Source organism: Tyto alba, unplaced genomic scaffold, assembly GCF_018691265.1.
Source record: "Tyto alba isolate M040663 unplaced genomic scaffold, T.alba_DEE_v4.0 Super-Scaffold_9, whole genome shotgun sequence".
NCBI classification, from domain to species: Eukaryota; Metazoa; Chordata; class Aves; order Strigiformes; family Tytonidae; genus Tyto; species Tyto alba.
The window spans coordinates 35066650-35138738 of NW_024881330.1; the positions used below are offsets into that span (position 1 = coordinate 35066650).

General features: G+C 40.1%; 3 protein-coding genes across 4 annotated transcripts in view; 1 reads left to right on the top strand and 2 right to left on the bottom strand.

The window, feature by feature from the left end:
* The first annotated feature begins 5948 nt into the window (after nucleotides 1-5948).
* On the top strand, nucleotides 5949-16728 carry SBSPON (somatomedin B and thrombospondin type 1 domain containing). The gene is made up of 5 exons (XM_042786184.1): nucleotides 5949-6335; nucleotides 13806-14000; nucleotides 14588-14678; nucleotides 15516-15692; nucleotides 16377-16728. The coding sequence occupies exons 1-5, from the start codon at nucleotides 6119-6121 to the stop codon at nucleotides 16492-16494; spliced, it is 798 nt and encodes a 265-aa protein (XP_042642118.1). The 5' UTR covers nucleotides 5949-6118; the 3' UTR covers nucleotides 16495-16728.
* Nucleotides 16729-17327: 599 nt separating this feature from the next.
* Nucleotides 17328-39649, bottom strand: TERF1 (telomeric repeat binding factor 1). 2 transcript variants are annotated; one of them, XM_042786185.1, is made up of 10 exons: nucleotides 39432-39649; nucleotides 36045-36140; nucleotides 33779-33909; nucleotides 33015-33101; nucleotides 31511-31660; nucleotides 30018-30050; nucleotides 28038-28144; nucleotides 26665-26708; nucleotides 25530-25594; nucleotides 17328-19171 (listed from the first exon to the last, which is right to left on the bottom strand). In XM_042786185.1, exons 1-10 carry the CDS (start codon nucleotides 39616-39618, stop codon nucleotides 19013-19015), a joined length of 1059 nt encoding a protein of 352 aa, XP_042642119.1. In that variant the 5' UTR covers nucleotides 39619-39649; the 3' UTR covers nucleotides 17328-19012. The 2 variants fall into 2 exon arrangements, with proteins under 2 accessions (XP_042642119.1, XP_032863865.2); XM_033007974.2 differs by lacking the exon at nucleotides 30018-30050.
* Nucleotides 39650-52564: 12915 nt separating this feature from the next.
* The window catches only part of KCNB2 (potassium voltage-gated channel subfamily B member 2), a 201348-nt gene continuing 181823 nt past the window's right edge, over nucleotides 52565-72089 (bottom strand). Inside the window, exon 3 of the mRNA XM_042786118.1 lies at nucleotides 52565-62179. Within this exon, the coding sequence (XP_042642052.1) occupies nucleotides 60017-62179 (2163 nt within the window). The 3' untranslated portion in view covers nucleotides 52565-60016. The remainder of the gene's footprint in view (nucleotides 62180-72089) is intronic.

The window sequence follows — 72089 nt, forward strand, 5'->3', positions numbered from 1 at the left end:
ATGATTCCACCAGGAAAGGAAGTAATTGATTTAGTCAGGATTACAGAAAAGAGGGGGTCTGTAACTACCAAAGAAAATAACCCAAAAGCAGGAGCGGCAGGGAAGTATGTGGAATAATATTCTGGGATGCTTATTTTATAAGAGGCAGTTCTGCTTTGGAAAGTGCTTATGTTAAACTGCCACCTTCTCTTACTCTGGCTGATCGTGTGCATTTAAAAAGTAAAACTACCTGGTATACCCTGCAGAAAGATAGCTAACAAACAGGAATCAAATGGATTGTGTTCCTCACACATCGTGAATAGGTGCCTTCACATCTGAGCAAAGCCTTTGAAAGCATGAGTGTCCTATTTGGCCTGAAGAACGGGGACAGGCTGACTTTCCAGGACCAGGAGTTAGAAAACTCAGCACTTTATGCATCGCTTGTTATGCTGCAAGTGCTCTTCTTCAAACACGGCCAGGTACTCAGCATGCTCCCTTGTGAGTGATCCCTGGGGAATATTGTTCTCAACATCACTAAGACAAATGAAAATTGGAATGACATCATGGTGACACTTCTGGATTATAACAGCATTCAGAAATAAGATAAAATAAGAACTAACATGAGAAAATGTGCTTATGACTGTAATACTATTATTCCACAAGCCATAGGCTGTTAATTCAGATGGCAGATGAAGTTGTAGCCTGATAGAGTAAGGGGAATGTTCTACCATGTGCACTAGCTGAGCCAGTCTTACCGTTAATTGCTGCTGAGGGAGGCAGACCTGCTGCCCTCTGCCCACCCAGCCCTGAGCTACCTCCCCTGCCTCATGCTGATTCAGCTGCTTCATTTCAGTTCAGCTCCCTGAACCTGTAAAAAGAGAAACTTAAGGGAAAAAAAAAACAAAAACAAAAACAAAACAAAGCAAAACAAAAAAACAACAACAACAAAAAAAAACACAAAACAAACAAACAAACAAACAAACAAAAAAAAAAAACAGGAAAAGGAATTTTTCCAGCCCTGATCCTCTTAGGTTGGGCATACAGATTTGCCTGACTTTTTCTGCATGGAAGCTCGACATCATCTCTGTGTTCATCTCAGCACTTGGACATTTTTTCAGTAACTCATAGGGAGGGTGAAGGCCTTTAAAAATCAGCTAAAAATATCTTGATAGATAGCTCTGCTATATTCCCACTAACCTCTAGAATTCAAGCAATTTCATGCATCATTTCCAACCCCAACCAAAACCAGTAGTTGTAATTGAGATGCAGCAAGCCAATGTGTCTCCCACGGCAGGGCTGCATCTGACAGGACTGGCAGGCTAAGCTGGAGGAAGGGGAAGGTTGTTTGCACAGCAAATGACCTCTCTCAAATATAGCCAGGTGCTCAGCATGCTCTCTTACGAGCGATTTGATGTAGAACAGTTCAAGCTAGTCATTGAAACAGCATTGTGCTTTCTGTATAACAGCATGGGCTATGAAGCTATAGAAACCTTTTATGTATCATCTACTGTGTTCTTATACAGGCTGATGATTATTGAAGACAAATTACTCTTCATTTTTCTTACATACAAAATGTTGTTATTGCTTTAAGCTGTCGGCTATGCTAGCAAACACCATGGTTTGGTTAATCACCTTAATAGGGACTATTTCTTATCAGGAGAAAGTCTACTTTTTCGGAACAAGGGCCTCTTAGGACAAACTCAAGTTGTAGCTGACTGTGGTGCTCCCAGGAAGCACGATCCTGCATAGCAGGATGGAGAGAGCCTGTAGCCTTTGTACTCACATCGGTCACTGTGTTGTCTCAATATAAAATGTAAGCAGGTTGCTTTTGGAAGGCTATTTCTGTAAAATAAATAGAGCTGTGTGCAAACACGGGTCTAAAAGAAGCATAAATGCCATGCAGGATCTTTGAAGTCTTCTCATTTTGTTGCCATCAGATTAACCTCCTGGCAGTAAAGAAAAATGAGCTCTATTTGTGCAAGTTAGGACCTTCCAGAGAGTTTGCTTGTGAGGAGATGTGGGCATGTGGAATGCTGCGGGCTGACAGATAATGTATTTGAAAAAGACTTTGAAGTTGAGCTGAATAGTCCTTATATCAGGTCCTCAAAGCCACTGCGGCTGTAAGTTAAACTTCAAAAATAAAAGAGAGGTATTTTACTATGAAACATATATTTTGTTCCCAGACTGAAGCTCTTCCCAGTTGCAGGTGTTTTCATTCTTCTACCTAATATTAGGGGTGTGGATGTGTACCATAGGAATGGACAGAGTAAGAGTTTGGCTCTGTTTTACATGATTTATATAGCGAGAGCATAAATAACCATGGTAAATAATACAGTTGGTAGGCATGGTAAATAATAGAGATGAGTTCTTTTTCTAATTTACTGTTGGAGCTCATTTGGCTCAGTTTTGTCTTTGCGGTATTATAAACCAAGGAGAACTCCATGTAAGGCAATGGGGACACTTTGGTTGGGAATAAGAAAACAATGGAACAAGACTCATTGGAACCATTTACATGTTGGAGAAATTAGTTGAAAAACATGTTTCACAGTCTTGGTTTCTTTTTCCCTCTTACCATATGATACTGCAGTTATGTTTTAGTTTGGGAATCTGAGTTTTTAGTACCAAAAGCTAAAATAGGGTAGAAATGGCAGAAATGGCTGGCAAGCTGAGCTAGACCATGGTTTTCAAAATTTCAGAGCCAGCATCAACACCTGCTTTTGAGAGGACTACGGTTTAGTCCTGAGATTTCTCCTCAGGCATTAAGAAGAAGTACTTTGGCACCGAGGGCACGTGTGGAACAGATGACTGATGACCTCTGTTCCATGCAATGCTCCTCCGTGGCTTACAAGGAAGACAGAGCAAAGGTTCTGTTCATTCCCTGAGCTTACCTACATGCACCATTTAGATAAGCCTTGCCCTAAACTTCTTTTCCTTGTAAAGTTATATGCATGACAAAAAACATAACCAATAGCAGGGCATGAGCAACACTTACTTTCTACGGACCATCTCAGGTCAAACTAGAAAGAAATCTCTGACTATGTTGTTGGAATTACTTGTAAGGGTTTCAGTGCCGCTTCATTGCCCAAGAACACGTCGCTGTATTTCTTTGTCCTTCTTACTCACAAGTTACCTAGTGCCACTCTTAATAGCGAGGTATTAAACTAAAAGGGAAAAAGTAAAGTATTTGCTGGATCAAACTGAGTGACCTTGTTCTTTCCTTTAATTAAGATTTATTTTTTCTGGTTGCTCTGAAGAATCTGCTTTTCTGCATCTAGGAGAAATTTCAACATTTTTCATTTGTGTTCTGTTTTCTTTTATGAGGCCATTGCAGACATAGTTTCTTGTTTTTCTGTAAACATATCCACTAAGAGAAATCCACTCTTTAATCTGTTCCAAACTCGTTCAAATTTTACTGACTTATCCCTTTAGCATAAGTCATCCACAGAGGATTTATCTACCTATAAAGGTAGTTTCTACATCCTTTTACTAATATTTTGCCTCTCCGGTGAAACACAGGAATCCAATAAAGGAAAGGAAAACATAAAGAGACATGGCATTCCTGCTCTCACACCGCCTTTTGCCGAGGCAAGCTGCAAGCCTTGCTTTCCTCTCGCCCACCACAGGAGCCCCCCGGACGCTCCCCGTTCACCAGTTCAAGTTTTAGCCTGGCAACAGGCCAGAGAGTTCATTAGTGGCACACTGGATAACAGCACGGACCCAATCCTCTGGGATTTAAACACCCTTTTAACAGCAACGTTGTGATGGCTAGAAGAAATTAAACTCTGGCTGGCCTGAGCTGTCTCAGGGGGTCCAAGTACCCACACGTAGGAGATGATATAATAGGCTGTTACCTCACATCTGTAGGCAGCTTTGGGAGACCAGATGTCTCTTGCCTTAGTAGCTAACTATCTGCAAATTGAAGTGTGAAAAGCTAACATATTTGTGCAGTCACTTCACTACTTACTTTGGGGATTTGATTTTTTTTGCTAAAATGATCAGGTTCCATTAATCCTGAAAACCTCTTAGGACTGGAGATAACTGAAAAACAGAATCTAAATCTTTGTGTTTTAGGACATTCCTTGGGGATCCATCCTTCTTTCCTTGTGCACCTGCAAATACAATTTCTTTTGTTTGTTCTGGAAACAGAGCTTTTTTTTATTAAAAAAAACCCCAAACAAACAAAAAAAAAATAACACAAGTAAATGCTTTTGGCTTTGTGGGATGTGCCCTGAAATGGGAAAGCACCTGTACCAATAACTCATGTCCAGTGCCCCCCCGCTGTCCCCACTGGCTGGGCTGTGTGGAGCTGGATGGGGACGCTCTGGGTCAGCTGTGGGGGTCGCTGCTGTGCAGGACACGGCTGGGTGACACTGCTGTGCAGGACATTGTTCCGTGGCTCACCACTGCGTGGGACACTGCTGTGCAGGACATCACTGCGTGGGACACTGCTGTGAGGGTCATCACCACGTGGGGCGTTGCTGTGAGAGGCACTGCTGTGGGGGACATCGCGGGTCATCACTGTGTGGGTCCCTGAAGCATGGGACACTACTGTGTGGGACACGGCTGCGTGGGGTCACTGCTGTGTGGGACACGGCTGTGTGGGGTCACTGCTGTGTGGGACACGGCTGCGTGGGGTCACTGCTGTGTGGGACATGGCTGCATGGGGTCACTGCTGTGTGGGACATGGCTGAGTGGGGTCACTTCTGTGTGGGACACAGCTGCATGAGGTCACTGCTGTGTGGGACATGGCTGAGTGGGGTCACTGCTGTGTGGGACACGGCTGCGTGGGGTCACTGCTATGTGGGACACGGCTGAGTGGGGTCACTGCTATGTGGGACATGGCTTCATGGAGTCACTGTTGTGTGGGACACAGCTGAGTGGGGTCACTGCTGTGTGGGACATCATTGCGTGGGACATGGCTGTGTGGGGTCACTGCTGTGTGGGACACAGCTGCATGAGGTCACTGCTGTGTGGGACATGTCTGAGTGGGGTCACTGCTGTGTGGGACACAGCTGAGTGGGGTCACTGCTGTGTGGGACATGGCTTCATGGGGTCACTGCTGTGTGGGACACGGCTGAGTGGGGTCACTGCTGTGTGGGACACGGCTACGTGGGGTCACTGCTGTGTGGGACACGGCTGCGTGGGGTCACTGCTGTGTGGGACACGGCTGCGTGGGGTCACTGCTGTGTGGGACATCATTGTGTGGGACATGGCTGCGTGGGGTCACTGCTGTGTGGGACATGTCTGAGTGGGGTCACTGCTGTGTGGGACACGGCTGCGTGGGGTCACTGCTGTGTGGGACACGGCTGCGTGGGGTCACTGCTGTGTGGGACATGGCTTCATGGAGTCACTGTTGTGTGGGACACAGCTGAGTGGGGTCACTGCTGTGTGGGACACGGCTGTGTGGGATCACTGCTGTGTGGGACATGGCTGAGTGGGGTCACTGCTGTGTGGGACACGGCTGCGTGGGGTCACTGCTGTGTGGGACATCATTGCGTGGGACATGGCTACGTGGGGTCACTGCTGTGTGGGACATGGCTTCATGGGGTCACTGCTGTGTGGGACACGGCTGTGTGGGATCACTGCTGTGTGGGACACGGCTGTGTGGGATCACTGCTGTGTGGGACATGGCTGAGTGGGGTCACTGCTGTGTGGGACACGGCTGCGTGGGGTCACTGCTGTGTGGGACATCATCGCGTGGGACATGGCTGTGTGGCCCGTGGCAGTGCAGGACATCCCCGTGGAGGACATCACTGCGAGGGACATCGCTGTATGAGACGTGGCCGCGGAGGTCACTGCTGTGCGGGACATCCCTACACAGAACGTCCCCGGGTGGGTCGCTGCCATGAGGATCCTCGGGGGGAATATCCCCGCCCGGGACACCGCTTTGCAGGACACCGCCCGGGAACACGCACCCTCCCCACCTCCCGCTCCCCCCCCCCACGCCCCGAGGCTTTACCGCGGCAGCTTTGCCGCTGCCCGGGGCCCCTCGGGGCCGGGGCCGGGCAGGGAGGGCCGCCCCCCCCCCCCCCCCCCGCCCCCGCCGCCTGCCCCGCCGAGCCCGCCCCGCTCCGCCGGCTGCCGGTGGCGGCCGGAGCGCGTGGCGGTGGCGGGATCGTCCCGTCGGGGCGGCACGGCGATGGGCGGCGCGGCGCTGTCGGGAGCGCTGTGGCTGGGGCTGCTGTGGGCCGGGAGCGGGGCCGGGGGGAGCTGCTCGGGAAAGTGCTGCGAGGGCCGGGACGCTGCGTGTGCCGGCGTGGGATGGAGGGCGGGAGGAGGCTACGGGACCTGCTACTGCGACGGAGAATGCCGGCGAGCCGGGGACTGCTGCCACGACCACGGCCAGGCGTGCCCGGGTAGGTGCCTTCGCCCCCCGACCCGGCCGTCCCGTCCCCCCCCCCGGCCCCGGGTGGGGGGTGTCGGGCTGGGCCGCGGCCCCGGGCGAGCCCACCGTGAGGGGCGTGGGTGTGGGGACAGGCTGAGCGGGGATCCCCCCCGGGGCACCGCCGTCCCCTTCCCCAGGTACAGCCAGCTGGCTGCCCGCAGATGCTTTGGAGGTTTTTTCCTGGGGTTTGGAGATGGGGCGTGTGGTAAGGGTCTCAGCTGTGAGGGGGCTCTGCAGGGCCAAATTCCTCCCCGGTACCACCAGCCTCGGGGCGTGGGCATGAGCAGGGACCAGGAGGGGCTGGGTGAGGGTAGCAGCAGGCACAGAAATGGGAAGAGAGACTTTTCCCACACTAGCCATTTGCCAGGTTTCTGGATCAGCTGTAGCACAGTGCCTGGGGTTTGCCAGTCTGAAGTTATTTTCACCCGAATTTGTTACGATACTTGCTCTTCACTCACGCTCACCCCAAACACACATCGATTACAGTGGGGGATGCAGGATTACAGTGACAGCAGGGAGATTAATTTAGTACCGTCTGTGTCTCTGAGCTGATTCCTCAGGTCTTGCCAAACAAATATCAATTAAATAAGCGGGAAAATCCCCATGTTGAGGTTTTTTTCCTCATTTCTAGGGGCAGGAATCAGCAAGAATCCACCATGAAGGCAAGGACTTCAAAATGAGCGTAGGGGGATGAGCAAGAGGGTCCCTCTGCCAGGCTGTGGGGGAAGTGGGGACCAGTGGTAAGGAAGGGAAAGTAGCCCAGTTCTACCAAGCCGGACCCAGAAGCCTTTTAGGTATATGCACCCGCTCTTTCCATGGTATTTCTACCCTTTGTGGTCTTGACAACTTGTCCTCCCTCCCTCCGCCTGAAACGAGGGGACAATCCCCTTGCTTTACAGGTGCAGCACTGGTGCTCAGACAGCCGGACCTCTCTTCCCAGCTGGCTGGCTGGAGGCCAGTCATGAGTCTCCGCGGCACAGTCCTGCTAATTAGGGTGCATTCAGCAGGCTCAGCGCCGTGCTGACACAGCCACATAGCTGTGGGACCCAGGTTGGCTTGCGCCTGCCTGGGTTGGGAAGGGGGTAGGACGACAGTCGGGCGGTGCAGACTCGTCCTAGGTGGTGGAAAGCTGCACAGAAAGACTCAGCAGAGCAGAGCTCTGACCCCAGGTCTGCAGAGGAAACATGGTCAGTTCTCTGATCACTAAATAATCTCTGCAGTGTAACGGAAGGCAAAAAAAAAAATGTGCCCCACAAGGTTTGACAGAAGGTTGCATCTTTACAACTAGCATTTTTAAACATATTGATTTGGGAAAATCAGTAGGGGGAGAACTGACAAGATGCTTGCTTGTCATATAGTCACAATGTATTGCACCTTTTCACTAAATCAAATGTTTTTTACTCTTCAGGTGTTACAGGAGAGAGTGTTAGCATTAAAACAGAGCTGTAGTCTGATTAAAAATTCCTATGCTCTTCAAAAAGAAGCTCAAACTTGTGCTTGAAAAGCTCTAGTTTAGACACTCTCTTAACACAACTTCTGGCATGACTTCTGGCACCTGATGATGCCTTATTGTTATGAAGATGGTATTTTTTGTCTCAAGCTCAGTGGTGGTTGCCTCGAAAGGCATGGCAGGTTTGTGCTGTCTCTGCCCTGTACCCTGCATGGACAGAGGGTGCTCTAGATCTAGGCGGGAAGATGGAGTCTCAGCGAAGTCTCCGTCTCTCTCTCTCTCCTGCACCAGAGCTGGAATTTGACAGTCTCCAGCGGCCCAGTTCAGGAAGCAAACTCCTTTTTCTGATTTCTGTATGGCCCTTTTCTGGCTGGTTTGCCTCTCTGCACTGCCTCACCACCCGGTTGTGCGAGCAGCAATGTTAGCACGAGCAAAGGGAGCAGGACGTTCTGCGTGAGTGTAGCATGGGAGGACAGGATTTAGGCATCCTGGTGAGGTGGTCCTAGAACTCATACATCCAAAAACTACAAAACTGATCACAAGAACTCATTCTTTTGGAGGCAAATGATCATATATACTTTCTATTGCAAGTAGCTGGTAAGTTATGTTTTGTATAAACAGAAATTCCAAATAGTTCCAGTGAGAGCTTGTGTCAACTTAGACATGCACGGCCAGAAATTTTAAAGTCAGTTTTGTTCCTGTTGGATGCTGAGGTCTCACCACTGAGTGCTTCTAAATTCTGTCCATGTGTTTAGCGACACTGAGGGTGTTTATTGGCATAGTTCAACTCCAACATAGTTTTGAATGCAGAGTTCAAAAATATAAAAGATGTGAAAAAAGGTGACCAATGGTTCTTGTGCTACAGCTTGTTTGTCAGCCTGTTAGCAACTCCCACTCATGATTCCAGCAGCTGCTGAAACGACATTTCATCGGTTTACAAATATTTAACGGGATGAAGTATTTGGGGAAAGTGTGAAGTGCCTCAAGTATATGTAATCAAGAAATGTGTTAGGAATAATACAAACACAATGCTCCAAAATAATCGAAACCACTGAAAGGAGGTGCGTCCTAAAGCTGCCAATGCCATGGTTAAATTCTGTCATGACTAAAAATCATAGTAGGTCTGATACTCTATTAACAGATGGCTCAGCAGATATCCATGGGCTGCTGAACCTAGGCCCAAGGATTTTAAAGCAAACCTCCTTACAGATCTTTTAAAATAAATATCCTTATAGTTCTGAAAATGAAGAAATAGTATTTTTTTTGTAGAGAGCATTTTAAATAGAAACTACTGCACAAAGAGAAAGCCTGAAAAAGGAATGAACTCATCATTTGAATTGAAGTGGTTACTCTGAGAAAATCCACATTACAACATACGTTGTGTAGTGATTCAGTGAAAATACTGTAATCCCCTTTTTTCCAGAGATGGGAAAAAATTAAAAAGAGTGTGACTCAGAAAAAAAAATCTATGATTCACTGTGATGTAAATGGAAAAAAAGAAACCCAACAAACCCCTGACCACTCAAGCTGTGTTTCTTAGGATAAGCAATGTAATTTTTCTGTATACTTTCGAACTTCCAAGTGTCTCATTAGCTTTCACACTGGTAGGTACCTGGGCATAAATCCTGTTCTTCAGGCTCCTTTGACTTGCATCCTTCTCTTTGTTTCAATGAATCATCATCTACCACCATTGTGTTAACTAAGCTGAACCAGTAGTAACACAGACAGAGACCACTGAGATGTAGCCATGGGTCCATGATACTTCTTTTTGTATTTCAAGAGATGGCACCATTCCTTTCATGTCAGCTCTGGGACCCATTCTCTGTCATGCTGGGGATTTTGACATCTTTCCAATGAGACACAAAACTGATGAATTGTCCCTTAATAGTTGCTGGGTACTGACTGCAAGAGTGACATTATTATCCCACTGGATAAATTCCATTCTAGCAACCCAATATTCTTCTTATTCTACATGACTAAGGCAATTCATATTTCTTTTTCTAAATCTTGATGACCATAAAATTGCCATGTATCGCTGCAGACGACCAATATTTAACTGTCAGCTTGGTTTAATTCCAGTAAGATGTGAAGTCATCGCTTTATTTGTTATGCAGCTACTCAGTCCCTTGGGGAGTTTTCTGTGTGGAGAATGTGATGTTAGACCTGTTATTATCTGCATATCAAGGTGCTAATAGGAGATTGAAATTATGTAGAAATTCTTATTTCTGCAGGTCATGCATACAGCCAGCTTGGAAGAGAGTCAGCTGGTAAGGAAACTGGGCTAGATGACACTTACTGTCCTTTGGGTATTCCAGGTAGAACCAAGATGTGTCTTCAGGCATTGAAGTCTGTGCTTGTATTATTGAATAAAATGGGGCCGAGGACGGTTTTCTGTCCCTGTGGCCAGATGACAAAGACTGTGATGTTCATACTACATTTAGCACTTGTCCTGGCTAGCCCATGGCAGGGTCTAAGACTTTTTTACTGTTGCTGATTTTCTTTTTTATAAATTCCCAGTGCTTGAAACAGATGCCTGAGGGTTGTGCCGCAACATGTTAGAGTGGTGCCTTCACAGCCGCAGAGACTGCGTGTCTTGGGGGACCTGGAGGTGTCTGAGGGCAGTGCCTGGTGGTGCAGCATCAGGAATCTGCATCTGGCAAAGGGACCCCTATACTTTTTCCATGTTATTTTCCAGTGCTGATCTACCAATCATACCCAGGAGCTGTCTGGGAAAGTGTTTATCGCTGAGTAGAAGGAAGTGCCAGAGAATTCTAATGGTTAACAGGATGGACAACTGGTGGCCTGATGCCCAGGGATCCTCCGTGGTTCTGTTTCAGTGGAGTTCCTTAGGATGTGGGATGCGGCATCTTCGGCCACTCATACACATGGTGCCACCGGGCCACTCAAAAGTGAGCAAGTTTGGTCAGAACAGGTGCCAGTGAGAGGAAAGGAGGGGAACTGTAATAGTGCAGTAAGGACATCTGCTGGGTAGCCTCTGCCAGGGGTTTTATCTGCTTTATGATGTCTGTAGTGCTCCGAGAAGTTAGAGATGTAGTGACGGATCAAACCCAGAAATTTCTGTGTCTTGCGAAAAGAGTCACAAACAACAAAGAGGTTATCCCATTTTACTCTTTCTTCCCAATGTTCTGTACTGACAGAATCCCAGAGGGCATAAAATATTTTCCTGAAAAAACAGTTTGGTCCCATCACTTTCCTACAACACTGATACAATTATGTAATCGGTGGTTAAGCTGTAAACCTTCTTGGGGATTTAAATTGTTATCAGGAAATAGAGAAAAAAAAAAAATCCCAAACGTGATATGTTTCATTGTTTCATTACAAGCTAATGGGAAACAGCATACATGGGAAAGGAAAAAGTTTCATTAACTACATAATGAGAAGCATGACCTCAGACAATTCAGAACCAATTTAAGATAGCCCAACCATTGTTACAACATATATTTTGTACCATTCTCTAGGTATCATGTTGAAGATCTGCCTTTATAAAGGAGTGGAAAAGCAAAGTAAAATGTGATTCACACTACAAATAAAGTAATTTGCAATGCTCAATGAAAACAAGTCTTTAAAGAAATGGGGAATTTCCATATCAATAAGAAACTCTAATATTAACATAAGCACCTTTAGGTTTTTATAAGACACTATGTGCTAGTATTTCAATTACATGACATTAGTTATAACTTAATTGAAAAAGCAAGCCCATCAGGGAAGAAAAAGCAGCTAATGATACTAGGGAAAGCAGCATGAACTAGTACACAGTGCTGCAGTGTTTTGACTGCTTGTCTTCTTTTAAGGTTAAGGAAAGCTGCTCGTGCAACAGCATACTGTGCACGCATGGGAAAGCTGGCACTGCCGCTGGTGTTCAGGCAGAGGCCATCTCCTCTGGACACACACAGTGACGAGGAGAAAAGCCATCCACGGGAATGGGGCTGTCCAACCTGGAGCAACTACCAAGTGGCCTCCAGCAAAAGAGACTACTGGGCACTGACCACTGCTCTGACTGAGTGTCCTGGTAGGCCACAGGCTGGGGACTATTCATGTAGGGAAACGACTGCTTATCCTCAGAGGATTCTTCCTCTTGATGGATGCCCATGTGTGAGACATTTTTCTTACCTGTTCTTTCACTGCTCTGCCTGCCGAGGCTATGTAGACTTGAAGATCCTCGTTGGAGGGGTTGTGTTTGTTCCATCAGTAAGCACCTGGAGGTCATCCTCAGCCAGCCCCTCTGGGGTCAGCACTCAGTACGGCTTTGAAGAGCTGTAGGATTCATTTTGACTGCTACAAGTGAAATTGTGAGGCCACACAGTTTTCAAAACCTGGGGCTCGGTGTTCCCGGAGATGAGGCCAAGCAAAGTTCAGTTTCATGGAAACAAGGCTGCGTGGTTTTTATTGTTGCCTACTGTGTTAATGGACAGAGAAAGTGAAGACTTGTGTGTTACGTAGATTCTTATTCAGGAATAGTGTGTCCATCACCCATTTCTGTATTCTGGGAATCAGGCTGCAAAACCTTTTCTTCCAGAATAGGTTATTTGTATCCACCTGGAAGATAACTGACATAACGTCCATTCTTACATTAGCAAGGTTGACACAGAGCTACTGTTTTGCCAGAATATGAATGAAAAATGCAAGAGAAGGGAGAATTATAGGTTGGGAAAATGCATATCGTGCTTAATATAAATGAGAACTACAAGGAGCATGCATGCCATCATTATTAGATGCACTGCCAAGAGTAAAATAAGGAAGGATATGGCTAGTGGATAACAGATATGATAGATCTGAGTATTTCTGTGTTTCAAAACAACACCTAAACTAATAGATGCTTAACCTATCATTTACATCTCTCCTAGAAAGCTTACAAAAAGTGACAAACCTGAAATAAGGGCTCATTCTCTACATAATATGACGATTTAGGATTTTTCTAAAGAACCTGCATGTTATTTAATCAAAAAGGTGTCAAAGACGAAAAGGTTTCAACAATTGCCAGAAAAATACCACAGAATACAAAACAAAGCCCACCCTCCCTCCCTCCCTCCCTCCCTTCCCCGACAGATGACTTCTGACTGTTAGGCTGGGTTAGGAGAGACCAAATGTACAAGTGTATTGTACCTGTACTGTTGATTCTCTGCCTGAGGGAAATGCAGTTTCTTAGCATTCAAAGTTTACTTTTAAAATAATGGCATTTTCTCCATAATGTTTTTGTCAAGTTCAAAGGAAGTTTGTGATCTGTGAGAACTAAAATTAAAATATCCAGCCAACTATTCTATAGTTGGGAATGAGGAAAAGGCCTTAAAATCACATTTTTACACATTTTATTTAGTATGTTTAAACATCTGCATTGTTGTACAGCTGTATCTATAGCAGGAGCTATACAGACACAAAAGCACAACTCCACGCATGTCCCTGCATTGTTCTGAGACTAATCAATACCAAAATTATCACCAAAAGTTGTCTTTGCAGCAAGGGCTGTGGAGCAGGACACCTTGTGTTAAAACAGGGCACCAAAGCTGTGGCAGTGGAACTTATTTCAGTGTTGAGGAAAGGGCTTAGAAATCAGAGGGGAATCAAGAGGACTGAAAGGCTTCCTGAGTTCTGCTACGTTAAGTTCCAGCCTTTAAACAAAATCTGGTGGTGTAGGAACTGCTAAGGTAGGTCAGACCACTCACGGGTTCTAGACAATCAACGAGCTGGTCTCCTTCGGGGCTAATGCTGCGTGCTTTCAGAAGAGGGGACAGAAGAACCCCACAGATTTAGTGAAAGGTTTCCATGAGGAGCCGTTTCCTTCTGGGCAAAGGCTGGAATAGGGACCCAGGCACTGCAGGCAGGTTTGAATGTTAAATTTGAAGATGCAAACTCCTAGAGGAGCATTTAAAACCCTGTAAGTAAGAAAGAAAAACACAGTATTCAAGCTTCCGAGAGCAACTAGGATAAACCAGAAGTCTTGACTACTAGTAATGTTTTAATCCTGCTTTGCAGCTCTTCCATGCGTTGTGGGGGAGTGGAGCCACTGGAGTGGCTGCGCAGAACAATGTCAACCTGATCTGCGGATACGCAGGCGCTATGTACAGCAAGAACCTAAAAATGGTGGGGAACCTTGCCCTGCTCTAGAGGAGAAGGCTGGCTGCCTGGAATACCTGACTTACCAGGGAGAGGACTGTGGCCATGAACATGGTATTGTCTCTTTGACTTATCTGTACCTTGTGCCCATCAGGGCCTTCATGAGTTTTACTGATGTCAGTGAACAGAAAAAAAAAAAAAAAAAAAAAAGCACCTATCTGCATCTGGCTGGTTAACAACACAATTTAAAACCTTACTTTCTACTGTCATATTGCTCTTTATTCTATTCGTATGTTTTTTTTCTACTCAGGCTTTTCTTAATTTCTGTTAAGTTACAACTAAGCTGCATGCATTCATTCGGTTTCTTGATTTAAGCCCTTCAGTAAATATTAAATTATCTCTGTGCAAAGTTAGAACACAAATTCAGTACGAAACAGGAAGCAGAGCTCCTTGGAGGATTCCAGCACATCCTAGTTCCTCACAGACTAGATGTGTCTGTGCATTGCCAGATATATTTCTTCTGAATAAGGAGGGGGCTTAGCTGTAGGGTTGAGATCTGATGTTGCCAACATTTTATCCCTTTTTCGATAGTCAGTCAGCATCACCATCCACAAGCTCCTGAATTCATTCACTCACTGTTAGAGTAATTGAAATACGAATCAACTGTCTTGCTGCCTTACTGTAACTACTTTCTTCCTCAGTCCCTGCTTTCATAACTACCTCTGAATATGGTAAAGAAAGAAAACGGCGAGCAGCACCTTCTCTCTGGGTTTCAGACAAAGAAGCAGCTGGGTAATCTATTTATTATATGCATGTGCGTCATCTTGTTCAATAGAAAATAGCTGGCTACAGGGAATCATGTAATGAAATATGCAATAATTAAACAATAAGCTATAGTTGTACTGTTTTTCTCTATTACAGTTCATTTGCATGTTCTAGATATTTTTTATTACTTGCTACTTGTCCTGATTTAGACACTGGGGTCATGGCAAATCTGAAGATAACTGATTTTGAAAGCAAACAGCAAATAATGTTAAACCAAAGCCGAATATATACATAAGTGTAAGCCTGAGAAATCAGACGTAGGTATCTGAACAAACAAAATGGGCTGAATGTGATCGATCTCAAGAGACCTTTTTTTCAATTAATTGACAGAAGCAGTAAAAAATTTTGTTTGGTTACCAGCAGAGATGGTTATGAAGTTTAAATGAGGCTATTACTGGGTCTGTAATGCTCATAGTGCTTTGTTCTATGCTAGTTTTCCCAGAACAATAAAGCCCATCGGTATTCTTAAAGCCCCTTTTCCATTTTCTTTTTTAGGAGCATAGAAAAAAAAAAAGACCGGTTACTGAGATCTGTTTTTCAACATAATTTAAGAACACAGAATACAATCAGAAAGTGAGATTATACGTAAAGCACTGGAGTGGGATGTGGAATGGAAAATAGTTTGCTCGATGCTTTTAAGAACCCATTAATTAGGTTAGGGTCAGAAACAGACTTGTTAGCAATGATGATGCCTAGCTTGCACTTCACTAATATCACCTGTATGATATGTAAATACATTAAAAGCATACGCCTAGTTTGTGCTTTATCGGTCATAACTAATTTAGTGCTTTTCCTTCTGATCAGATATTGTGTGGAATTTAAAACAGAATCCCTTTCACACCACTGTGCTTTGGAGAATCGGCCGTACGCTCGATGGATGCAGTACCTACGTGAGGGACACACTGTGTGCGTAGCCTGCCAGCCTCCAGCTATGAACACTGACACGCACCGCTGTTCTGGAGATGGCCATAATGCAGATGGGTAAAGAAAGGCATTTTTCTGCTGTGTCTTCTGTAGCAAAACCCAGTACAGAAGTTAGGACTTCTCAAGGTCTCATTAAAAGCTGCATTTATTATACCTACAAAATGAAACAGCTCGTATCACTTGCAGAACTCGGGTTTACCCTTTCAGTTCTCACAGAAATAGCTTTAAAAACCTAGAAAAAATTGGGAAATTATTTCAACAGAAGAGTTTGGTGCTTTGAATACTTTATTTGCTATTGTGAAGGGATGATGCAACTTCTGTAGCGCAAGAGGCTTTTTTACAGCTATGGGAACTTTTACTAACAAATGGTCTTTCCTGCCATAATCCAAATCTGATTTCAGGTTTAACAGTGGTGGATCAGTACTTCTCTCAAACCTATACACTTGGGTTTCTAGAACAGTAATTCTGAAAGTAGACATTTAATATTCAGAACAGAATTTTATTTGATCTATACATTTATAATATGCATACTACTTAATACAACCAGCTATTCAGTCCACCATCCTGTGTACTAAGGAACATAGTGCCTTCTCCAGAAAACATTTTAAGAGCTAGATGAGCTAATTAAAGTCTTACATTATTAAGCAAATTTAATCTTCTGACATGTTGTACAACACAACCTAGTAACATGAAATACAGAGTTTTCGGTGTTTTAATTCCTCATTTATTGTCACATTTCAGAGGTAAAATCTTACACTGGGAAGCAGTTGGCAACTCTCAGTGCCAAGGAACCTGGAAGAAGATTCGGCAGCTGGAGCACTGTTCATGTCCCCTAGTGCATAGCTTTATTTTTACATAAAAGTTTAAAAAAGATTAAGAAAATTAACACCAATACCAAGAAATCTACATCTTTCTGCTGCATTTTCTGAAGCCTAAGCAACCTTTATAGGAGACTTATAACTTTGGAAGAAGCATTTCAGGAAACTCCCTCTGCCTTAATACAAAGTGCTAAGACTGATCTCTGTATTAGAACACTAGAAGCATGTTTCCATGTTTCTCTTCTGTAATTAAAGGGCTAATGTTTCTAACAGTAGTAGTGACTTTTCCTGAAGTTCTCATTCTTTACTGGCCACAGTCCTGGCCACAGGCACTGCTCCTACTCAGTAGTGAGCCAGACAAACATTTTCAAGTCTGAGAATAGTTACTGTCATCATTAAATAGCAAGGGTGAATACAAATTAAAGTTTGAGAGCTAAAACCAGATCTCAGTTTAGATCCTTACTTCCTTCCCAGTATCTTCCAGACAGTTGTTTATACTACAACTAGATAAGTATTCTTCCTCTACATTGCAGTTTTCATGTTCAGCCACCTTCATAAAGATGTATGAGGAAGTAATCCTGCTCAGAACTTCAGGTGACCAATGCACAGTGTGAATTTTAAGACACGAACCTAAACAAGACTTTGTGACTAAAGCCTTGGGTAACATAAAATTACTTATTACTAGTTAAAACTGCTCATGTGCCATGATTAACATAGAAACCTGCAATATTAGAGCACTGGCAAGACTGCTATGCAGGTAGCTCAAATCCTTTTCTTACTTATTACTTATCTTGAATTATTGCTACAGCATTAGAGAGTCTGCATACTGTACTTTCTCACATCACATGCCTGCTATGACTTTCTGAATTGTTGGCTTACAGCTCCTCTAGCATTCCTTGCTGAAGGCCAAAGCCTGTATTTCATCAAGATCCTGAATTTCACAATGTTTGCTAAAAAGAAATTATGCCTTAAGGTTGAGAAAATTTACTGTTGAGACGTGCAGCATCCCTGTGGAACCTCAAGAGTACCTCTTGCTGCTGTTTCTAGTGGCTGCAAGAAGAAACAGTAGCGTCTGTGAAAAGAATGAGGAGGGTGATCTGGCTGAGGTCCTGCCCGTAGTAAGTGTGAAACAAACCTTTGTAACTGTACTTTGCTATTTTATCTTAATGTAAGCAGGCCTCCAAAACAGAAAGCAGAGATTACCTTAATACTTCCTGAACATTTCAGCCTTCAAGAATATACCTCCTCCTTTGTAGCCCAGAATTATATCTCAGAGAGGTTTATTTTATTATGACCAGTTTGGACAGATGCTTTTCCTTGTAAGGTTCTTGTAAAATAAAACCCTTAACCAAGGACAAAGGCACAGAAAACATCTGAATGGAAGAGAATTCACTTTTAAAAGATTTCACTTTTAAAAGAATGCCGTGATACGTTAGTTCGAGTCACCAGCTTCAAACCAGTTTGACGGTGAAAAGCACAGGTTTTCGGAGCCTGCACAACTCTTCTCCATGCAATCTGAATGAAGAGAGACAGTGCAGTACCATCATCCATCGGTTGCAATCTCTCACGAGCAGGACATTTACAGGGACCAACAGACACCTCGACAGTTACCCCATCAGAGCATACCTTTGCTTGCTATCCCCGCAGGCAGAGGCAGCGGAGAGCCGAGGCGAAACGCGGCTCACGAGCTGCGCTCTCAGTGTTGGTACAGACTCGCTGCGGAGCCCCGCTCTGGCCATTCCTTTCTGAGCTTTCCCTTTACTGCTGGTTTAGAAGTCACTTCTCAATACAAGGTAGGTGGCACAAGATAATCAAGAGATGTTAAAATCTAATATACTGTTACTTTCCATCTATTTTCTACCTCCTGCAAAATAAAAGGTGCTATTATGCCAATATACACTAGTTCAAAACAATCTTCCACCTAGATCTTAGGCTTAATTCTTTAAATAAAAAAAAAAAAAGCACCATCTTTACTACTTATATATATAAAATGACATGGAATATCACATTTTAACTGCAAAAAAAAAAGAAAAGGAATAATTCTGTAAAATTAGCAATACTAATACATACGTATTTTTTTGTCATAACTTACTGGCAGAGATGACAGGTCTGACCAAAATCTCAGAGTGAAGCAAATCAAATTAGAATGGGTTATATGGCAGGAAGTAAAATAAAAAGCTCAGTCTGACTAGAGATACAACCCTTTTAAAATACAAAACACTTGACTTTATTAGCCTCTATCATGCTAAACATGTTGCCAGTTATTTAATATCCCTGTGTACATAATTGACCTTTCTTAATTCACTTCAAGCATTTTCACATTTTAGAAATTAGGTCATCTATTGCATGTGGATAAAAGGCCAGGCTTTACATTTAGGTCATCATTACCCGAACAAGTGAGATTACATGAATGTTTTATACCTATTACTATTCTGTTTCGTGTTTTAGGACAGCAACACCGCTGGGCACTCTGAGACTAAAATAAGTCATTATTCTGAAAAGCTAGACTAGGTCCTTATGCAGGGAAAAGTCAAGAAGAGTCGATTCCTGTAATCCAAATTAGCCTTGTTCGATCCTGCACAGTGTTCTCCACCGGTCTTTTAACATGACACTCGTTCGGTTGTTGAAGTCACCATGGACCAAAATTTTAGCCCAGTTACCTACTCCAAACTCCCTTACTCCTGATTTCAGTTCCAAGTCTTCTTTGTAAGTCCATCGCTAGGGGAAGAACAGAGAAAAATACTGGTTATATGAACAGAGAAAGGTATTAAAAGTAACAGCTAAGCTTATAGCAAATAGAAAAGCAAGTTTTTATACAGCTCTCTAGACAGAGTACAGCTGTCTGAAGGCCAGGAGGGTTATTCTGACTTCTTTTGAGCACCATAACTTGACAGTAAATACAATAACAAAGGTTACCAAGTCAAGTGTTACAACACAGTAGCAGACATCACCTGGAACAAGGACCACACGCTTCAACATTCACAAGTTACAGGAGAAAAAGAAAAGAAAAAAGGCATTGGGCAAAGCTTTGCTTTGTTCAAATCACGCTTTGCAAAATTGTACTTTATCAGCCAAGACAAACCTTGACTGATCCTAGTATGCATCACAAATGAGAAAGCATTTGTGACACATCAGCCTAGGGACTGAGAATCAAGACACCATTTACCAACAACAAAGGAATTTCAGTGCGCTTAGAAAAAAACAGATCCTAATATTTAAAATGCTGATAGAAGCAAAATGATACATATTGCATTTGAACGTGGTATCAGCAACATCATCAGGTAAGAGCTATGCATTTGGTTTTAGCCACTTGTTGAGCCCACTACTTAAGTTTCACTGTCATGATCTACAAGCTTTTTAATGATTAGGGGATGACTTTCTCTCATAAAAACAGAGAAAAATACTTGCAGTTACACATCCGTAAGCATTTGCAGCTAATGGTCTTGTTGGTCAGAAGGATTTAATTGACAAAGGAATGAACTATTTGTGAAGGGATGTACTATCTAGATCTTCCTTGTCTGATGAATTTCATTTGCTGCTGTTATGTACCATATGCTGATTATCTGACACAGTTCTGGTGAAAAAGGGGTTGTAGAGGTTGTAAGAAGTCTGTGGCTGCCCCACCTGGGCAGAGTTCACATCAGCAGAGGCTGTCACCATGCTGCTCCCTGTCCTCTCCTATAGCCACAGCAATAAATCGCTTCTGCTCTGACCTGATCTAAATTGCAATTCAGATTATTTCCATGAAAGCATCTGGTGCTGTGAATGTTTCACTCGAGTGGACTGTGGGCTGCTCCCTGCCACTGCTTGGAAAGGCACAGGACCTTCTGAAATCCCTGCTGGGGCTTCAGCCAAGGGTCATCTGTAGGCTCCTGCGGCATGCAGGGGCTGCTGAATCCCAGCTTTTAATACAGGCCAGCCCAGCACCCCGTTGCCAGCTAAAAGAAAGGTAATTGTAGTTCTGATCTGGTCAAGGTAAGTCTGGTAAAGCTACTTCTGGTATCCGGTAAAATTTAGGAGAGGTTGGTCAGGAAAGTCTGGGTTGGTTTCAGCTATTAACATGGTATGAAGGTGGAATGAACAAGCTGGCTTCAGGACAGGGCTGAAGCCACACACAGCCACCCAGGTAGGGACTGGCTTTAACTTGGCTGCAAGGGCAAGGAGTGGAGGTTTGGTCCTGGATTGCCAGTTATCCCTTCCCTGTCTCCAGCTCCAGTATGAGCTCCCTTGGAACCTGACATTAACAGTCTCAGACAGCACAGTGGGCGCTCAGGATAGATGTTGTGACCAGAAGCAGCTCTTGGGTGGCTTGTAGCTTTTCCTTTGAGCATCTAGTTATTGTCAGGGTGGACAGTCAGCCCAGGAGCAGTGACTGCAAGCTGACTAGGCCCCCTCTGCCCTTCCTTCACCTCCCTGAATGAGTAAAAATTTCACCTTGTACCTGAAAGGGAAACATCTTGCAAGTGTACACTGGAGTACAACCAGAACATAGAGTACGCATGGGATGAGTGTGTGAGTGCTTATGTTTGGTGCATCCAGCTGCACCAGCTGGCAGGCAAAGGACCTGTGAAGCAAGGGCCAGGATACAGACAGGGGGCCTGTGCTCACATTTGGTCATCTGCAAGCATTCATGTGCCCGTGAACCTAGAGAGGCATGTGTGTGCTCTCACCAGTGAAGTTACACCTCTTGGGCAAGGACCCTGGGTGCTGGGCTGGGCTCCAGCAGCCAGGCACAAGGCCCCTCAGCTGGGGCTGCTGGAAGAAGCAGCCGCTCCTTACATCCCTTAACAGTTGTATAGCTGAGTTGTCAGTATTCCCGAGATCAAATGTATATAATAGTTATGGGACTGGGGACTAATCCTTTGTTAATGTGCCTGCAATGATAAATTGGTAACCAAACCTACAGAGCATTACTCCCAGCGGGGACCTGCGCTAATAAATCCTCAGGTTAATTGGAACAAATAGACTGGGGGCGAAAAGATGTTTATAGAGCATTAGAAAAGCAATAGGAGATATAAATGGCTGAAACTGAAGGCCTAGAACGTGTAGTTTGGTGGATGACAGAGAGAGGTTTACCAGAGTATGTACAAGACCTTCTCCTATAAGTAAACAGATCACTTCCAACTATCAAATGGATAAACGATGATGGCTATAAAGCAGGAGAACACCCAGAAGAATCAGGCTATGGCTGATCTTTACAACTGGAACTTCAAAAACTGTGAAGAATTGGGTAAAAAGGAAAATGCAGTTGCCAGGCAATAGCCCCAACTTATAGAAATTTAAACCTGATAAAGTCAACTAGTAGAACTGAGTAGTACAGAGGAAATCTGTGAATTACAGGGAAACAAACTTCACTTAACTCTGCAAATAATGTACCCAGAGGAAATGTAAATTGCACAGCTGCTGTCATTAAACAAATGCATACCATCCTGCTTGTGCGCAAAGGGTGGCTGAGCAAGACAATCCAGGGCCAGCCAGTATGATTGTCAGTGGCACAAAAGGTCCATGGATGAACAGATAAATCCTTCATCCATCGAGATAAAAAGCATTATTTTGTAACTTTCTCCTCTCCTAATGATCTGGAACCCTTTCTGGGGATCCTTAAAAGATTTTGCCCTTAAAAGCAACAACAATTCAGGCACTAGGTATGGGCCAGGTGACAATTATGAGTGCCATTCTGCATGGTTCCCCCCTTTCCTTGAATTTAAGCTGCTAAAAGTGGCATCAGCACTCAGAGGTGAAAGGATGTTTCTGGGCTGGGGGAGAAGGAGTTTAGATAACATTCAGCCTGTTCAGAGTTGTATTCTATTTTTTCCTACAACCAACAAAAACTTGGTATCTACACAAAGTAGAAGCTGAGGTACACAAAGACCAACCTTCACATCTGAAAGTTGCACTTATTCCAGCTCAGTGTAACTATCAGTGCCTCTTCAAGAAGCTATGATCCCTGATAAACCTCAATAAGCAGTAGAAGAATTAGGAGTGGTAGTAGGTTTAACTGTGTTTCTAAACACTTAGAAACTTAAAACTCCCCTAAAATAGTCTACCTTTCATCAAAAATACTTAATTTTTCCAATACTTCCTGTTCCACAGAGCTTTTGCAACATTAGCAGTGAATGGTGGAGGGTTTTTTTTTTTCTTTTTACTATTATTAAAAGGCCAGAGATTCCATTGGAACCATCTAGAGTTTGTCTCATTTCAGAGCATGCCAGAAAACTTTCCTAAATAAAATCTTTATTCAAGTAACACAGTTATGCTTGACCTACAGCACCAGATAATTCAAATACTTTCAGCAACAGAGACAATCACAACCCTTGTTACTTGTTCTAATGATTAATTACACTTTCTGTTAAAAGGGTTGGTTTTTGCTTGTTTTGCTTTTAAATTGCTTATATTGAGCTTGCTTTTTAAAAAAAATTTCTTCAGTATAACGTATAAAAGAAGACACTGCCTTACAGGTAAACCAGAGACTGACTCATTTTCTTTTCACTGAGGAGCTGTATAGAGCAGTAACTTGCACTGCCTGCCCACCAACAAACTGCCTGTGCCTTCTGGGATGGCAAGTCTGTAGACTCCACCATTGCACTGTCACAAGCTACCAAGACTGGTTGAGAGACTGGACATAATGCAGCACTAAGCTTGAGCTAACATAATGACAGCACCTAGTCCAGAGCAATGTGACATTTAGCTAGCTCCGAACGCTTGAAGAACAAGCTTGAGTTTGCCAGATACTGTGTAGATGTACCCTCACCTGCCTAAAGATCTTGTTATTCCTTAGTCAGTTCTGCTCTAGTAACCTGTCATCTTTTGATTGTGTGTTCCAGGACTCTGCTCTGATTTTTTTCCTCCAAGTTTAAATATATGGAATTCTTTTTTTTTTTTTTTTTTTTTTTTTACACACAAGTCTGAATTATGAAAACCCAGATTTTCAGACACATTCATTAATTTAATCAAACTGTCAGTCAGATTATAGACAACTCGCAGGACTCGTCATATACATACAGGATATAAAATTGAGTACAAACAGTTCTCTAAATTCTGCGACACTTGCATCCCCTAATTTAGCAATGAAAAAATAAAGTACACTTTCTTTTAATAGCACTTCAGATTGTTGTATGCAGCTAACTGAAAACACAGCAATGAAAGGCTGAAAATGGGCACTGAACCATTGCAATGAAGTGCCATTTAAAAAACAAGAGCAAACAATGCCAACATTGAAAGAGGGACTACATGGAAGAGGAAGTTCTAGAAGTCAACAGCTCTGACATTCACTGCATTCCTTCATGCATGAAGACAATTTTATAACCCAGATTATTAAGCAGAGGAGCAGATTTATTGTTTAAAAGGCCAATTATCATTTCTTTCTATACAATATTTATGAGAGGGTCTCACTGTCAGGGAATATGGCATAAATATCACACAGACAGCAAATGCATACTTTGTGTTTAAAATGTTTAAAGAAACAGTTCTGAATCTTAATTTCTTTCAAGTTTATATAAAATTTTCAATGAGTTCTTTGCTACTATCAGATGTAGTTTTCTATAAATTTAGTCTTTACCCTTCAATTAAGGTTGAACTATAATCACAGAATTACACATATGACACCTGTTATTTCCTAGTGAGATGTGTGCACAAGACCTAAACCTGGATACAGTGCTTGTAGCTCACTCTGTAACAGAACACCTCAACATAAAATTAGTGAATATAAGGCTGTCGTTAGCTCTGTGTCAGCTGTGGTCCAATTAGTTTAAATATTGATGTTGAAAACAAAATTCATGGAAGTATGCATACTTACCAACAACTGGCTGACAAGGTACCTATCCAAGTATAAGTCAGAGTAAAGTAATTTATTATGTTTTTGAAGGTAAAAAGCAAATCTAGTAAGTGCTGCTTTTTTTTTTTTTTTTTAGGACACTGGATGTATTTGTGGCTTTTAAGGAGTCTCAGTGATTTAACTATTCCTGAGATTTGTGAGAAAGTGAAAAAACATTTATCTGTAGCAGGGGGCTTAACCTCCAAGGATAGATGAGCTCTCATTAGGATCCAAATCAATTCAAGGACAGCCTGTAACTGAAGATCTAACCAGTACTTCAACTTCAGTAAAAATGCTTAGCAAGATAGGAATAAGTACAACTCTCCTCAAGGACAGTCTGAAAAAACTTAAGCAGGTTTGTCCTTCCCTGTTATATGAAAAATGAAGCAGCTCCCATCAAAATGGACATATGCTGATAACTTATATTGTTGTCTAAACAGAAAGCTTCTGTGTTGCTTCCTAAGAGATATTCTCAAGAGGAATTCAAAGAGAATATATTTATTTAATATTAATTTAATTCAGAGGTGTTTATCATTTTATAACAACTGAATAAAATTGGCTATGTACAAAAATCAGTTTCTAACTGTTTACCTCAACGTCAAATTTACTTCAAATTGCCTTCTATTAAGGCACAGACTTCTGTGCTTCCCACCAATAAGAAATTCTGGCATTAGTGAACACAGTAGAAATAATTTAAAGGAACTCAACGAAGTAGGCTTACCCTCGAAGAGAATGTAAAGGACTATTTGAAATGTAGCATTATAAAAAGACCCTATTATTTGGTTTATAAAAACTAGAACAGTTTCCCAAGTAAATGTATGTTTTCACCTTATATGAACAAAGTACTGAATTATAAAATTGCTAGATTTTTAACCTTTTAAGTGGGAAAACAAAAGGTCTTTGATGTTTGCCCCAAATTCTCATGGGCAAATGACATCCTGAGTTCTTTAATCCAAACAGTGGAAAGAATTTTTTATTTTCTTCATGTTTTTAAAAGACTCAGACTAAGCTTTAGGAACAGTGTATTTCAAGAAATTAAAGGCTCATAAGCATTAGCAACAATATTTGAGTCTGCATAAAAAAAGTCCTTTTCTATTTCAAATACAAGAATTAGAACTTAAAGTTTCAGGAGTTATAGCACAACTTGAGTAAGGGAGAATCTTAAACCCAGGCATTTTGGAGACAGTCAAACGAAGTTGGGAAAAAATTTTATGCAGTGCTGATTAAGTTTATCTCTATTTAGATTAGAGAATGGGTACTAACCCGTTTTCTTCGGCCACAAGCCAAAGCAACACCATGGTTTTCCACATTCTGAAAGCTGTTCAGACCTAGAAGACAGTTAATATACATCCAAACCAATGAGGAATCAAAGTGAAGGCAGCAGTTTTACATTCTACCATTTATGAGACAAGAATGTACACTATTTTGATATGCCTTGAAGGACTAGGAAAATTTCAGTGTCTGTTTATATATGACTACACATGAATGTCACCTTAGTCTAAGGACTCAGAAAATAGTCTGTTCAAAAAAGTCACTATACTTGCTTAGCCAACAGAGCTCAAAGATCTATTTTAAACAGTTAGGTAGAAATTGTAACATAATAATGAAACATTGTTATTTCATTTTGTAAAAGCATTTTTACTATACATATTGCTCTCATTTAACATAGAGAGAATGGAAACTAATCAGCAATCAGAGCTATGATACTTTGTATATAGGTTCCATCCTTTCCACAGAACACCTGTCAGGTTCTAACTGCAGCAAGTATCCCAGGGGCCTTAAGTGTTTGTCCTTTCAAGTACAACATGGCCACATGCAGAAACTACAGTGTCATCTCTCTGTGGTAAGAGAGTGCTAATGGTTTTCAGAATTTACTTATAAATATTATATAATCCATGCTGTAGTTTTTAAAAAGTAATACCAGGAAGATGCATGAACATTCTAACTTTGTGCATTTTACACTACAATTTGTTTTTCCAATCATCCAATCTCTTCAGTTCCTTCACTCCAAAGTTATCTAGGTCAGAAGTCAGAAAGACACAAGTTTCAGTACTCCTCTAACAGCTTTATTTTGTACTGAATACTGTAAATCCCAGTAAAGCAAGTAAGAAAACAAAAACCCAAGTGAACCCCAAAACAGTGAATGAATTCACAAAGTGAGTTGCCCTGAAACCTTAAACCATTTTATAGCTTCCTAAATGTTGGCAAACACTAAATCTGCATTCGTGCAGAAACACACACAACAATTGGGAGGTTTTTTCTACCACAATAATTTTTATATTGATCTGATCACATCGGATAGCAGTTATCAAACCACCAACCCATTTATTGTGGGGAGATGAGGGAGAAAGCGTTTGATATGACTGTTTTGAAAGTGTAAAAATAAGCTAATACTTACTCTGAAGAACACTGCTCACTCTGTATTTCTGTCCTGAATGAGGCCTGCAAGGAACACAGAAGTGAAGTAAAAATACACAGAACTTCATGAAATATCTACAACTAAGAACAAGAACAACAAAATAATGTTGACCTTAACGTGAGGTTTTTTTTATGTCTCCAGGTGACTGATTTGTAGTAATCTGTTGCTTTTTCATTGATATTTAAAAAAAGCCAAAAAATTAATTTCCAAGGTGGCATTAATTTGCCATTTATATGATTCATTAGAGGACACTACTCTTAGTTCTACAAGTTCCAAGTTACTGTCTGTCCTGGGTTTGAATGAGTGGTGGGGTTTTCTGGTAGCAGGGGAGGGGGCTATAGGGGTGGCCCCCTATGAGAAGCTTCTTGAAGCTCCCCCAGCTCCAAGTCAGCTCCACCTCTGCATCAAAACTGAGCCAATCAGCTGTGCCTCTGTAGTGAGGAGAAGTTGCAGCAGCTGTGTGAACACCAAGGTCAGTGGAGGAACAGAGGAAGAAAGGAGGGGGGAGGTGTGCCAGAGCAGAGACCCCCCTGTATCCTGTGGTGAGACAGCAGGGTGACCGCCCCTGCCACCCATGAAGATCTATGGTAGAGCAGACACGGATTTATGGTGTTCTGCCTGGATGATCAAGGTTCTGTGCCTGAAGAAGGCCAGGATCTTGTGGGAAAAGGTAGCCCCGCTGCTGTAATTCAGCGCTGGGAGGATTGCAGCATGCGGGGGAGTCCCACGCCGGAGCAGCTCGGGAAGGGCTGCAGCCGTGGGAGGGAATCCAGGTTGGAGAAAGTTGGTGACCCATGACAGAGCAGTGTAAGGAAATGCTGCGGCCTGTGGGAGGGACTCACATCGGAGAAAATTTGTGGAGGACTGTCTCCTGTGAGAGAGGGACCACGATGGAGCAGGGGGAATAAGTTCCAGAAGCTCCCCCCACCAAAGATGGAAGAAGAGGCAGCACTGACTGCACCCCCCATTCCCTGCCCCTGCGCCGCTGGGGGGAGGAGGTAGAGATATCGGGAGCAGAGCTGAGCCCAGGAAGAAGGGAGGGGTGGGGGGAAGGTGTTCTCAAGATGTGGCAATGCTTCTCACTGTCCTTCTCTGTTAAGTGTTGTTAGTGTCTGTAATAAATGTATGTTCTCTTTTTTCTTCCCCTAATGAGTCTGCCTTTTGCTCATGACCATGATGGGTGATCTGCCCCTCCCAGACCTATCTCAAACCCCAAACCTGGCTCATCCGTCCCTTCTCATTGCCGGAAGAGAAGTGGGAGAGAGTGGCTTCATGGTGTTTTGTTGCTGACCAGGCTCAAACCACAACACTGTCCAAGCATGTCCCTCAACAGTATAATGCTTAATACAAACCTTTGTTTTGTTTCTGAATTCCTTTTGTCATTTTCTTTGTCATTCACAGTTTTGTTTTGCAATGCTGTTGTTCCCAATCCATTAGACTCTACTTGTTTTGTGGCTGCCTGTAAGAAATGGAATTGATACTTCAAAATTAAAGTCAACCAGCATACCTAGATAGATTACATTAAGATTAATATGTGTACTCTAATAGAATAGTGCTTATTTCACACCTCTGAAGGGTCTATCACCATTAAGATCAGTAGTTTCAAAACAACTGTAGTGTGTTAAATTGAAATCCATCAAGATCTTTATCATCTAGTAACTCAGAGATTTTAGTGAAGCCACAAGTGAATGAATACTTGTATAATAAGTGAACACTGAGATATGTGATATACATTGCAGAAATTAATTATCAAAGCACTCCAAAGCCTGTTCTTTAAACTAGAAACTGAAAACTGACAGGCCTCAAGTTCCTCTAGTTCTGTAGCACACGGCAGAACCAAATATACCTATAACACTTCTATATACAACTGATCACACTTGAGGCCGGTAACATAACCTTTCTTGTATTAGTGAAAGAATTTTGTAACCTCCTGCCTAAACCTCTAGCCACAAACTAAGATGATTTCTCCTCCATTCCCAAGAGGAGGAAGGAATAGTTCACTGCTCGTTACAGTGTCCAGATGATTGTAAGATTAGTACTTTTCCCTAGATTCCTTCCACTTGCTATAACACCACCTTCAAAAAAAAAAAAAAAAAAAAAAATCACTTAGCCCACATGAGGTCATTCTTGCCACTTTGCTATTAACTTTCTCTAACATCTTAAGGTATACTTACTACCCAAACAATAAAAAACATCCTGGTTGTACACTAAGCAGAGCCAACCATCTTCCATCCAACACTGCCTATGCATGTCAAAAAGTGACCTGTTTTGCAACACTCAAATATCAAAATGACTTAAGTTGACAGATTCACTACAGGCCCAATATTAATTTTCTCTGCTTAGCCAGTTACTCCCACTTTTCATCTATTTCTTCTTCCAGGGCTTGCTTTTGCCTCCAGTTAATTTTCCATCATCCATCCAATTTTCAGTCCTCTTGAAATCTTAACCCGTCCTTCACAGTAGCTTGGAAAATCTTTCAACATTTATAAGAGTCAGATAATATAAAAGTATTATTTTACTCATTCATCCATGAAAATACTAGATGGTATTCTGTGATCAGAATACCTCCAATTACAGAAAAAAAAAAAATGTTTCAGTGTCATAAATTTCATAGCTACAACATCTTTCAGCTGTAAGTTTTAAAAATACTGGCTCTTTTGCAGTGGTTGATGGTAGCAAAACACTCGGGAAATTAAGGACATATTTCCATACAGATAAAGGAATAGAAAAGATTTAGTTAAAAATTTAAGTTAACAGTAGCTTTCAAATTGTACTAGTCCCTAAAAATAGTTCTTTTGAAAGAAATTGAAGAAAAATTATGAAGTACTGAGATCAATGCTTTCTTGGTATAGATCCTTGTAATACAGTATCTGCAGACTGTTCATAGGGTAGATAACCTATAAGAGTTTCTTGAAGCCCAAGAGCTTCATCAACAGTAGGAGCTGCAATCTTGTAGATTCTAAGCTTAACAATGACCTAGGAAAAGCAGCCTACAAAACAGGCTAGCAATGTAGACAACCTTATGGTAGATGAAGAGCTGGACATGAGCCAGCCACATGTGCTTGCAGCCCAGAAAGTCAATCATATCCTGGGCTGCATCAAGACAAGTGTGGCTAGCAGGTTGAGGAAGGTGATTCTCCCTCTCTACTCTGAGACCCCACCTCAAGTACCCTGTTCAGCTCTGGGAACCCCAGAGTAAGAAATACATGGACCTGCTTAAGCAGATCCAGGGGAGGCCATGAAGACAATCAGAGGGATGGAACACCTCCCTTATAAGAACAGGCTGAGAGTTTGGGTTGTTTAGTCTGGAGAAGAAAAGGCTCTGGGGATACCTTCTTGTGGTCTTCCAGTACTTGAAGGAGGCCCTATAAGAAACATAGGAACAAACTTTTTAGCAGGGCCTGTTGCAACAGGACAAGGGATAATGGTTTTAAACTAAAAGAGAATAGATTTAGACAAGATATAAGGAAGAAATTTTTTACGATGAGGGTGGTGAGACACTGGAACAGGATGCTTAGAGAGGTGGTAGATGCTCCATCCCCAGAAACATTCAAGGCCAGGCTGGATGGGACTGAGTAACCTGATCTAGCTGAAAACGTCCCTGCTTATGGCAAGGAGGGTCAGACTAGATGGCCTTTAAAGGTGCCTTCCAACCCAAGCTGTTAGAGGATTCTATGGTTATACTTCTACATATAACACCAGAAGAAAGAGAAGAGATCAACAGTTAAAGATGGAGTGTTTTTCTGTAGAAAACTCAGTGTATACTGCTGGGAAACAGTTACATGAATTGCACAGCAGAAGTGGGAACTCTTCACAAAGTGATCTCCTCCATATCCCAGAATAACTCAGTCCAAAGTAAAGATTTCAGAAATAAATTTGTAACATTTGTGCAGATAGTAGGACAGATGTGTAGGCAGTGGGGCTACAACACAGAGGGCCTAGGTGTGTTAGTAGGGCATTCCAGACCTTCTCCAATACCTCCAAACGTCCATCTCCTCTTAGACTCAAAGAAACAGCCTTGAAAAATAAACTTGAAAACTGACAGCTGAGTGGAACCATTAAAAGGTATTCCTTGTATTATATTTTGAATGCATTTAATATATTCTCTAGTCTTTCTGGTAAGAAAATGAAAACCCCAGAGGAACTTTAAGTTTGTTTATTTAAAATTTGCTTCTTATTACCTTTAGATGTTTGTGCTTTTGTAATCGAACAATTCAATATTCTTTTAGAGGAAGTAAACATAAGAGAAATTCTTTACAATCCTCCTGAAGATGGAATGTTGTTCTTGCCAATTTTAAATCACTTTTGAGCAAGATGGTTTGCAAGGAGCTTTTTTATTTACAGGAAAAAAGCAATGATAGTTTTCTGTCTCCTAACTCCTCTGATATTCCTAAAGCTTTTAGCCAAATTATCAGGTCTTGATATTTTAGTTTTAGTATGAGAAGTCATACAGACTTAAACAACATTAAATATATAGTTACATTATCTTTTAAGGAGACTCAGATCTGAACTTCTCTTAAACATAAACTAATGACAGAGCTTGTTTTATTTATGCTTTTTTCTAACTATTTTTCTAATCAAAACACTTGTGGAAAAAACATTCACAAGATATTTTAGAGGAGTCTTACTCCTACTAACTTTCTCCTAAACATATACTTAACTTCTGTTTTTATTTAATAATACAATCCAAAGGAAGACAGATTAAACCTCCTTTTCATCTAATATAGTAACTGAATATTGTCTAAACAAGTCCCTTGAAAGTATAAACTGTTTAATTTTATCAGGTTCTCTTTTGAAATAAGATTTGAAAATAGTTTTGACATACCTGTATTAAGAAGTTAGTTTCATTTTCTTGCAGGAAAAGCTCAATGTAAGACTTTATTTTAATTATCAAATGATCGTAACTGAAGCTTTGGAGAAGGGGAACATATGGATCCTTGCTTTTAACTACAGTTGCCAGCTTCACCCTTAAAGGCTAAGAAAAGCACAGCTTTAAACAACACAAAAATATATCCTGTAGTAAACTTGACATATATGCTAAACAGGACATACAAAGCTAAACATAATAAACCAGTTTTCTGAATAAGCCTACACAACTATTATGCTACAGTTTGAAGGGTTCTAAAGTTAACTAGGCATAATACCAGGAGTTTACTTTATGTGGTCAGTAAATGGTTTCCAGAGATGCTCATTTTCATTCACTTTATAAGTAAGACTGAAAGCAAGGTTGCCAATGGAGTAAAAACACTCAGAGACACCACTTATTACTGGGTTCTCTTCTCATTTGCTGCCTCAAAGAGACTTTAATTTAAAGGGGTTTATAGTGTTCAGGAAAAGGACTGTTTAATACACTAGCATTAAGGGCACACTGATACTGATAACTGCAACTTCACATTGTCTACCAAACACTGTGAATCTTACAGACACCAGCATAACCAAGAATTATCCTCTGTGTACAGGTTGCATTCTTATTTATGAATTTGAATACTACCACCACATCCTACAATTTCTGAACATCTGAATCCTCTGAATGAAGAGCTTATCTGAAGAATATTATACACCTGCTAGTATTTACATAGAACACATGTTCTAATATACCAGAAGATAGAGGCAGCATTATTTGCCATCTTTTTTCTCCTGAAGTCCTTTTGCATTTTTCTCTACTTCCAGCAAATTCAGATGTGCACACTAGCTATTCTTTTAAAAGAGATATGCACTCAAGCTTGCATCTTTCTGAATGATGCGGTCCACATCAAACTAGGAGGTGGCCTTACCCACATATGTTATCTTTTCCAGATAGAGACATAATATTCACTCTATACTATAGATGCTTTCTAGACTAATATAGATGCTTATTAGCTATGCTAATAAGCTTTCTTTCCCTGTGATGCTTCAGTATGTAGAACACGAATCACCAGAGACAACAAATAGAGTTTACTGCAGTGTTTCAGAAAAAGTCAGCAGACTGATTATTTGGGACTTATATCTCTACCAGCATGTTCATACTGTCTTTATGCTGAGAATAGATTTTGGGAGTTTGATATTGCTCTAGTGACACCTCATTCCCCATATGAGATGGGAAAAGGGATGAAGTTTGGACTGATGCTGCCTACAGTGAAGAACTGCTGCTAGAAGCATTTTACTCCCCCCAAATCACATATTTCTATCAATCCCCCAGACAAATTTCCTTTTGTATTTATAAGTGCCATGGGTGTGTGACTATATAGGTAGTAATTAGAACAAAGCAGTGCAGGTAGCAATTTGCTAACTTTGGAAACTATTCTTCTCTGAAAATGAGAACACTTGATGCAAGTTAAGCAGGTTACTACCTTATCTGATTCAGAATCTGTGAACAGCCTTTCAAGAACTTCTGTAGCCTCCTTGAAATATCCATGTTCCATATGGACTGCTACAATCTACAACAAATATAATTACAAGATATGTTTGTAATACATTTCACCTGAGATTCAGAAAAAACAGAACTCACTTTTACAGTTTTGCAAGACTTCCAAAATCTAGAGGATTATATTTTTAAGGGTTAACAACAATCATTTAGTTATAACAGTCAGTTCTGAAGCAATATTGAACTTCATGGATAAAGGCCTAAAACCTCTCCATCAGGCATTTAAAAGGATCCTCACTGATGCAAAATATCCCATGCTTACCTACCAAATATTGCTTTCATCTTTCCTCAAAAGACTTTCAGTCCCAATAGCTGTCAACATATTTTTTACACGTTTCTTTGAAGTCTAAAGTTTTCTAATACAGAGAATTATTTTTAAGCAAAAAAAAAAAAAGCTATTCATAATATATTTTAAAGCTCACGATACTAATGTTTTGAAATTTCTCAACTGATATATATTTTTTTTCCCAGATTAGCAGCTTTTGAAACAATTTTGAACTGGGACAAACAAGAACCAATTTAGATAGGAAAAGGCCCCTGTGCAGATCTTTTCACTCTGTACTGGATAATACAACATACTTCAAAAATTCAGTTCAGCCTGCTAAATAGCCCAAGTTTCTGTAAATGAAGCCCTGTTTTAGCTGAATGAATAGGTAGCATCCTGAAGTATTTTGAGTAAGTTACACAGACTTGAATTTGAATCAAGCGACGAATATCTTCATGAAGCTTTTCCAGTTTAACTTCTTCCCCTTCAAGTAAAGTCCAGAAAGACAAGGCAGATTCCAAAGGTGAAATTCTTTGATCATTTTCAAAATGGCATTCTTAGGAGAAGAAAAAAGAAAAAAGGTATTTAAAAAGCTTAAAGGATAAAGCTAACTATATTACATTATGTACAGTACATATTACTTTATTGTATGTAAATAATTTAAATTCCTTTGTCTCTAATTTTTAGCCTCTCTTCCTGTGTGTTTGAGGCCTGAAGTAACTGCCTTCTTTTCAGAGACTGGTTCTTCCTACCCTTGCTAATAACATTACTGTTGCATTTTCAAGGGAGATTATACGCCTGCTAATTGTTGTTCACTTAAAATGTCACTTGCAATAGTGCTGAGTTTAGCATCATGTATTTGGGCTGGCATTAATAATACTCTTACATTAAGCCTGGCATCAGATATCAAAACATTTGGTACTGATACTATTAATTTTGTAATATAACCACTATCATAAGTTTTTTTTCCTGAGTCTATATTTCCAACTCTTAACTTTGTTATATTTGAAGGGGTTAAAATGAGAGGAAAAAAAATCAAACAGCTTAACACAGAAATGTCACTGCAAAAGCAGAAGCAACCTCCCATGTGATTGTACCACTGTGCCAACACCAAGGTTTGTGCAAACTCCCAGCAAGCAGGATCAGTGACCAGTTCTGGCAGAAGTGTTAGCTCAGCCAAATCACCATCCCCTCACCACTCTAGAAACAGTTTTGCAGTCTGGTCATTGCAGATCTGCACAAGTGAGTGTGCCAACATAACAGATGCAGTAGGAGCTGGCAGGTATGCAAGACTGCTTTTTTCTTCCTTGGCACTGCCAGTTTAGCTCAAGATGTTCACTGAACTACAGCCTCACTTATCCCTTCATTTTATATGACATCATAGCAGAATCTCTCTCAGTATCATCTTATTTCTTACAGTAAGTATTTTTCAGACAGAAGGTAAGCAATTTAAGTAATACTGAAATAAAAAATTTGATACCTGCTACAATAAAAGACAAACACTGAAAATTTAAGTAGTATTAGATGTCTATATACACATTTCAAAAATACTTCCATGTTTCTCTATTGTTTCAATCAAGTAATATGACATAATGCTAAAATAAACTTAATATGAAATAAAACCAAAGTGTTTAGCTCAGAGCTGGCATCTGAAAATCTACTCTGTTTTAAGGCTCAGATTAACTATTTTAATAGTTGGAAAAGAATTAGGAAAGCTACCATAGAATATATTAGCTTCCCACGTACATTGTGCAACTATATCTGATGCAATACCTACTAACCACATAGGTCATCCTCTACACTGATAAAAACACACATTGAAGTCATATTCCCAAATGTTATATATAATAATACAGTTTCAAAGCATTATCAGAAGAGTTTCATAATTTGTAGATGAACTATTTTAAAAATTAGAATTTGATTCCCAAGTTAAACTAAAGCAAGAATGTTTTTTTACCTGACAAGCAACATAAGAAATTTCATTTTATAAAAACAAGCCTCTGTGGCACTGCTAGGCTAGAATATACTTTTTTCTTCCATGCTCGTGCTGGCAAGGCTATTTTTGAAGTCCTTAAATTCCAATGAGTTTCATCAAGCAGTGAAGAAAACTTGCAGCAAAAAAGTTATGTCTTCCAGAAACCTGAGCAAGGAAGAGAAATTAGCTTGGCTAAACTAAGCTATGAATTCAGCCAAACAAGAGACATGGTAGTGAACAAGAGTCCCAAGGACCTGATGCCAGCTGAAAGTCTTACATCCTTCTGTAAGAAACAAGTGCAGTCATCCTTTTCATCAATATTTTTATTCCTACTGACTGTCCTATTTTAACCTCTAGAGTTAGATGTGCAGAAAGAAATGCACATTCTGTGCTTTAAACTCGCAAATATTTCTCACTAAGAGCTAGCCAATCTTTTCCAGTATATTTCGTCGGTGCTATTCTGACAAAAAAAAAAAGACCTAAAATCTAAGCAGCATATAGTCATTCAAACTCAGAGCAGCTAAATCAGTCAGTACAGCATAACACTGGTCCTGCATACAGCTCAGTCACATCTAGAATATACAGTTCAAAAATGCAGAGTTCAATCATTTTATTTATACACAGAAAAGGCTATGTGAAATCATCTAATACACCTCTGTGCAAGTTCACACAAATCTATTTAAACAAGTGAGAAAAAAAAAAATCAGAGTATTTACCAAGGCTTTTTCCTTTTGCAATTCTTATCAAAAGCTGACAAAGATACACTATCTTTTTCTGATGCGTAGGTATATTGGAGAAGCCATTAATGAGAGCTGGAAAAGAAAAGTTTAGTCAGTCTTGCTCCAGCACTGCCACAGTGTGGCTAGAAATACACTAGACACTAGACTTTAATAATCAACCGAATTTCTAATTCATTAGGGAATTGATGAAGCTCATTTAGTTAATATGCTTCCATGTTAAAAGAACTTGGATCATATTTAAGAATTTTATCAGGAAAACCTACCTCTCTCACAGTTCATAACAGTAACCCAGAAGTAGTAAAATGTATCACAGGCCTATATTCATCAATTTAAGAGACCACAATATCTTAAATGAAGTTTTGTTTTGCTCAGTAGTTTACTATGAAAGACAACTATCTGCTCCAGAGGACCATTTCTGTGGAATGCCCACAAAACAAGAGCCACATGCAGACTGGTAAACATACACATGTTCCTGTAGCAACCAGCAGACCAAAAGCAGCAAAAGCTACAAGGAGAGCTAGGTCAGAAATATAAATGCAGAAGGGAAAAAATATCCTTGCAAGGTTGGAAGGTCACAAGGATTATTATATATTTTAGAATGGGAGCTATCACGAGGTTATTTCCATCATGCTGGTTATGGTGAGCTTCATATTTTAATGTGCTGGATATAGTAATTAATCTTCATAGCATAATACAGAATAATTCAAAATGCAAAGTGAAGAATATGCCAAGTGACTTGTCTAAACTGAACACCCTAGTTCAGGTGCATGGGACCCCCAAGTTTTGCAATGATACACCTAGAGCACATAACACATTGCTTTACTTGGAAGTACTCAGCCTACTTGCTTATTAGTATATGATCATCTCCTATGAGCCATGGATAGGCATGAAATTACAGAGTAATTAAATAGCCCTGAATGATTACCTAAGCAAACATCAAGAAGGATATTGTCATTTGGGCTTGGAAGAACACACAACTGCTTCAGTGAGGACAGGTGATACAAGAGCTTTTAATTCCTATAGCCAAAATAGGAAGTAAAAAGAAAACCATTGCTAAGGTGCCACTCATTATAATCACAAATTCATGCATCTTGTTGTCTATGGAAGATGCAGAGTTCAAACTCAGAAAGTTCAGTGATAGAGATAAGCACCATCATCACGCCCTGAAGATGGAGCCAGAGCTTGGAAATTTTGGAAGTAGGCAGAATAGTGCAACTGAAGGGTTCCAGAGAACAAAAGGAGTCATCTTTGCAAGTAGCTTGAGACCTTTTAGCTTGCTTTGTTCTTTTAAGGTGCACCTTCATTAGTGCTTTAATTTAGAGCAGGGGTGCATTTTTAAAGCAAACTTGCTGTGCTTGGTTTGAATACACAAATTGAATTCCTTTAAATCTGTTTCAAAGAAAGAGAAACCTTGAAATGTTTACGGTGTGGACACCAGGTCCTTAACAGCAATTACAAGCAATGCAGACAAATAGAAAGAGACATAGCCTCAGTAATCTTTCCTAGACAGTTCTCCCTCCCTGCCCCCAAGGCAGTTTATCTATTAATTTGTTAATACTGTCCTCAATTATAAATTGCTTTCCTCCCTATGGCCACTCAAAAGTATTTCTCATCTTAGCCTTTCATTAGAAACTCTAGAAATACAGTTCATTGCCACGTAGATACCTACACAAACTAGTCCAGGTACATAGACCATAATATCTTGTCAAGGCAGGAGAAGGTAGGCAAGGTATGTAACCTTGTCATGATGTCTTTAAATTCTTAATCCCAGGTAACCTAGCTATTTCTATTTGGCAGTGTACCAAGCTATACAGAAATATTTTTAATCTCTTGACAAAATAGCTCACCTTGTTCCCTTAGCCTTCCTACCTTTCTGCACTTGCTTCAGTTTGAATTGACATTCTTGTTGACAATCATTATTCCAGTAGGGTCTCACTTTGACACATTCAAGAGTAATATTTCTGTACTTCTATAAAAAAGTCACACCTACTTTTCTAAAGCAATCTTATTACTGTGCTTAGCTTTTTCCATAGACTTTTACACTTCTGACTTTGTAACATTACAGCACCAATACACCCAACTCTTTCCTCTGTTGCTTAAGAGAACAGGAATGAATTCCAAATTGATCTCCTGTGTTTACAGTGTCTTTCCCACCTACACCTTCATGAAATTTCAGCACAATTCTCCCACTGAGCCAGTCCTGAGGCCAAATACAGAGAAGCATCATTAATAATTTAATCCAGCAGCCCCCCATTCAGTGTACTTTATTATGTTACCTTTAGATTTTTTTACCTCTTACAATTTATCATATCAATCTCCTTTGTAATCATTCTACATGCCATTGGATGCCCTTTTTTGCAAGGATTAAAACAAGTCATACTATCACATTTACTTAAATCAAGAACACACAGACACACACAAAAAATAATCCCCCAAAGCTCTAACCTGATATCTTCAGGAAAATTATTCCAACAGAAAAAAAAAAATCATAAATCCATCAAATTTATCTGAGACATATACAGTTTCTTGCAGCTGTTAACTACTCTTACTCTTAAGTGTTTCTCATTTTAAATATGTTCTTCCATTCACCAGACTTCACTACACCTTGGCACGCTATAGTTCCTTGAAATACATCTAGTCTTCTATCATAACCCTGAATATAAACTCAAAGAACTCAGAATATTTAAGCAATTCCACTCTGTTTTTTACCACATTTGCATCTCTTCACTAAATCTTCTTCAACTTTTCAGTAATGTTGAACTCTCAGCCTCATAAGTAATCAAGCTTCAAAGAATCAAAACGACAGATTAACACCAAGGATCATTTGAAATTCCTCAACCCCTAACCCCTCAGTAACCCCTGTTTTATTGGAACAGTTCAATTTGCTTTACTCCCTGCTCTCATTCAACCAAAGCATTTAAATTCCCCGAAGCTATGATTACCTTACAGTTCCCCCCCAGACCTGCCATCGCACGCTAAACTCAACCATCAGTGGATTAAACAAGGAAATAAAAATTCAGCCTGCATTGTTTTACTTCCACCACACGCAAGTGTTGCCTGATACCGTTAAATCAGCTCAGCAGACTACCCTGAAGCCCAGGAACCCCCTGAAGTCCTCAAAAGAGCTGAAAACCTCCCTCGCGCCAGTGACCGGGATCATCAGAAGGCTCCGTGTACAAAGACGTACAAAACGTGCTGCGGCTGCACAAAGCGTGCTTTCACAAACAAGAAATAAGCGCAGAAGCACGGTTAGAGCTTTAGCACGCTCTCCGGTGTATTTTAGAAAGCCGCCCCTCACGCTTTGCAGGGACAAGCCGCCCCCAGAGGGCCCGCACCCTCAGCGCCCCGACCGCGGCCCCTCACCCTGCGCCACGTCCCCCCAACGCCGGAACTCGGCCGCAGAGCCCTCTCCGAAATGGCGGCACAGGCAGCAGCAGGCGAACTCCAGCATCCAGCCCGCAGCCACGGCTTCCACCTCGGCCGTCGGGGGAGAACGCCCGCCGCTCCCGCCCGCCGCTCCCGGACTGAGGGCCCCGGCCGCCCCGGCCATTTCCAACCCGCGCGCCAACGGCCGCTGGGCCCTGCTCCGCCAACGGCTCGCCGGGCCCGCCCCCAGCCCCGCCCCTTGCCGTGCAGCAGCCATTCAGCGCGCCCGCCCCTCCCGGACTGGCAGCTGTCACCGCCGCCGGTGGGCGGGGCCGCGCCCCTCAGTCTTCGGAGGGAGAGGGGAGGCGGAGCCTGGGGCGCCGGTGACGACACGCGTGGCGTCACACACACACACACACACACACCCCGGAAGGCCGGGCAGGGGTGGGGTCGGTGGCCGCGTGCTGTGAGTGGGTCCGGGGGCAGTGGGTTCCACGCCAGAGCGTGTCCGGCACTGCAGGAGCCCCTCCGCTGGTCATCCCCTTTACCTCGAACTGAATAAACGACGTCACGCGGCCCACGTCACGGTGTAGGCGGCTCACGGCACCCTGTCCCCGCCCCAGACAGCGACGTTTTGGAAGGTCTGGGCCGTCCCCCGGCTGGCCAGTGGTGATGGGGGAGCTGCTCTGCTGCGGCCTGCGGCGGTGGGAACGCAGATGCCGTTTGGTGTCAGAGGCTGAAAAGTTAAAGGAATGTCCTGCCTGGAGCGGATTGCGGCGGCTAAAGGGCGAAACACTGGTGTTTTGTGCATGTGCGGTCCGGGGGGGCTTCACGTAAGCGTGGCTTCGTGTGGGCGGTGGAGAGGGAAGGCTGCTGGAGGAAGGAGGGAGGAGATGTCAGCGTCGCAGAGCTTGGAAGCGGAAAAGTGGAAGCCTCGACTTGTTGAAGCCCGGGATGGAACATAAAGAGCGACCGAATTAGTTGGAGTATGGAGTGCATCTATCAGAGAGGCCAATCCTTGTATATGTTAACATGTAAAACCTAATGGGGAAGAAGGTGGTTTACAAAGACGTGAATTTAAGCCAAATGCTGAAGGGCAGGACAGTTTTCCTGGCTGAGGCTTGATGGAGGGTGGAATAGTCTTGGTAGATCTGGTGAAAGGCTTTAATTTGAGCTTTACTTTACCCCTGGGATGAACCGTGTGACATCAGAGATCAGAATAAATGAACTGGTAGGCCTTTGCTGCCTTTGACTCCAGTGGTCACATTAAAGGCACCTGCAGCAGCCTTGCTGTGGCATAAATAAATTGAGGTTAAACAGAGAAGAGGATACATAATTGAAGATAAAAAAAGGTCATTTATTTGGACATAAGATTTAAATCTGTACTTTGAAAGAGACAATGTTTGGCAGCAGTTGTAAGCTTATGTTGTAATAAGCTTATAAGTGTGTGTTTGCACATGTATCTACAATAACAGCTTCAAGGACGTGAATTCTTTGGACTGGGCAAAATTGCTGTTATTTGCCATATTGCTTGATAGTACTTCAGGATAACAGTAAGCGTGAAACTGTGACAAGCTTTATCAGGCCACTGACTGTCTCAGGAATCAAAATTCTCCACGTTACTATTAAGTGATGACATGAATCAGTTAGAAATAAAAAATTAGATCATTATGCATTAATCTTCAATTGAGCATGTGTTCTGGGAATTTTGTAGTAGAAACTGGCAGCAAGATCTATCAAAGTTCAAAATTACCGTGATCAAACAACAGCAGGAAAAAACATCCAAACTGATTTTTTTTTTTTTTTTGCATTGATCCTGTTCAGGTCTTCTTTGCCTCCTGAGTATTCTGACTGCGGTGGTTCAAATGGAGAGAGACGTGCTAGTTTCTTGAAAATATACTTTGGGAAGCCACAGTAGTCGCTTTGATCTGTTAAACCTCAGCAAATACTGCAAAACCAGTGCAGTGTCTCTACACTACATTCTGTGACAAACACTTGAGTGTTGTCTGACTTTAGTTATCATCTGTATTTATGGGTGAATTTTTGTATTTAAATTATCTCTGCGCCTAAGACCTGGAAGGTCCGGGATACTTGTGTGCCTTAGAGCAGTACATTTCTGCCTGTGAGCAGCATCAGAGGACAGTGTTTTAAAGCACTGTCTTTTCAATCGGAAATCAATGCGTGAAGATGCTTCTAATGCAAGTAACTTTTCATCTAGGAAAGCACAAATTTAATTTAATTTTCATACTCCTTCTTGCAGCCTGTGCCCTTCTGTTATTTTAAAGTACTCTGTGTTATGTGTAATGGCCTGTCTGCACACCCACAAAGGAGCACTGACAGACAGTGATGGGTCAGGGAAAGCCCAGATAGTCCCTTGCCCCGGATGCTCCCAGGCCCATCTCCACAAGCCCAGAGGACACCATGGCAGGCAGGAATCCAAACTGCAGACTCCTGGGGAACAGAGACTGTACCCAGGGCTGTCCCAGGAGAGCTCCAGCCCCCCCTCGCCATGTCCAGATGTGAAATCCATCATCATCAGTCATCTGGAACAGCTTTTCAGATCACCTTTTGGGTGCTGCTGAGGTGTGGGACACATGATGAGATGCAGGGAAAGGGCATTTTGGGGTTGCACAGGACTTATTATGGGAGGAACCAAAGGCAGGAAAAGGGAGGGGTTTAGGTGATACAGAGGAGGGACAGGTATGAAAAAAATTCAGGGACAAGGGGATAAAATAGTTGCATGGAAATAGTTGGCTGTCCAGTATGCTCATCTGTGCTGGATCAGTGCAGTCTGACCTAACTGCTTATTAAATTAATTCCTAACGTCTTCCTGGGTGAGTGCTCTTGTGTGTGTGTGTATGTGCCTAAGCCCAGTGGATCTCACTCCTGCTCAGCCAGAGAGGGGAGCAGGATGAGGCCACCTGTGCTGTCAGTGCTTGTGTGAGTTTTCTGAGTATCTGTGATTTGTGTGGCTGGCTGAGTATATATGTATGTTTAGATGTGTCGTATACATGTGTTCTGTGTGTATGTGCCCGCGGGGAATACATCTTTTGCATGGTTTTAAACTGAGCATTAACATTACATAAATGCATTTTCTGCAATTATTTTCTGGATTTTATAATGAAACAAGGATGGGGAAAGGAAGGATATGGATATAAGACATGGGTAGGCTGAACTTGAACTTTAGTTTAAATGGGCCTGACAGAATTCCCTGCCAGAATGCAGAGGTTCTTGAGCTGGCGCAACATGCTCTTCCAGGTTTAAAAACTGCAACAGTGGTATATTAAGTACTTTTTTTTTTTTTTTTTTTTTTTTTATTTCATGGAAAATATGCTGAGATCCAGTGGCATTTCTGACTACTGCTTGCCTCACTAGTCGGTATTTTGCACTGTTGTCCCAAATGCAGTGTTTTGCAATACATTCTAGCACTAAAGCAGTTTTAGAGTTCTCCCAAAACGTTCTTCATTGTTTTTTCCACAAATAATACAAAAATGCAGCAGTTTCCTTGTTCTGAAGACCTTCCTTTTCGATCCCTGTGTGATTTGGTCTTATATATTTTCATCTTAATCTCAACCAGAATCAAGAATCTTATTAAAAATACTTATCAGCGAAGCTAGCGAGCTGGAAAAAAGAAGTCATACACTGAAAACCCCAAGGTCCCTTCCACTTATTGAAATTTTTGTGGTGTTAGTCCAGTTTATCCCTTTAGCTGTCTTTTCTGCCTGAAAGGCACTCTTTCAAAGTTGCTGAGCTTTTTCAGATGTGTTATACCACAGTTTTTTGTTGCATGACAAAGCTGCTTCTTGGCTCACAAACTGATTTCTCCTGAGTGTTACAGCATAGGTTCTTTTTTTTATCCTACTAGCAGTGCTGAGCCATGAGACCGATTGAACCAGTAGACATTAGAATGAAATCTATTAAAATCCTCACAACCATGGAACATATGTTTAGTTATAATATCTGTTATATATTAGTATATGCAGTTACTTTGGTACAAAGGTGAAAGAGATGGTTTATTACTCTTGATACACATTTAATCAGCCAAAATGCTGTTCTACTGTAATATACCTTATTAAATTAGTTCAATGGTTATAGTCATGCAATATAGAATGATGGAAAAATCAAAGTAACAGAGCCTTGAAAGTTCTGTTAAAAGAATATTACTGAAGTTGTTCATTGTAAATAGTAATAAAGAATCAGAGCATATTTCTGATAGATTACTGTCAAAAATAACAGATCTTGGAAAATCACATCTATCTAGAATTTACGGGCAGTAACTGTCCATTCGGTGAAAGATTTTATTTCTGAGCATGCCAAGATTATGCAAGCATAATTTCATAGAGACATTTCAGAGATTTATGGGTATTGTTCCTGAGCCAATCATACAGAAGCAGTTGGATGTAGTACATTTCTGAGAGGAGAAGAATACAGTGGGTGAGGTTGTTCTGGAGTAGGAAATAGTTGCAGCTCTACAATGGTGCTCTGTCTTTCCTTGATCCTCTGGGCATGCATCTGCTGGGGTTTCAAGTGGTTTAGGCTTTGCAGGCAAAAGCAGCAATGCTGAACCAATGACTCTCCTTCTCTACGGTCACAGGAGTACTCCAAACCCAACATTTCTGTATGAGAGCCTGTTTGGAAGGTCTGCAGGTCACTGCAAAAGTACGTGGCCCCTTTGTGAATGAGTCCTGTTGCTTCCAAGGGGACAGATTCCTTCTGGAACTCTGATCAGTGGGAAAGGAAGAACTTTATGATTAATTAACTAGAGAAAGTGTAAGACAAAATGAGTGGAATTTCCTAGGACCTGATCAGGAGCAGGATATTATCCAAGTGCTATTAGCGCTTGTAAAATATTTGGATGATTTCTGAAGCTTAATCTATAGATCTCATTGTGTGCTTTAAATACTAGACATCTTAACAGCTCACTGATCTACTATATGTATGAAAGAAGAAAGGTCGCATTATTCTCAGTTAATGTAATGCAGTTTTAGAGACAGACGTATGATAGGTAGTATTCAATATAATGAACAAGGTCTCCTCCCCTTTACTGAGATTAATTCACACACAGAAAAGGAATTGATAGGTATTTTATTCTGCCCCGGCTGACGAGCTACATTAGGGGCTCAAATAGAGTTAAAGACAGGGTAGCTGACTAGATTATCACCAGCCATGTCCGTTGGCACATTTGCATCACTGAGTGTCAAACCAATGTTTTACCACAGTGCATGAGATTCCCCTTAGCAAGAAAAGTGGCAGCTTGGCATGCCATATAGCATTGACCATCATCCATCTTGCCACTGGATGCAAATATTTCTCACATTTTGTCTTTACTAATGAAATTATATGGAATTGTCCTTGGCTAACATCAAGGCATTTAAATCAATTAAACAAATCCATGGTGTTTACATGCTTTAATGAATTTACATGATCTTTATGGATTACAATTTATGTAAATGAAGATATACAGAATAAGTCCCTGAGTTACTGGCCAGTTATATCTCTCCGATATGCTGAATACTGACTGACATTTGGTATCATTTTGTGTGGAAGTATCCCAGAGATACACAATTTCAGTTAGGTAACTACATTTTCATGAAATGATTGTTAAGAGACCTCTCAGAAACTTTTATTGTTCAGCAGTCATAATTTATTTATGTGTTTATTTATTTTGCTTAGTGTGCCAGGCACTAGGAACTAACAGCTTTGAAACTGTTCCCAGTGTGAAAATAAGGTCTTGGAAATGTGATTCTCTGGCTCTACTGATTAGCTGAACATTGTATGTGTTTAGCAGCTGGGAGAAAGAGAATGGACTTGCAACAGCTTTAGTATTGTGAAAATACTAAAAAGAGGCATACTTACCTGTATATCTGTAAAAGTGACAGGAGATGTGTCGGGGGAGACAAAATGGAAATGCATGCTTGGCTTTGGAGCAGGCCCTTCAGCCTGAACACAAGTACTGAGAGGCTCCTGCTAAGTTGACCCTGGGAAAAATAGTTAATGGTTCTTCTTGGTAGTTAGGAGAGTGCTTTGTTATGAGAAAAATGCTGATAAGCACACTGATGTTTTTGGCTGCTGCTGGGAAAGAAGAAAGCAGGAAGGCTGCCAGGACTGCATCATTAGTGCGTAACACCTGGTGTTGTTAAGCTGGTAGGAAAGTGCTGTAACTTGATGGAAAAGCACTGTAACTTACAAAAGGTATATAAGCAGCCTGTGTGCTGAAATAAAGTGTCTCTGCATCACCCATGATCTGAGTCCGTGCCTCAATATGCCACAAAGGTGTTATAGTTAATACCAGAAAACCAGAAAATTTGAGATTCAGTTGAGTGGGTGAAACTGATTCTGGTGCTGTTATCAACTGAAGCTTCCAAATGAAAGGGGAATCATCTACTGTTTTTTAAAATTTAAAAGTGGGAGGTTGGTAGACTTCATTAGATTTCTAATACTGTGTTTTAAATAGCTATTGTGACAGGCAATGCCGCTGAACATATGCATGATAACAAAGTAGTTTGCCCTGATCAGACGTATTACAATGAATGTCAGATTAATTTGCAACATTAACACACTCCTGGAATTATAATTTTATTAATTCAGAGCTCTGGATACATTGCTGACAGTCCCTGGGATTTAATTCTGCAGGTCATAATTAGAAGTTCCAAGGAGAACAAGAGATGCTGATTATCTCAAAATCACTTTCAGTGTTAGGTGGGGAAATACTAAAGTGAAACTTCTCACAGAAAGCAGAGGAAGCTGCATATTTATGCAGTGGTGCCTCTTTAAATTGGTTTTTTCCTTTGTTCATTTTCCTAGGTGAGAATGAGGTCTCGGACATGAAAAATAGTAATTACTCTTTTCTGTTACTATTTAACACTATAGAATTGATTTTTGGGTATGTGCTATGCTCTTTATTTCTTTTGATTACTGGGAGTCTTGTTTTGTCCTCCCCAAGAAATGGGGCTAACTTTTGTTTTATTTTTGAAATATTTCATAGAAAAATTAGAGCTTTTCTCCAGTCCTTACAAGGTAAACATACTTGTGGAACTTGCTTGAAGTGTATAAACTGGGCTTGCTTATATGGTGCTGGAGAGAAGAGAGGTCAAGCAAGCAAGTCAGAAATAATTAAATCAGTAGTTCTATCATTGCTGCCATAAGAAACTTCTTGTTTTGGAGATGTAATATTTCATGCCAGAATGGAATTATTCTAGTCTATGTATGCTTCAATTTACTGCCAGGTATGTAAGCCTCATAGGAATCACAGAGATGTGCAGGTGGTAACACTTCTATTTTTCTGTGTTCATGGAAAATGATGTCCTGGTATACAACTTCTTTTGTTTCAACTATGAATTAGAGCTGTGAGAACTGTGAGATTCTCCTTCTGCTGTGCCTTGGTGAACTGAGAAATGTATTTAGATTGCAGCTATGTCATAGCACATATGCGAGGTATTGCAGGGTTTTGGTTGGCGGACTGCTGTGCTAAGATAGTGCCAGATCCCATAGGTGCTCTGTGTGTCTATGGGTGTTTGTATGTGTATGTATGTGGAGTCACTTGCTCAAGTGGTCTTCAGACTTGCTGCTGGAAGATGAGTTACAAATATAAGATGCTTCTATCATGTAACATCCTTTTGAGGGATTGGAGAACTGAAGACACAGTTCCTCTCTGAGAATGGTACAGTTATGCCTGCTGCTTTATATTTTTTAATGAAATCATTAAGCCAACAACATTAAAGGATTAAAATTGTAAAGGTGGTAAATACAAGTAGTTCCTTGAGTGGCTGAGCTAATGAATTCTACTTCTTTATGGATCTGTGTTTTGTGGTTGGATGCCTTAGTGTTTGATAAGGTAGAAACATTTCCTGCAGTTGAGGCATTCATAATGGCTCTATTAACTGTGTATTATCCAAAGTTTAATCAGAGTGAAGTTCACTTTGAACTCTTTTCCTTCATGAATGCACTAAATTGTAATAATCTCTTAAGCTTTTTTAACTTTCATAGCATGGATATGGATACAATACTGATACTTCACAGTCGACGGCTCATCTCTTGCCATCTAGTAGAAACGATTGGCATGTGGAGACATTATGAAGAAAAACTGCAAATTGTCTGCCATTTGAGAACTCTAGCATAAGAGAGCAAATCATAAAAATAGATTTCTTTTGTGAAGTAAAACAATAGTTTCATTAGTAGTTTAAGTAGCATTGAGCGATAACATAACTCAATCTGAATTTTTTGCAGTAGGAATACCTAATTGATAATTTAGTAGAGATTAGTAATAAATTGTTGCTGTGCTGATTTCCAGTGTGACAAGGGTGATAATCTGTAGAAAACATGAGGATGAAGAGCGAGAAATAACAAAACAAATAATGTTGATTTATTATAATTCAAAAATTTATTCATTTTGGTGTGGTTCATGTTTGGTTTGTCTTTACTTTCTGCAAATAAAATATATTTCATAGTTATAGTAGTTCAACATGGTTAAATGCTTCTTAAGATGCAGATTAATACATTTGAAGGCACATTGGTGATTAACAAATATTTTTGTCTCTCTCTGTGAATTTAACTATATCTTACCTCACCTGTAGCAACTAATTCCAGATAAAATCCTCATTAAGGCAAAGTTGGTTTGTAGATTTTAAGCCAAGTTAACAGCTTTGAGTAAACTCTTGCTTCCTCTGGGTCCCCTGATGTTGGCTAACAAAACTGCAGACTGTTTTTCTCATCATCTGATTAATGGTGTCTATTTTTCACTCTATCAAGCATCAGTAACTTTGTGTGTCTAAAAGGGGAAGCCTTCTGATAAATTAGTTACCGTGAGTCAATAGTGCAATTATTTTATATTTTCATGGGGAGTATGTAGCCTTTTTGCTTGTGCAGCATTTTTCCCCAATAAGCTGAAAAGAAAGAATTCAACTTTGAATCGTTTAGGTACTCAAAACTTCTTCCATTAAAGCAGGTTTTCAATCTTCATTGGCTCATAGTGCCTTGTTCAGTAGCTGGATTTTATTAACACATAAATGACAAAATATAAAAAGTTCTGATGTGGGTAAGGCAGCTATAGTTTTCATATGTATTGAGCCATTATAATTGGCTTTTGGGTTGATCAGGGCTTCTTGTATAATGTTAGTTATCTGTAGATGATGGCTTTGGGAGAACTGAGTAGAATTCAGTCTGGATTTAAAAGCAAGCATTGGGAAATGCCCCAGTGCCAGGTCTGTGCTGGAGGCCAGGCTGTGCTTCCTGCTGGCTGAGGCCCCGCATGGCAGATTTCTGGCTACAGGACCCAAGGGAGGGTCAAGTCCCCTTAGGTAATCCATGAGGACAAAGGAATAGGCTCGGTCCCTTCCAGCCCCAGCTAACAGCCAAGTTAGCCCTTGAAGGATAACCTTTGATGCCTGCTCTGTGGGCTCTCAGTGAGTGTCAAAGTTCCCATTTTTTGTTCTAGTGCAGAACAAAAATGTGAGTCGAAACCTCTTTGTTGCTTGCAAGATGCAGTTTTGATTAGCATTTTCAACATGAACTGATGAAGAGAAAGTAACTTTATGTTTTGCAGTCCTGGTATCATTTCAGTGTATGACTGAAGAGAAAATAGTGCTCAAATATTGGGAGGTGGCTGCTTACTTACCTGAAACTGCTTTCAGAAATAGGCATCAAATTTTCAGATTAATTTCAATTGTGGATACTGTGGTGCCCATAGATTAAGTTTGCTGGTATTTCAGTGCTTGGATGAAAATCTGTAAGTACTAAAAGTGCTGTTTGAAAGGTAATTTGAGTTATTTTACTGGGGGAAAGTTTATTGGCTCACAGTCTAAAAATGAGTCAGCTCTATTAAAAACTGCCCTTGAATTTATCCATTAAAAGTTGGAGAAAGCCACAGTTTAGACAGTTAAATATGTAAACTCTTTTCAGAAGGCAAGGGCCAGGAAACTGGCTTGCTGTCATCACAGATAAGTAATTAATTTTTTTGTAGACACTTTCACCATTTGGTTTTGCAGGCAGTTGAGGCCTGTGCTGTGAGGTACTCTGAAACCTTTAAATAACATCCAACCCACTACATAATACCATGTAGTCTAATTTTTCTCTCTCTGTTTCTATCTTTAAGGTAGAAAAATGGACATGGGTTTCTAGATATCAAAAAAAGGTCTGAACAAATTTTACTCAACTTTTGATTCATTTTTTTCAGTGGAAATTTGCATTCAGAGAGTCAGCAGAAACATGGTTTAAGCCTATACAGTAAAATAAGGTTTAATATCATGATATTCTGACTATTTAGGTTGTTTTCTTTCCTAATATTTCTATTAGAATTGCTTGAGGTTTTCCTACTTAATCGGTTAGAAAGGGGTACTTTTACACTAATCTACTGGCATCTCAGTACTTTGTCAGTGTAATCTCTACGACCTCCTCTATTCCTGGTCTGACAAGAATATTTATTTCTTTAGAACTTAATTGCTAGCACGTATCACATTTTCAGCTTTGCATAAAATAGTTTGCCTGGATTCTAGCTGCATTTGTGTTCAGCCACAGGTCACATTGCACCAAAAATGTAGTGGAAAATTTCTGTATTTTCTTGCTAGCATCAATCCATTCCTTTCTTAGGCTGCTATGGAGTTGGGATGAAAACTAGAGTGCTAGGTGTTTTTTTGAAATGAACTCCACAATAAAGAATAGAGGGAGAGAAAGAGATGGAAAAAAGATTAAATAGCTAGAACAGAAAGATCTAATCTCAGAGCATGATCAAAGAGAAAATTTTATCTGTGTCTGAACTCTGCTGGTGTATCCTTGTCCCTTGGTTGTCCAGACTCAGCAATTATTGGAAAACGCTCCCACTCTGTTTCTCCTGCATGGCTTAGTTTTCTTTCTGTGCAGAAAATTTGGAGGGTCAGAGGATTTACACAAGACCCAGGACCTGCTGCAGGGTAGAACCATAGGGCAGCTGGAATGTGCACCTGGAACTGCAGTTTTGGAGATACCTTAGGGTACCATGGATAGATGTGTGGGCTGCAGGCTGCTTGGTTATTGAATAATATATAAAACTCAATATCCTTCTTTCAAATGCAATTATTCAAATCAATGCGAAGAAGAGACTGGGAGAAGCAATAAGAAAAGTGTGGGGTTTGTTTTTAAGGAAAGGAAATTGGGAATGTGTTTGAGGGAGAACAGGAAAATGGAACAAATTTAGGTTTATGTGCTGTACTGCACATTCAGAGAAGGAACCCTTAGATTAAAAGCTGAAAAGGGGAAAGTTCTGCATTGCAATGAACTGTGTCTTGAGATATGTATAGCACAATGCAGTCATGAAGCTAAAGCATGCCTCTAAGCTTTCTCATAATAACTATAATTGGCATGCTCACCAAAGGGCAGAACTTGGTCCTGTATTTTTATTTAATTGTAATCCAATTCAGATGTAGAAATTAAAAAAAATAGCTTTATATTTTGTAGATAAATCATATTCCTTATTTTCTGAATGTTAGAGATGCTCTATTATAGTTGCATTTGCAGTAAAACTTTGCCTGTAAAAAAATTTAATTATTTCCATGACTCATCTTGAAGGAAAAAAAATAATTCCCAGTGCAACTTATATTTTCTTTCAGATTGTGGGCTATTAATAAATAAATCCATGTTAGGCAAAAAGGTGTTGGAGTCCAAGCTACATTGTTCCTTACTAGTAAGTTGAACAAGAAGTTGGTTTATCCACCATCTCTGAATATTAAGCTGTGGCACCTAGGCCTGACTATCTCAGAAAAGGATGATAAATCTTTCCATGCTTCTGCATTCCATCCTTCAGGCAATAATGTTTACTCATCCTTGTAAAGTCATTAGAGGTCTTGTATCTATGACAGTGCGAGTAGTAATTAGCAGTAATGCTGAGCGGGGGGGGGGGGGGGGAAGGCTTAGAAGCACTATATTTCATTTTTTTTAAAAAATAAGGGATTCTGACTTTATTTGCATAGCCAAATTATTTATTTCTGTACACACTGTCTGCCAGAGATCCCTGTATAATATTGTCAAGTAATGAAATCTAAAGACACTATGGATTATTGTTTTGGTATATATGCAATGTTCAATGTAAAGTGGTTTCATGCAGAGAACTGAAATGAGACACAGATGATTCATTTACACATTTATTTACTATCCTGCTTATTCTGTCAGACTGAAATGGAGAACAATGCATTTATTTTACAGACATTTGACATAAATTAAACAGATATTTTGATGTTGAACAATTGTACAGACTACAACATGCATATTAATATGTAGATTGGTGCAGAAATATTTAGTTGATCGGCAAAATCTAGTATGACAAAAATAATAATCACATTTCCTTTTTTATGAAGTTAAAATGCAGCTGATATGGAGACATTGATACAAATATCACTAAATGTCAGAAGTTATTAGTCTAATGGAATCAGATGGTTAGCTGAAAAAATAAAGCTATTGTCAAACAGTCTGACCTACAAAAAGAAATTAAATCAAAATGTTTCTAACAAATACAATAATAATGAAAAAATGCATGTTTGATGCAATTACCATTGCAAAATGCCCTATTATTCCCTTGCCCCACCCCCAAATACAAACAACACATGAAACAGAAGCAGCATATTCTCCCACAAAATGTCTGGGGCATTTTGTAAAGGCAGATGAATGAGATTAGACAAGACTTATCACATACGCTTTTATCTCCTAGTGACAATTCTTTAAAGAAAGGTATGATGTTAATATAGCATTGTATGATGAAATGTTGCTAATTCTGTAAAATTGAACAGTAGTGAAGTCACTGCTATCGCGCCAAGAGAACTTGAAAAAATACTGTTGTGCTTTTTTTGTTTGCAGCATTCAGAGCATTCACAGAGGAATACAAAGTAAAGTTCATTAAACTCAATAAAACTAATAATAGTCATGCTACCATATCTATGAAACTAACACAGTGATAACTTATAAACATGAATTAGTACATATTTTTAGTTGATATTTACAGTGATCTTAAAGCAATAGGCTATGTATTTAACTCTCAGGTTCTTTGTACACTAATCCCTCCATGTTTCAGCTTATCAGCATGGCTCCTGTGACTTTTGAAAGAGTTACATAGGTAAAACTCTGCATAACTCTTTGAAAATTTAGAGGTATAAATCCAGAACTCTGCATTTTAGCAGAAGTACCCATGATTGTCCCCAACAGTGTTTTTTTCTTTTTTTTTTTTTTTCATTTTGTAATATGTGTTAGAAACTGTTCTTTTGCCTAAAGCTATAATATATTGCTCCATCCTTCAGTTTTATACAGGCAGAATTCCCATTGGCTTTCTGCTTAAGGACTTCAAGAACAGGCATAAATGTTTCTTACTCTGAACCTCCACTGAGAGACGCTATCTGAGCAAAACTTAGAGCAAAAATATCAGTATAAGACACGTGTCCTTCACCTTGAAATTGTTAAAAAAAGGTAAGGAATAGGCTTTTTGTTTCTTGCATTATCTTTTACAAGGTACGTCCTAGACATCAGAGCAACTAAGCACATGATCAAAACCCTACTAGGCCCTCAATTTAGATAAATTTCAATTGATGATCCAAATGGAAAGATATCTAGACATGATGGATCAGCACAAAATACTCAAGCTGAGTTTCTGATCCTCCATGAGTGCTTAGCCATTTGCACAGCCATTTTTTTTAATTCATACCAGTATAAACTAAGAGTTACTGATAAGTGAACTGATACTTACTTGCAGTCAGTTTAATCATTCCATCGATTTCATGATTTTGTAGTGAGTGTCGATGAAGGGCTGTCTGTACTGTCTTAATCAAATTTAACACCAACTTTAGGTGTTAAGGGTGTGGTCCAAACTGCAAACCACAACAATCCAAGGTTTATCAAGAATGTATTGTTTAGGTGATTCCACCTGGGTTAAGTTGGAGAATACACTGGGAACAATTTCATCTTTGTCTATATACTGTTCTTTTTATGCAATACCATTGATGACAATGGTAAAATTTTCTTGAGTAAGAGATTTAGCCAAGACTACATGAACTGAATGTAATAACGTGGCAGAGATAGTCTATGTCTACATTAGCAAGTAGTACAACACAATAGAAGCAGATTTGTTGAGGAAAACAATTTGTGCTGACAGTTCACACTCTGTGTATCAGGGGCACTATTTTGAACTCGCTCTAGTCTGGTACCAAGGCCTGAGTGCTTTGTACTGGCTGCAGCACAGGAGGTGCCCTCATGGAACAAGTTTTCTGGTTCAGCTTCATGTAAAAGTAATCCAGTTTGCATGGTCCAGGATTGCTCTGTGACGTGAACCAAAGCAGAGAAGTGAGGATAGATGAGAGATTCACGTCAAGAGAGCTCTCCTGCTTTCCACTAAGATGCCAGCGTAAACATAGCCATAGACTTCCAGATTTAGAAATGTACATTATTGATGTTAAACACTTATTTGAGGTAAAAAATTAACCTAATGATATTAATTACCCAGACTGCTCTTAGATTCGGGGTTTACATTAACCACAGGACTACATTCAATGTCTAAGGTAATGACACGTCACCGTTCTGTTTGGTTCATAAGTATAATTAGGATGATCTTATCTTCTTGAATTAAATGTTAGCTAATAGCATGTTCTTTAGCTACTTTTAATTACAAAAAGCAATAAATATTTGTGTGCTACTTCCTTGTTCTACAATGGGATCTGTGTTAGGTGTTATAAAAGAAAATTAAATAGCAATCAATAATAATATAGGACTGTAAGGTATCACTGCTGTTTTGGAAGAAATCTCCATTACACTAAAAGGTAGTACTTCTTAAATATCATAACACAACATTTGAAAAAAATATTTTTTAAACCTGCAACAGAACAAAGACAAGTGTGTTACTCCACCTATAGATGTCACATGGTGTATGATTACTGAACAAGAAACCATCATGTGATGCAAACAATTTTGTCTCTGCTTGCCAATCACCTAACCTTTCTTCATTAAGGAAACTGATAGTGCAGCTGCACAGGTTTTGGCTCCCAGAACACCTGATCTGTTTTAGAATATGAAAACATTTCATCTGGAGTTTAAACTGTGTATCACCAAGTAACAAAAATGTATTGGAGAAGAGACAAACATTCACACTTCTACTGATGACTCTCTTAATAGCATTCATCAGTCAACTGCTTTTACAGAGCTCTTGCAAAAGCACTGAAACATCTTGCAGGTTGAGGGGGACACTGGAGGAGTTGGAGCATTTTAAAACTAGAAAACATGGAGTTGTGAGGTGGTATGGCTGCAACAGTAATACAGAGAATTAACACTCAGTTCTTTTTGCTCCTTGGTTAAAATGCAATAGAGTCCATCTGGCCATTTGCACCAGACTACCAAAATGCTTTCCTGATAAATGAGACATGCCTATATCTTGTTTGGTGGGTTGCCTTCTAACAGCTCCCAAGAAGGAAAGGTTGGTGTTTGGAGGGCAATGGGAAGCGATACAAAGATCAACAAAGATAAGAAAACACCGTATCCTATTTTCAGGAGAGTCTTCTGAAAAACGATTACAGATCAGATGTTGATGTAGCAGGCAACTGGGTAATAACATCACTGAAAACCTCAGTAGAGACCTGTTGGTTCTAGGATAAAAATTAAGATTGGGTAGGGCTGGAATCAAATTTTGCTACTGTAATTTTTACCTCATTAAATGTGAACAGAGACTATTTTATATATTTTATTATATCTCTTGTTTATATAGTATATTAAAACATGCCTTGTTTACTTACAGTTTTCTGCCTTTCTTCCCCCTTTGCTGTATTTGTTGCTTGATCTGTGCTGGCTACTTTGAAAAAAACATATTTCTTGCATTTTTTTTTGCTTTTAAAATATGTTTTGCATGATCAAAATGTTATACTTTATTTTCTATACAAATGAATCAAAACCTATATGAATGAAAAAACCCCAGTCAGGTAGGCCCTGGACTACCAGGCTGACTGTAATTGCAATAGGGCTTGAAAAAGACAACTGACTTTTGTACTGGACTGTGGTTTAGAGATGAGGTTGAAGGAGTTAATTAAATAATTTGAAGGTAAGCCTTGTTTCAGACGGATTTAAGGAAGCAGCATATCAGTCTATGTGTAGGGGAAAAGACATACTTTAAAAAGAACTAGTTGTTTTTCAAGGAATAAAAATACATTGCCCAGTGTTACCTGTTAGGAAAGGACTCAAGAAGCCAATTGCCATTTTGATTTATGTATGTTAGATGCAAAAATACAATTTTCTGTGCACACTTTTGGTTATGTAATATTTGCACACTTTTGGTTATGTCATCTTGTACTAAAAAGCTCTTCAAGTCAGTTGCTCTAATGTTAGATCAGATATCACCTCTCTAACATCACTAATGTTTGAATATTGAGACCAATTTTGAAGTGAGGACACAGTGCATTAGATTGCTGCATTAGCACAGAGGCTCCTATGTTCTATATAATGAAGTATTAAAAGGCCTTTTGTGTTTTTATTTAAAAAAGTGTATTTTATATAAATTCTGTAGTGCAATAACTTCCTACACCATGTTACATTCTTTGTTATATGCTTCCCCTGTAAACAGCTTTCCTGTATGAACTTCCTTTGCAGTTTGTGCGATATATTATGCCCCCCCCCCTCCCCCCCCAGATTTGGATTAATGTGACTATTTGCTCAAAAATTTTTCTGATTACTCTGTGAACATCTTTTAAATGTGTACATTTGGTTTCATCATTGAAAAGGAATTAAAACTTTGATTCAGGATTCTGCAGTTAGTATAAAAAAATAGATTCATTGCAAAGCTATCTCCCTGAACAATCTTCATATTCCAGTGATACAAAGAGTCAGATTCCTTTCAGGTGCATGGGGGAGTCCTTTCATCCTAAAACTCCTTAAGTTGTTTTGAAATTCCACAACTGTTGGAGAACTCAAAAACAACCCTCCCCATTACAGTGGTAAATGGGTAATAAGTCTGAAATGGCTTCAAAGTTTTAGAAAAACAGAAAAATATACTCACGTAATTTTGCATAATTTGCTACATAGCAATGCATGATGAACGAAGTGATCCTAGACTGCACTTCTTACACCTGCTGTACTGGAATGAAAGCTAGGTCCAGTCCTGCAACTGCTCAAGTAAATGTTTTAATCAGGAATTATACATGAGCTAGGTATTCAGGAGTGGATCCTGTGTATGCAGTCAAGACTGGAAAAAACAAATGTCTAAACCTGTGCTTCTGGAAATAATATTCAGCATAGTCAAAAGCACATAATGAAATTATACCAAAAGCACTTCTAAAGCTTGATCCTCCTGCTTCCAAGATTTCAAAAAAATTACATCTGTTAATAAAGAGAATTGCATTTCTTTTGCTTGTACAATTTCAAAATAAATGTTCTTCTCTGAAAACCTTTGAAATATGGCAGTCGTTAGGGCCAGGTCTTCTCCTCTATTTATGTAGTTAAAGCTCCTGTTGATTTTCATAATGAGAGACTCTTGCCATCCTCATATATGTTTTAGTCGGTCCCTTTTTCCATCAGACTCCCATTTGTTTCAGGGGAAGTTCATCTGCACAAGGATTGAGGCTTTGATTTTACCACTATTGGTTTTTTAGTGATTTTGATAGGGCAGAATCAGGATTGCATAAAGTTTAGCTCAGAAGAGCTTAAGGAATCAAATCTCTGCTTCTGCAGTACGTTCCTTATGGCTGGACTCCTCCCTTTCCACCAAGTGGCACAGATCTGAGGGGAATTTTCCAAAGCATAAGGGTCACCTGGGAGAAAGAGCACACAGAAGGAACATGACACAGACCTCAGTCTTGCCAGATCAACATTATTATCTCAAATGGGATTTTTCTGTGGATCCAGAGCATGGGCTCAGGTCCCATTTGGACTTAATTTGGTCTTCATTAGTTGACTAGGATGTAAAGGCAGATTGAACAGGCCCATGTGATTTCATAAAACTGCACATAGAAAATACAGACCAACACTTAGGCATATAAAAATTGACTGGCATTTAGTTTTAGTCACTGAAAATATCTAGGAACTGAGAAATAAATATAGAAGATTAATGACTATAAAATACTCAAGAGCTAGGTTTTGGGACAGTGAGACACAACATGATTGAAAAATGTTATTGCCATATAAATGGGTAAAACTGAATGCAGCAACAAGTTGCAATGAACTGCAACTTAGGACAAAAATTTTAATTTTTATTTGAGAATTAATGACCAGATATTGCTTGGAAAAAATAATGTTATATTCCCAGTTTTTCAAATGACCGAGGAGATACCTCAACGTTATCTTGTTACAGAAATCAGAAATCTTATGGAAATACATATTTTTTTTTTTTTAACCCATAGGACCGTGCTGTGTTCATTGTTTGGTTCAGCCACCAGAATCCATATCTCGGGGCTTTTCAGACTTGCCTCTTTTCCATGGTCCAGGCTTGAGTGAGGTCTGGGGCATCAGCCCAGCCTTTCCAAGCAGAAGGCAATGTTGCAACAAAAATGCTTGCTCTTTTACATTAAATGCACTAGGTGCCTGATTTTTACTCATTTAAGTGATAGAAAATGACACATAAGTAAATATTAACCTAGGTCCACTATGGGAAGTAGAAGACTGCTGTTAGAAATCACGTGTTGGTTGGTCTGAAGTGCTTTTAAGGCTTCTATTCCTGCTGTCTCAGTGTCTTTACAGTGCTTGCTGTTACAGTGCTGACCTGGAAGAAGCATTTGCTCCCTTCTGTGCACGGGGAAGAAAGAAGCCCAATATTGGGCAACAAGCCCTGTGGAGCCACGGGGAACTGATGGTAGAATTTCTAAACACTGCCTCAGACTTTTAACTGCTGGACCCTGTGGCTATTAGCTTTGAGGCTGGACTGCTGCTCTTACAAAACTGTTGTAGGGGAGTATCCAATTTCAGCAGAAATCAGAGGGCAGCATAAAAACGCTTGTATTCTGTTCTCCTAAAAAAACCCAAACCAGAACATTCTGTAGGACATGCCTGTGTAGCTGCATACTTATGATTAGGATTAATGAATCGAATAAACGTTTTAAGATTTAGGGAATTAAAGCGATCTACAGGCTTTTTTTTTTTTTTTTTTTTCTATAATAGTGAAGGAAGCTATTGGTGCTGGATAAAAATATAATAGCTTTTTTCAGGCAGTGGTTAGATGACTACTTTGTAATGAAGGCTTTGGTTCAGCATCTTTCTTTTACAAAGCTGGAGAATATCAGAGAAACCAAAGATGCTTTGGCAGTTGTCAGTGGAATGATTGACATTTCCCTTTATTTAAGTATAGGGGAAAGCCTATACTCCATTTTGAAACAGCCATGGGAGGAGGGGTTGAAGCGAAGTTGGTGAGTCAAGTGATACCTTCTGTCAGTCCAAATGATTGAGCTGGAAAACACAGGGAAGCTTTGAGGCATGGAAGATCTGGGGCAAGTTATATGTACTTGAAGCCTGTTTTTTTTCCAGCTCTATGATTTGTGATAATAAAAGGTACTACTTCACTCTACAAAGTTTGTCTCTTATGTCCTTACACCATAACAGCTTCAACAACATTACCAATTACTGAAGCATGGGCACTGCATGTAAAGAAAAAGGAAAGAGAGCTCAAAGATTGTTTAGCAGCAAATATTGTTAAAGGAAAAAAAGTATTTTTTAAAATATCAAGTTAAAAGAAATATTCTAAGAGATTGAAAACTTTTAGATATGTGTATATAGCCATTTGGCACTATTTGTTGCTACAGAAATAATCCTATCTTTTTTTAATTTTAAAATTGAACTTTTTCTTTATTCTGAAGTGTTGGCAATTTTCTGTAAAAATACCAAATGCTTCAAGTTCTGGTCATTAAATCTTTGCTTTTCCTCACAGGATCATTAATTAAACTTACAAATGCAATAACTGAAGTTATGCAAATAAAAAAAAAATGATTTACAGCACAGATAAACTAAAATACTGAAGTCCTTAATTAACAGATATACTCATGAGCTTTTTAACAGAAAGCAAGATACGTGAGATGCTTTAAGTAGAAGTTGCAACTTTGCAACATAAGTCTGTACAAAACCTCCAGGCAGCACGCTGTGAAGGAAGTACCTGTGTCCCCCGAAATGCTTTTTCCATAAATCCTTGTTAACATTTGCTTTCCCCCCAACCCCAAACTATTTACAAATATATGCATTTTGCAAGCTCAAAGCACCTTGTTTCACATCTTTATGAATGCATGCATTGACATTTCATCCTTTCATGTGCAAATTCTAAAATTCATTGTAACCAAGAAAACAGAAAAAAGTTAAAAGACTTCAAAATCTGTCTACAATCATAAGTGAAAGGATCAAAAATGTCAGATGTTGCAGAACACTGGCTCCTAACAGAGCTCTCTTTATTTTATTCACTGTTCTTCAGTCATTTTTTTCCCCTTTTTTTCAGTTTGTTACAAAAAGCAGTCTCTTTTTTTTTTTTTTTTTTTAAATTAAACAGTATTTAAACTAAACAACTCTTCATGCCATGCAAAAATAACATTTTATGCACTTTTTTTGAGGCTTTCCATGTTTTAGTTCATAGGCATTACTAATTGTGTTTTAAGAAAAGGTATTTTTATTGCTTTTGTAACTAGTCACATGCTAGTTTCACGTGTGGGACAGTAACCAGTTTCTCCTGGACTTGAATGAATTTCTGGGGCAAATAAATGGTTTTCCATTTTGTGACCTTCTTGGTTACTGTCTTGCTTTACCTCACCCACGGCATGGTAAATGTCTTGGGTACAGTTGTGGCTCACGCTTTTGGGTGAAGAGCTGACCTGTGGCTCCTCTGTTAAGTGGTTGCCATCGCTGTGTTTATCCCCGCAGCAATTTGTCTTGATATCCTGCTGTTTTTCATGTTTTATACCGTGTAACTCCATAAACTCTTCCTCTTCTCCAGTGTCTATTTCAGTGAAGCTCCTCCTCTCTTTTGAAGGGAAAGTGAAAATCTTTTGTTTGGGAAAGAGAGGGGATGATTTTTTAGCAGGTCCCTGACAAAGCACTGATGCATCAGCACCAAGCAAAGGTCGTTCACCTTGGGGTGAATTTTCTTCTAGGAGAATGGTGCTGATGTGCTGAGGGGTGGCCTGTGTGAAGTCTGTTCCTGCCGTTACTGGCAGTGGCCTTGCAGTACTTGGTGGAGTTTGTGGAGCACCACCTCTATTGTCTTTAAAATTAACTTTAAGGGATCTACATTTTAATGTGTTGCTACCTTTCAGGGAACTTTTGGGGCTTTCCATGGCAGTGTCAAAATGCAAGTGACCATGTAAAACTGCTTGGGAGCCACTGCTGTCACCGATAACAGCTCTGTCAATTGGATTATAGTCGAAGGTGACATCGGTTGGAGAAAATATTTTCTCTTTTGTGAATGGTATAAACTGAGAACTCCTTACTCTTTGGTTGTCTTCCAGGTTAACAGCATCGACTGGAAATCTCATTTGCAAGTGAGAGCCGGGAAACAGCGAAAGGGGAGACCTCTCTGTTTCTGTGAAGTCGGTCGCACAACTGGCAAAACTGTCAATACTGGATGTGCTTCTCATGTCTGTTACAATGTCCGTAGGTCCAGTTGGCACCGGGTCCCTCTGACCTGTAACTTCTTCCATTTCTATTTCTTCTTCATACACAGGTGGCTTTGCTGACTGGTCTTGGTAACTAGCATTAAGATTGGGCTGAGACTGAGTTTTAGTAATTTCATTATACAACATCTCCAGTTTCTGGGCACTGAGGTGCTGTGGACTGGAGGATGCTGCGGCATTGTTTAATTGCTCATGGGAGTCTTGTTGACTAACTTCTTGGTACTTGTTCTCATAAGACTTGTTTGAGCTTGTTTCAGACATTGTCCTTCTGGCCCATTTCCACCGGCTTGGGGACAGGTGGTTGTCATCAGGTATCTCCTTTGGATTGGCTGCTTCTCCAGGCTTACCTGGATCTACTGCTACATCTATCATTTCCATACTGCGAGCAAAGGCATCTTTCAGGTTCATGGAAACAATACTGCCATTTCTTTTAGCCCGCTCAAGTGCTTCTCTCCTCTTAATTGCCTTCTCCTGTCTTTTCTGCTCCTTATAAAACTCTGAGAAATTGTTCACAATAATTGGTATGGGCAGGGCTATGACCAGCACTCCAGCGATACAGCAAAGTCCTCCAACTATTTTACCTAATAACGTCTTAGGATAAATGTCACCATATCCTACAGTAGTCATAGTGATTGTTGCCCACCAGAATGATGCAGGGATACTGGTAAATTTTGTAGCATCCTCATCCTTTTCAGCAAAGAATACCAGACTTGAAAATATCATTATTCCCATGGCTAAAAATAATATCAACAAGCCCAATTCATTGTAACTCCTCCTGAGTGTAAAACCTAAAGACTGAAGGCCTGTTGAATGTCTGGCAAGCTTAAGAATCCTTAGGATCCTCATAATACGAAATATCTGAACCACACGTCTGACGTTTTGGAACTGCAGGACACTTTTATTGGACTCTGTGAGGAAAATGGTGACATAGTATGGCAAGATAGCCAGTAAGTCAATGACATTTAACGGGCCTTTGAAGAACTTCCACTTATTTGGTGAGGACAGAAAACGCAAAAGGTACTCCATGGTAAACCAAGCAATACACACAGCTTCAACGTGTGCTAGCTGAGGGTTGTCATTTGGCTGCCCAAATTCATCTATTTCTTGAAGCTCTGGCAGTGTGTTAAGAGACAAAGCAATAGTGGACAGTACGATGAACAGAATGGACACAATGGCCAAAATCTGTAAAACAAAATAAACAACGTTTTGGTTAGACTGATAAAAGTGTCCTTGTCAGGGCTTGCTTAAATCCTTTCAAATGTGCATGGGTCAAATAAACTCAGAATAGTGGAAGCTGCTTTGGCTGCTGCATTCATTATTTTGTTTTGATGTTTTGATTTTTGCACAGAGAGAAAACAGTAGAATCATTTTAGACATGGTCAAAACCTGACAGTTTTACTGCCTGCAGCAAGCCAATTAATTTCAGAAAGCAAGCTATGACTGGTCTTACCATTTTTAAATTAAAATGGGAGGTGATATTTATTCTTGCATGTTACCAAGTGAAGGATATAAAGTTCCTGCTAATGTGCAGAACATTATTAATTTTCTGCATTGAGTGTAATTATGTAAAACTTTACACTGTGTGGAAAAGTGATTGGGAAATACTGTGTGTAAGCTGTCAATTTAATACTACATAGTGCACACCTTCCTAGCTATGTGCATATTTATGAGGCAAAAGTCAAAGTTAAGAAAAACAAACAAGAAGCATTGTTCAGAAGACTAGTCGTGCTGAATTACCGTGTCTAGACAAATTTCAAGTGCTACAAGAATTGAAGGTATTGGCCCTGAATTAGGTTGAGAGCAAGATGTTAAAAAGCAAGCAGCAGTATGAAGGTGAACACAGTTTCTCATCATGATTAAAAGTTGTAAATAGATGAATGCTTCCTAGAAATAATGTTGCAATTTCTGTCTCCAGAGATAGGTTTTCTGAAATATTTTGTCATTCATTTTGATAAAGTTCAGGCACCTCTGTACCTCATGGCCTGGAATAGCTGGTCATTCTCATTTACAGAACCAACATTATGAGAAATGAGATGAATCTATCAGAGAACGTAATGAGTTTACTACACGGTTTACTTATTTATACTCAAAGGAATATGGGCAGCTTTGAGATAGTGTGCAAAGTGTTAAAGTGATGTAAAAATTATTGTAACACTTTACTTGGAAAAAATTTATTGTTTTGGTTAGGAGTCCTAATTAGAAATACTAAAAGAAATGGTTTTCTGTTTTAAAGTTCAGTTTAAGCTCATTCATTAAAGCATTTGTTCTCATCTCTCAGAAATTGTACTGTTAAATCCATTTGGTGGTCTTTGGTGTACCTCCAAGGACACACTAATTCTGAAAGAAATGCTGTAATACCCAAGAAGAGTGAAATGCAGATAAGTAGAATGCAGGTGTGATGAGTATATGGGGAGATATTGGTCACAGTGGTGATAATGGCTCCAGAGTTGGAAAGGCCACCTCACTCTTTGAGAAAAATAGCAGTAAGCCTGTTTCAGCTATGGCTTACTGAGCGCAAATTCAGCTCCCTAAGCACAAACTGAAATTTTTTATCGTGAAAGGGTTCATATTTGGCATCATCTTGTACTTGTGTGCTATCTTTGGCCTTTTTCAGCTAATAATAGTACAGAACAGGTAACACCTTTCACATTTTGAAGTATTCCAAACAGATTTGTATCTCTTCCTACCAGCACTGCTTCTGTCTTTTTTTTTTTTTTTTTTTTTTTTTTATTTTTGTAAACATATTTATTGGAAGACTAAGATCCGTTCATTTCTTCTGCCAAGTGAGTTGTGTACCATCTGTCTCCAGTCTTCACACAGCCCATTCAGAAAACATGCTCTAGCTAATTTATCCTATTTAGGAGAGCTATACATCTCTAAAACCTCTGGTACCCACAACAGCAAAAGAAGCCAATCTTAGTAAAGAATGAAGGCAGTAACACTGAATACCTAGGCAGGGCTGATTAATGACATTTGTGATGTCCCATAGCTAGGACAGAGGCAGACAAAAGGCAACACTACTGGAGAGCAATAACTACATTTCAAATTGTGAAAGCTGCCTATATTAGATTTCAATGTGAAAAGGTTGGAAGCTTAAATAAGGTATGCTAGGTCCTCCACTTCACTGAAATCACTGTAAAATAACTAATGCATGCTTGAGTTTACTAACATACTCAATAACATAATTATACTCTCAGAATTCAAAGAACAAATAAACATGGCACAGGTCTGAGATGTTGAGCTTGCAGTTTCTGTCAAACTGATGGCTTCCTCATTGAGGTTGGCATCAGAATGTAAATAACAGCATAGGAAAAAGCTGTAAAATACAAGGACCCAATTACTTGACATGTGTTGTTCTTAAAAAAGAAAATAATGGGAACATATCTGCTCAATTGTCATCAAACTGGTTTTAATTAGGAAACACTGGCATTTCAGTCTGTCATAAGGAATTTATTTTATGCCTAAATGGTCAGCAGCCTACAAAATAGCCTAGAAAATAGATAAATCAGTGTATAACACCCCTTCTTACATTGTGTGACAACACTAAAACTCCATGCATTTTATAGGTCTTGAACACAAAACTTTCCTGTTCAGAGTTGCCACCCAGGGTGTTTTATTGACAATCACCATCTATCTGTTCCAGCCATTTGTTCATGTGCTGGTAACATGCAAGCCTGAGCTCTGCCAGCTGTTTTAATAAAATATACAGAATAGCAGGCCTGGAATTTTTAGTGTTTTATACACATCATCTATAAGCATGAGTCTGTTCTTGGTGAAAAAAATTTATAGCAAAGGAAAGTATTTTGTCTTCTAATGTAATAACCTCAAGCTTTTATTTGTCTGGGATTTCACTGTGTAATTAAAGTTGTGCATCATTCCACACACAGTATGTTTTAATTATTACAATTGATTAGATTTTACAACTCATTAGGCCAAAAATGGCAGGGGATCGCTAGGAAGAACAAGAACAACTATGAGAAAAAGAAGAAGGAAAAAAAGAAACTGCCTGTGCTGAGTCTAGATAAAGAACACTTTGCAGTTAGTATTACACTGCTAAATCTTCATAGATCGGATGTAGCTTATAGTAACATAAGAACCGAGTTTATAAGAAAGACCCGTAGCAATCTGTTACAGCAATGCTGATATAGAAGAATAAAAACCCACCTCTAACTCAATCTTTCCTAGCAAAACCTCCTGTGTTCTGGACATGCTTTTGGAACTGTATTCTGGACTGAAATGCCTGGAAGATTTTGCGTACTCCGGGTAATCAGTCTATGACCGCAGTTTGGCTATATAATTCTTGACATACTATTTTTAACCTGCATTATGGAATATAAACACTACTCTGTTTAAATGACAGATTCTGGCAGGTTATGTCATTTAGCTATGGTTCTACAAAAACATATAAAAATCCAACTCTTACTAAACTTTAAAAATATTTCCTTATAAATTGCAAAATGTTTCTAAAAGAATGGACATATTTAAATTCCTTTCTTATGGGCTGTATATGAGACATTAGAATCTGATGCTGATGCAATGAAGAGTAAAACATTCCATGATTTAACAATGCAGTCTTAACAGTCTGTTCCAGATACTGTTATTTCTGATTTTGGGGAGGGCAAGGACTGGTAGCAATCTCCTGAAAATGTAGTCGTTTCCCACTATTAAATTGCCACTAAAAACTGTCTTTTTTTCCTGTGTACCCATCTCATTGCTCATTATTGCCAGCACTGTGAGGACTTCTGAATAAAATGAGCATACAACTGAAGCAGAAAATAAAGGTGTAATGGAATAGTCTTCAAATTCCTCCTTGCAGTTCTGCAACATCTGATATTGTGATAAGGCTTCTGACATAACTGACATGCCAGTGGTATTGTTATATAAAACAGAGAAAAAGTATACATTAGGTTGACACTGAAGTATAGCTGCTCAGTGAAAGTTCATCTGAGCCATATCTAACACCCAGTGCAGAATATTTGATTAATATAGGTTTCAAACTGTAATCAGGTAAAACTGTATCTGCAATGTTGTTACCTTAGTTTTTGTTCCAGGGTGGGATCTAGGGTAGGATCTAGACCATTTAAATAACAGACAGCAATATAGTCTCATTAATTTTCAAATCTCTAGCCTCCATAGGCACTGAAATTTATCATACTGTTACATATTCTTCTCTTTCTCCATTTATGTGTGTGATATTATCTTCAAATAAAGTGCTCTGCCAGTATCTTTAGCTCTGTCTTTAGAAAAAATCTCAGAAAAAATAGTTATCGTTCAGCTTTTGAAAGACTTCTGATGACAATTTCTGGAGAACTGTATCAAGTCTCTTGGGCACATAGCTATATATTCTCAGATGCATCTGCTCTTGGGAAAGAGGTGTCCAGATCTAGATTTGGGCAGATGGATAGCTGGAGTTGGTCTAGGTTCTTCAGAGAAACCTGAGAGCTACCACGCAGGCCATGCTGTATCTTGCATAGAGGTGTCCTCAGCCTGTAGCACAGAGCACCCAGCTTGTGCCCAGACGGTCCACCGACTCACAGCCACACTGGCAGAAGCAGAAGGTCAGATGATAGAAGTTTTAATTTCTCTGAGGGACTAAGCCCAAGAATGGGGAAGACATATTTGTAGGCTTGATGGGAAGTTTGTGGATATCAGTTTAAATCAGCTGCATCCTTTACTGTCAACAAAATTCAGATTGTGATACTGAGTTTGTAACTGAATGGAACAAAATGTTTTGCTCAGTAGGAGCACTGTCTTGTACATCTGCCTAAATCTGTGTGTGTCCTGTTCTTGACACCTGGGACTATCCAAATGGGATGCTCATTGGAGTAGTGAAGGCAGCACTACAAATTTTGCTGCCTTCCAACTGTAAGTATTATCACATGAGGAATTTTAAGAATAGTCAGGATGTCAGTCTGTAGATATTTAGGGGAAGGGGACATTATACTTTCCTTCATCAATGCAAAGGAGAAGCACATTTTTACATTTGTACAAACTGGATCAGTACAAAGATACTTTACTAGCTAATAATAGCACTTATCAGTACAGCACCATGGCACTGCCTTCAGCAGCTGCCACCACTGTTCCTTGCTAGACAACTGCAGAACAAGGTCATGAGGCAGCATCTCTGTCCCTGGTCTCATCACTGTCTCCCTTCATCGTGTCTCTGGGACTTCCCTGTTACACGCATCACCTCTTGCTTCTGGACCACAATTCTACATTGTGCTGCTCTGCAGAGAGGACTATATTCAGTTCACACCTGCCTGCTGGCAATTCTGCACACAAAATGTGTACCCGTGTGTCACGGCTCACATCATGAACAATATGACAGACTTAGGAGCCTGTTACTTTGAATCTGAGGTTTCAATAGACCACACTGAAAAAGTTCAACAGAGGCATGTCATTTTGTTACTGATAAGAGGGTATAGCCCTTACTGACTAATGCTCTATATTAACTTAATGTCTTTGGACAGGAGACATGAAAAAGGTGACAAATAGGCACAAACACTACTTGGATTTGATTCAAACTGGAATGCAGATGGAGTTATGGCAAGCCAATTCTAGAAAATCTTAAACAACTTTCAGCAACACTGAAAATTATGTAAGAATAGATGTATTGTATAAGTTTGCAAATACTCCTTATCTTAAGTAATGGAAAAAATCATTGCCAGTTACTAAAATTAGACCTAGGTACAAATTTAAAGTTATCCTGAACCTATTACTGAGAAATAAATAAGGCATCAGCCTCCAGTCGGGTCAGGTACTCTGACCTCAGCCTTCACTTTGTCATTATTAGAGCTGATTCAGTACTTGCAAGAGTGAAGACAGAATCTCAAGATATGGTAAGAAAGAAGTTTATCTCATTCCATCATAAAGTCTCAAAACAAACATCCTTTGTAGTTTTCTTACAGGGTCTGCAAATCATCATTACAAGTGAAAAATTGCCACTGCTTATGCATCATCTCTTTTTACCTCTCTAGAATAACTTCTGGTTGCAGATTCCTGGCACAGGTCTAGCAGCTCCACACAGAATACATTTTTTAATTTTTGAAAATAAGATGGAGGAGAGAGGAATAATTCAACAGAATAACATAAATTTAGTTCAGCTTACAGCTCTATCACAGATGCCCTTTCAGGACCACAGTTGGTAATGACTCTGACTGCATGTGTAATCACTGAACAGCTTCTCTCTGCTACTCTTGAGCTCCTTCCTTGATGACATTACTTAGAATTCTGACTTTTCATTTCCACTTTTTTCTAGATCATTATTATTAATAATATTAAGGACTCAATTTGAATGTTCTTCATTGATCTTTCAGGGATATTCATTAAGCCTGACATTAACCTCCATATATGAAGGTTAAGCTCTTAATGTTGTACTTAGCTGGTGCCTAAATGACACACTTTTTCCTTTTTGTCTCTTTGCACTGGGATGACTGTCACCTTAAAATCTTGGTCTAGAAATGCTCATTTAGGAGGTTTTCACTAAAGATTTCATGACTAGCTCCACAGACACTCCCTATCATATCTTTAGATATGAGAAGTGGCTACTAGTTCATCAGTAGGTGAGCAGCCACTGCTCTGTCTTCAGTTCAGCTTGACAGATCCAATTTCCCATTAAGGTAATGAACTAAGCACTTCTAGATGTTTATTCATGGTCCCATGAAGTTCAGTGATGACTCTACCTGAGTAGTCATTTCTTAAGTGTTATATACCCGGGGATGTGCTGTCCTGTCAAGATCACCCAGACTGGAAGCCAATGTGTAGTGATGAATCTGAGTGCGGGTAGCCAAAGGGACTGCCTTTGCTTCTGTAATGCAGTGTCCTTCAGGTCTGTGTCTGAGGAGGCTCAAGGGAGGTAGTAGTTTGCTGAAACCAGTTCCATTATGCATGGGAGACTAATGATGATAACAGCAGCATGATCATAATGATGGTAAGTCTAGCAGGAGGGGTACTATCAGGTAATTGAGATTTTACCACTAGGTCACTCAAACTTCTTAAAGCACAGTTATATCTAAGTAAGGTATCTTGAAAGTGGCTCCTGTAGGTTTACCTGACCTGAGAAACTACTACTGTCTTGGCAAATCCGTCGCTTCAGAAGTTCAGTCATAAAGTCTTTCTGTGTAGCTAATATCCTTCCTACTTGAGACCCCAGTGTGAACTCCAGTTTTTTTCACAAAGCCTTTCCATATCTATCCCTCTTCAACTTTGACTTTCCCATTCCATAGACTAATATTTGCCTTAGAAGACCTAGAGTCTCAGAGGGCTAAATCTGCCTAGGAAAGGATGCTATGTTCTTTGAGAGCAGCCTGGTATACTTAAATTAACTAATAAAATACATCTCTCCCGCATTCTGTTACAGGTAAATTACTGGTTTTTGTATTAATGGTATTAAGATAATAGTAATAGAATACATCCCTCCTGCACTCTGTGGTGGGTAAACTGCATTTACTTAATGACTTGCTTATTGCTTTATAGAAGGATGACCTTGGGTTTTGCACCACCTAGAATTTCAGCATCAGGATTTAGTAATATGTAGGTTTGAGCATTTGATTATGGCTGAATATGGAAGTGTCTTGGTATAAGGCAATCTTCCAAAGTGTAATATGGGAAAATGAGAACCCTGGGAATGTGGACTGAGTCTCTGTGAATCTGAACACAGAGGCCATTAAAGTCTATTAGAACACTAGTGGCACGTTAGCGACATAGTAAAAATTAAGTACAACATTGCTAAAATTTTCAGGATGTATTTACTAAATATTGTGACCAAAAAGTGGTAACAGAGATCTTGGAGACCAGATAAATTGCACTAGGCACAAGTAATAGGCAATGGATTGCTAGTGTGACTATTAGCTGGGTCTTCAGCACAGCCCTGAGGAAACCTGCTGTAATTAATTATGAGCAAAAGTTGAGGATAATACTGGGGCTAACTGTTAGACTGGCAAGGATGGGAGACCTTAAGTAGTCACAGATGAAGACAATCTTCATAGTTTGGGAAGAGGCATATATATTCAGTTCAGCATCAATGGAGACAACCCTGAACACCGCCGATTTAGCACAAAGCTAATGACCATTACTTTGGGCTTGTTAACAGATTAAAATCCATATAAAGTCAGTTCTAATATTTTTTATTTTTGTTGAACGGCAAAAGGCTATCTCAGCTGAAGATAGGAAACCAATTATTTAATGATAAATAGCAAACTGCCCGCTAGGATTTCATGTAGAAGAAATGGCAGAGTCAGTGTAAGTGAATGGGAATTGCTTGTTTTTTTTTCACTAGGAATTGGATAAACCCATGAATTTGTCTGTCCTATTATTGACAGAAGTGGAGCTAGTACCTGCTTGAAATTATAGTGTAACTAGTCTAATCAATTAAATTGTTTAATATAATGTAGGTTACAGTGAAAATAGAAGGTATATCTAGCTAAAGCTTTCTTTGCTGTATAAGAATGGGAGGCGTTTAACTCCCCATTACAGATAAACACAAAAAATTATCTTCAAGAGTTATGTTAAAGGCTTTATTTATGAAATAGTTTTGTGTCTGCAGAGCTTTTTAACCTCCGTGAATGCTATTTTTGGATGAAAGAGTTTGCTTATGTGGGTAAGAAAAGTCAGATAAATTTATCAAAAAAATGAATGAGATGTCTTTAATAAAGTCCGTGCCTGTCCTCATTCAGTTTTCTAAACCTTTGATGCTCACGGCTGGCATGTTTCTTATGTCTAAGCTGTGTTTTGTACTAGCTATCTAGTTTTCAGGTAGTGAAAGCTAATTAGTATTACTTAGATGAAGGTACTAAATACTCAGAATTTCCACCTAAGTCATGACAAAGCTCTGGCAGTTTCCAACTCCTTTGCATAGCAGACCATACGCAAGACCTGTTCTGCACCCCTTGCACGCACAGAACATCGGCTTCATTGCCAGGAATTTAACCTGCCCAAACCACGCCCCGTCCCAAAGCAGCCCCGTCCCCAAACCCGAACCAGGAGGCTCCCTCCCCCGCCAGCGGCTGGCCTGACGGTCGGACACCGAGGCCACCGAGGCAGCGGGGCAGGGGACGGGGCGGAGGGACCCAGCGGGTCCGTGGGCGGGTCCGTGGGCGGGTCCGTGGGCGGGGCGATCCCGGGAGCTGTCCCCCTCCCCGGTGCTGAATGCGGGCCCTCGGCAAAGCCGAGGCAGCGGTGCGCTCCCGTGGTGCCCCCACCCTGACTGTAGCACCCTCTTATCCTCTCGCCTTAAACACATAAAGGTAGGGAAAGTATACAATTTATAAAGATGATACTGGCAAAATAAAGATAATGCTGGCACAATATTTGTTTCTCGGACAAAATACCACTGAAGTAGGCTGGAATCTCACCAGAGGTGAGGATTTCTTTTTACTGCTTGCTATTAAGTGAATTATTTAAAACAGCGGGCAAATCATGGTGCAGCTAAACAAGCAGGAGTAATGAAAAATCAAATCCCGATTGTTCATCTTGGAGAAGTTTTAGTGTAGGCTGTTGAATGGGTATAATGGGGAAAATCAATACACCTGATATACAGATTTATTCTGATGCTACTTATTTTGATATTAACATTCAGTTTAAAATAGAAATCTGGATGTAAGTGATTTCAGAAGGAAATGCTGGGGAAATTAGAAATTAAATTCTCTTGATTATCACAGTTTCTACTTGCCATTTAGTTTTAATGGCATCTGTTTACAGCTGAGACCTCAATTATTAACCAGGACTGTACACTTGAGTCTAATTTACTGACAACCATTTTAAGATCTTTATTTAAACTATTCTCATTCTATCATCTTTTTGCCATTTACTGAGTGTGTCTTTTAAGATAAAATACAGTGAGTGAGGATGACCTTCCACCTGGAAACTGCTGTTAGCTACCAAAGAGATTTGCTACTCAGTCTTATTTGAAATTATGACAGGCACAAAATTCAGACATAATCTTTACTCACAGTTTAAAAATATTTTTTCTATCTTGGCTTCAAGTCAATTTCTATATATATTTCAGAACTGCAGCTCTATAAAAAACATCTAAATCAATCTATAGGTTTATATAAAGCTTATGGAATATTTCCCACACTTGTGGAATCAGAGA

Excerpts from the sequence above, each read along its gene's own strand:
- SBSPON (XM_042786184.1), top strand. The coding sequence starts at position 6,119 with ATGGGCGGCGCGGCGCTGTCGGGAGCGCTGTGGCTGGGGCTGCTGTGG. Across the intron at positions 14,679-15,515 it reads TCAGACAAAGAAGCAGCTGG|ATATTGTGTGGAATTTAAAA; the intron begins GTAATCTATTTA and ends CCTTCTGATCAG. Across the intron at positions 15,693-16,376 it reads GATGGCCATAATGCAGATGG|AGGTAAAATCTTACACTGGG; the intron begins GTAAAGAAAGGC and ends GTCACATTTCAG.
- TERF1 (XM_042786185.1), bottom strand. The coding sequence starts at position 39,618 with ATGGCCGGGGCGGCCGGGGCCCTCAGTCCGGGAGCGGCGGGCGGGAGC. Across the intron at positions 36,141-39,431 it reads TTGGGGGGACGTGGCGCAGG|CTCTCATTAATGGCTTCTCC; the intron begins GTGAGGGGCCGC and ends TTTCTTTTCCAG. Across the intron at positions 19,172-25,529 it reads CTTGTGGCCGAAGAAAACGG|CGATGGACTTACAAAGAAGA; the intron begins GTTAGTACCCAT and ends TTCTTCCCCTAG.